At 38.0% G+C, this 72089-nt stretch overlaps 1 protein-coding gene across 1 annotated transcript; it reads left to right on the top strand.

Moving 5' to 3' along the window:
* Positions 1 to 17984: 17984 nt before the first annotated feature.
* Positions 17985 to 56870, top strand: LOC311286473 (uncharacterized protein; the record flags this gene model as incomplete). The annotated part of the gene is made up of 12 exons (XM_084402689.1): positions 17985 to 18856; positions 18957 to 19086; positions 19213 to 19278; positions 22063 to 22128; positions 22570 to 22666; positions 23136 to 23216; positions 32364 to 32396; positions 32564 to 32620; positions 33656 to 33792; positions 49117 to 49183; positions 49259 to 49351; positions 56794 to 56870. The coding sequence occupies exons 3-12, from the start codon at positions 19276 to 19278 to the stop codon at positions 56868 to 56870; spliced, it is 711 nt and encodes a 236-aa protein (XP_084258815.1). The 5' UTR covers positions 17985 to 18856; positions 18957 to 19086; positions 19213 to 19275.
* Positions 56871 to 72089: the final 15219 nt, after the last annotated feature.

The raw sequence follows: 72089 nt of genomic DNA, 5'->3' as shown, positions 1-72089 counted from the left end.
ATACAAAATATACAAACAGAAAAAGCCATCTTCTAACCTGCGCGGTCTTCTGCGTTTGTCCACGTTCTCATCCACATCACACCTGATATCTTCCCTGGCAAGGCATCTTGGGAAGAATCTTTTGGCTTGCCTTATCCTGGCAGTGTTCAGCTGTGATGTCTCGGTATGCAGCATCTTTTGCATACAGGAGGGACATTTGGTCCTGTGGACGATGGTCAAACACCTTTCATCTCCAGGCTGAGGAAACTCCTCAATGCGGTTGAGGAAAGGGAAGTAAGGGCCAAGGAAAATGGACATCATCCATTAGAGCATGGTGTTATCTGTTCTGACATACAGTGTTAAAGCATTGGTAAATTTGGCAGTAAAAATCCATTGTTTTGGTCTTGTTTGAGCTTGTGTGTAAAAGAAGTTCAAGCATTTTAAATTTGTGTTAATTGTATGTATTTTGTGTTAAAGCAACAAGAAATGTGTTAATAGTATAGCTTACACAGGCGGATGTAGTGCTAACTGTGTTGAGAGTTTTGGAAAATTGTTAAATGTATTGAAAAATCTGTCATAGCAATCGTAAAAAACTGTAATAACATGATAACTATATATATTTTAAAAAAATCAATCACTTTTTGGTAGAGCTTGCACTTATTTATTTTTCAAGAGTAGTTTAAGTCATTTTATATACAGACATTTTCATATACAAAGCCAGACTTTATGTTTGTAAATGAACCAGTTGACAATCACAGGAAAATCTCGACTGGAACAAAAGATCTTGATGTGAGGTAAAAGTCCCCGCTGATGTGGAGATAACGCTGTTCTCCAGAAGCTCCAGTGATGTGTGCTGACAGCTAGATGACGCTCCCCAACCCTCGGTTTAGCCTGAGGTGAAGTGCAGATAAGTCCTCCATTGTGCCACTCGCTGTGGGGTTTAGCTGGATCTGTCTACTCTATAAAAGTCTAATCAAAAAAAGAATTTCACATGAAAACAAACCGCTGTCCTCATTGAAAAACGCTGGAGATTTAAGAAACACTTGTGCATGAAACTATAATAGGGTTACTGAGACTGTAGGTGCTGCGGGAATGAGAACCGGTTGTGTTTTTAAAACACTGAAATCGACTGATTTTCTATGTGAATATATAGTAAATTGTAATCAATTTAATCACATTTATAATCACATTTATGATTATTGATATTATCGATGCTGAAACCATTTCATATTTTTGTGGAAACCGTGATACATTTTATTTTTCATGATTCTTTGATAAATAGAAACTTCAAAATGACAACATTTAATTGAAATAGAATCTTTTGTAACATCATAAATTCCTTGATCATCAAATCCTCATATTAGAGTGATTTGTGAAGGATCATGTGACACTGAAGACTGGAGTAATGATGCTGAAAATCCAGCTTTGATCACAGGAATAAATTACACTTTAGCGTTGTGTTTTGATTTCATTGTTCTCCTTCCTAAAGTAATCTTCCCCTTCCTGTAATAGGTGTGTGTTCATGTGTGTGCTTGACGTGCTTGAGCGTGTGCAGCCGTTGTGATTCTGCACGTCTTGTGTTGCGACTGGACATGTTTCTGATGGAGATGATGATCGCTTCTGAGCACGTCTCTCCTGTCAAGTGTCCCGAGGGATTTGATGAAGGGCCCGTTTGTGCTCGAGCGCTCGAGGGCCTTCAATCCTCGACGTGGACGGCGTGCGGAAGAGCACGTCAGGGGCCCGATAACACATCGTGTGTCGACAGAAGAGCTTGAGGAGCAGGTCGAGTGAGTCTGATGGGGAGATTCAGTCCCGTGACGCAATGCCACGAAAGCCGATTAATGGATGATAAAATATTCATTAAATATAGCTTTTTGTATATTAAAGGTGCAGTGTGTGATTTCTAGCGGCATCTAGTGGTGAGGTTGTGAATTGCACCCAACAGAAGTTACGGTGGCCGACAGGAAGTGATGTCATCGTCTGAGACGGCAGAGAGTAGCCAGTTAAACAATGAGGTTTCTTTACAAAGATAAATGAAGAAATTATGTTGAATTATTCAGTAAAACGATGTTATTGCGAATATTATTGTGACTTGTTCATCATTGTGTCAGTGTTTTATTCGCTGACTTTAGCTGAAGCTTCTTTACACGAAGAACAACATAGTGACGAAACGCGTTTGTCCGTTCGGGGCCACCGTAGAAACATGTGGATGTAAGCGGACCCGCGGTGTGTGTGTAGAGAGAAACGCCTCATTCTAAGCTAATAAACACATAACGCTTCATTATGTAAGGTCTTTATACACCACTGAAAACATAGTTATGTATATGATATTGCATTTCTGTCAGCAGATCCTCCTAAATATTACACACTGCACCTTTAAAGAAGCCAAACAGTACATCCTTAAAAAACAAAGAGAATTATTATATTGCACAATTTCACATTCACCGCAGTACATTCACTCATCAGAATCCCTTATTCATTGTTCTTTAGAAGAGATATCCAACAGTACATCCAGAGCATTTCATCATCTTATAATCTTACGACAAGCTCTTATGACAATAAACATGTTTCAGCTTTTTAATTTAGTTCTTTAAAGTTTTCTGTTCTGTTTTGTGTGTGTGTGTGTGTGTGTGTGTGTGTGTGTGTGTGTGTGTGTATGTGTGTGTGTGTGTGTGTGTGTGTGTGTGTGTGTGTGTGTGTGTGTGTGTATAACCCATATATATGTATATATGTTATGTTTTGCTTTCTTTATCATTTCGTTGTATGCAATTTCTACATTTTTACTTAGTACTTATATTTTTGATACCTTGGCATTAATAAAAAATAAGGTAACACTTTATTTTACAGTGTCCTTGTCACATATGTTACATGTACTTACCATAGTAATAACAGTTAATTATGCATAATTACATGTAACTAACCCTACCCTAACCCTATAGTAAGTACATGTAGTTAATTAATATTACTCAGTACTTAAATATATATATATACACTGTAACAATGACACCTTAAAATAAAGTGTAACCAAAAATCAAAATAAAAGATGATTGATGTGCGCTGGAGAGCGGGATCGAGGTTAACGCCGTTCATCAAGCCGTAAACGCTCTCCAGAACATGTCCGGGTGAAGAGGGCCTGTGTTTATGAGGGCTGTTCCCGGAGGATAGCGCGCTGAAGGAATGTGAGCTCCTCCTGGTCATGTAACAGGACATTATATTCCAGAACCAGACGGAAGATGCGAAGAATCAAACATCTGTTCACTGTATTCACCTTATTTTGCAAAGCGGAAGTCAGTTCATTTACCGCGATGCATTAGCGCCAACCCTTGCTTTTCAGCGCCACTGGTTCTGGATGTACAGTCAAACCCAACATTACTCAGACACCAGATATCATGTGTGATGTTGTTTCACTAGTGTGATCAGGACACTATAGTTCATTTCTGTAAGTGAGGAGAGCAGAATAAAGTAAACTGTGACATATTACACCCAACAACTCTTCATACAGAGACTACCAGTGACACTGGGAGCAGAAATGATTGGGACACTTTGAGCTGATCATGTTTTGCTGAAGTGTGTTTTCTTTAATTGCTAATGCTCTTTTTACACACAGACTGAACACAATGAAGCATTGCTTGGTGATTGGTTGAGCTAAACTGGTATTATCTAATTGTGTAGTTAAATTTAACAGCTGACAGATATTCTACATAATTCATGTGTGAGACAGTCTAACAGAAGGACGGACAAAACCAGTCAGATATCAGCTGAGTTCATAACTCTGAGTTCTTTAGTACCATTTTCTAAACTATAGTGAATAAACTGTGATAATGTGAGAAGTGTCTGAATAAATGTTGGTTTGACTGTATTTTTACTAATAATTTTTTTTCCCATAGGGATACAAACTTTGATTTGAAGCAAAAAAGTGTTTGAAAATCAGACAAAAACACAGGGTTTAGTGAGGGAAAGCACTACAATCCCATGAAGCGTTGCGAACAGCGTAATCTAATTAAAAACATATTATTATAAACGAAAATATAATTTGGGTGCACTCTATTTTGATAGTCCACTTTAGATATTCTACTAACTACAAATAACTTTACAACTACATGTCAACTAGCAGTCATTAGAGTAGCAGCAGATATTAAGCATAGTTGTAAAGTTATTTCTAGCCAGTAGAATATCTAAAGTGGACCATCAAAATGTTACATCATTAATACCATAGTACAGTTGTAGATTACCATGTGCATTATACATGGCACAAGTTGTGGAATAAGTGCAATAAGTAATCTAATACAGTTGAGAGTGTCTTCTAATCTAAAACCGTTAAATGTTTGTTTCTTTATTTATTAAGACACTCCAAGTTACTTCAGAAGTTGATAGTGTTATATTTTATAGGATTATGTGGTCGTTATTTATCAGCTGTAGTTTATTAATCCAACTACTAATGGAGCTCAGATATGATCTGTGATTTAGGTGAATTTAAATTAAGATATTCAAGGAAAATCTGAATCTAGATTGTTTTTTTTTCCCATTTGTCAGACACATTATTATACATTTCCAGCCTCAATAAGGCATTGTGTGACTCCTTTAACGTGATTCAATCATTATTCAGTCCATGGTTTATTCTTTTCTAGTGCTGTGAGTCAGTTATGCGTAGTTACACATTAAGCTGCGTTCAACCCACTAGTAAATAAACTCCAAGCTAACGACAGCCGTCTGGTTGAAGGTAGAGGATCAGTCATTATCGTGCACTTAACGGTCTGAGATGATGGATAAATGGACGAAAGCGGCCCTCCCTGTGCTTTTAAAGCCTCTTTACATCCATAAGAATTCCTTATCTTCCCTCTCTTCCCTCCTCTAACGTTTCACAAGCTGACACAGTGATAGTTTATTGTATTCTTATCATTTTCGTTTGTGTAATTTTTTTAGATTCTCGCCAAGAGTCCAAGCATGCATACGTACAGGCCTATGGAATGGTCTAAAATAAAACAAATTTATAAGGGGAAAACAAAACTGTAAATAATAAATCAGCCCCTTTGCGGATTCCAGTTACATTTAAACACGTTGCAAGGGTTCGGCCAGTAGTGGGCGCTTATCGACATTAGCATTGGCGTAGATCTGAGTGAACGAGACGGAGGGAAATTAGCGAGGGAAGGGCTTAAACGAATGTGCTTAAACGCAGCCCAGATTTCGTAAAAACGATCATTTATACTTACGCGTGTTTGTATTCCCGCTCACAGACCGTCAGATCGGATGAGGGTTATTAACAGAGCAGTCGTTGTAAGGGTTTTGTACTATGTCTACTCTTTAAACAGCATTATGGTAAAAATGGAACACTATGGCAACAGCTTTCCCAGACAGTCGGCCCAGATCCGGCCCACATCCGGCCCACATCTGGTACGCGTTGTCTGGGTCGGCACTATGTTGCTGTCTAGGTTCTTACTTTCCGTTTTGCTTCAGGCGGAACTGACAGAACGCTCCGTTTGACCTAAAACACTGTGTTTGTGTTCAAGTTTGGATTGTTGACTACAAACACGGAGGTTTTTCCGATTCTCTCTGTATTTCCGGCCTTATAATGGCCTTTAACCACTGCCTGCAACACGCTTGATCCTTCCCTGGAAACCCAAAGTAACTCACTCCCGCTAAACGTTTCTCTTTGAATTCTTACACTGGGAACAATACAAGTCAACACCATAATGACTAAAAGTTTGCTAAGAAGCATTTCCTACTAAAGCAAAGCTGTATTTGACTCTGGGAGGCGTATCCATAGCAGACTGGTGGGCGTGGCCTGTGACGGTGATATGCCCAGTGCATTATGGGTGTTGAAGTTTTCCTAGCTATTTGGCAAAAGGGAAGACAAGCCTTTTTTCTCTCTGTTTTCTCTAGTGAGATCACACAGATTTTAAACTTTTTCGTTTAGAAAGATTCTGTCCATATCCGTGTACAGTACTTCCCTTTTTCTTAATGAAAAAAATACAACAGAATTAGACGCTTTTATTTAAATTTTATTTATTTATTTACTTACTTACATGTGCTTCAGTGCGATTTGAACCCAGAGACACCTAGTCAGAAAAGTGATTGTTTTAGTCATTCTGTCCAAGAGCAAATGAACAACTATTAGTGAACAGTTAATATTTGACCAAATGTAAAGTTCTGCGAACTGCTTCTTACTCATTTCCTCCACAATTACTGCCTGTTGATTCAGAAATAAAGCCCAGTGATGAACCTGGTGTTGGGACTGTATGCAAGTATATTTTTTTTATTTGGTAACACTTTATTTTACAGTGTCCTTGCTACAAATGTTACATGTACTTAACATAGTAATAACAGTAAATTATGCCTAATTACATGCAACTAACCCTCAAACAAATCCTAATCCTACCCTAACTCTATAGTAAGTACATGTAGTTAATTAATATTACTCAGTATTTCCTGAAGCTCAAACAGTAAAGCTTTGGCGCTTGCAACGCTAGGGTCATGGGTTTGATTCCCAGGGGAAGCAAGAACTGATAAGAATGTAAATGTGTACCTTGAAAATGCAATGTAAGTTGCTTTGGATAAAAGTGTCTGCCAATAATTGCATTGTAACAATGACACCTTAAAATAAAGGTGTAACCTTTCATTTTTTCATTCATATAATTAAATAATGCAAACAGCCGTTGAGAGCATTTTATACTCTACGATCAGAAGTCTCTTTACGTTGGTCTAGTGCATCTAAATCCACACCCATGTCATCAAAAAGATCATTCCAGACAGAGCATGAAAATAACAATCACCGCAATTATTTTTCTCATAGACGTGCCCGTCAACATGTTCCCCGTACTGTCTTTCCCAGCCAAGACAAAGCCCTCATTGAGAGCGAGCTGTAGACGAGACCACACAGAGTTATGGGCCGCTGGCGTCAGATCGACAAACCATCCATTATTATCAGCTATGACAGGCTGTCATCTCTTGGCTTACAGCGAGGAAACGCTTGAGTGACTGAAATACCCTTCAGCACATCTAGCGAGAGGAACGTGTGCGTGAAGACAATGGAGCGCTTGAGTTTGAGTTCTCTAGCATCCCGTGTCTCTATCTCAGTCTGACAATAGGGGTTGAGGACAATGGTGTGTGTGTTGTGTGAGGTGTTGCTGGAGACGGATGAAGAGGATGATCCCGACTGAAGAGTGGAAGGAGAGATTGGTGTTTTTGTCAAGCTTGTGTGGTCTGTCGATTGATAGACAATAGAAAAAAATACTGTTGGAGATGGCCAGGATATCCTACAAAACCTGCTTGATATGGTGTTCCAGACATGAATGATTCCTCAAATCGTGTGTGTTGTTGAGGAGAACGTGTGCTGTTACTTCACTAAGTGATCAGATGCACCATTTACACCTGCTGGACCAGAAAACGGGTGAAAAAGATCTGACAGATGCACATCAACTGCACAAATTACCCTAGAAACAACCTACCAACTGCATAGCAGCACCTTAGGAACCACACAAATACTATAGATACCATCTAGTAACTGCATAGCAACCCCTTAGAAACCACACAAACACTATAGATACCATCTAGTAACTGCACCCCTTAGAAACCACACAAACACTATAGATACCATCTAGTAACTGCATAGCAACCCCTTAGAAACCACACAAACACTATAGATACCATATAGTAACTGCATAGCACATACACCATAGAAACCTCCTAAAAACTGCATAGCAACATCCTAGAAACCACAAAAAAACATAGAAACCACCTAGCAATGCAGAACTACTCACGACACTCTAGAATTAACCCAGAACACCCTAGCAACTGCATAGCAACACCCCAGAAACCACACAAACAGCATAGAGACCTCCTAGCAACTGCATAGCATCATCCAAGAAACTGTGCAAAACACCCTAGAAACCACCTAGCAACACCTTAGAAACCACCTAAACACCATAGACACTTCCTAGCAACTGCATAGCATTATCCTAGAAACTGCACAAAACACCCTAGAAACCACCTAGTAACACCCTAGAAACCACACAAACACCATAGAAACCTCCTAACAACTGCATAGCAACACCCTAGAAACCACACAAACACCATAGAAACCTCCTAACAACTGCATAGCATTATCCTAGAAACTGCACAAAACACCCTAGAAACCACCTAGTAACACCCTAGAAACCACAAAACACCATATAAACCTCCTAACAACTGCATAGCAACATCCTAGAAACCACAAAAACCATAGACATAGAAATGCAGAACAACTCAAGACACTCTAGAATTCAACCAGAACACCCTAGCAACTGCATAGCAACACCTCAGAAACCACACAAAACACCATAGAATAGAATGAAGAATGAGGCATTTATATAGCGCTTTCATATGTACTACTGTACATCCAAAGCGCTTTACAATCATATCAAGGGATCTCTCCTCAACCACCACCAGTGTGCAGCATCCACTTGGATGATAGACACCACTTAGCAATGCATAACTACTCAAGACGACACCCAAGAAACCACCCAGAACACCCTAGCAACCATCTAGCAATGCCCAAACAACCATTCAGAAAACCTTAGCAACAACCTAGCAACTGCATAGTTGCAACACCCTAGAAACTCCGCCTAGCAACCCCCTAAAAAGTGCCAAAAACACCTTAGAAACAACCCAGAACACCCTAGCAATCACCTGTCAATAGGCAAGCAACCCCTCAGAAAACCCTAGAAACCACTCAAATTACCCTAGCAACCCCCTAGCAATGCACAACCACTCAAAATATATCTAGAACATTTGCAACTTCCAAGCAACCACATAGCAATGCCCGAGAAACCACCCATAACACCCTGGCAACTCCATAGCAACACTCTAGAAACCATTCAAAATGTATTAGAAACTACCTTGCAACATGCAACCTCTCAAAACACACTACAAAACCATCCAGAACACCCTACAAACCTCCTAACAACTCCCTAAAACTGTATAAAACACCCTAGGAACCACCTAACAACCACCTAGCAACCACATAGCAATGCCTGAGAAACCACCCATAACACCCTGGCAACTCCCTAGCAACCATATTGTAATGCCCGAGAAACTTCCCAAAACACCCTAGAAACCTCCTAGCAACTCCTTAGAAATTGCATGGCAAAACCACCCAAAATACCCTAGCAACTCCTTAGCAACTCTCTAGAAACCATTTAAATTGTATTAGAAACTAACTTGCAACGTGCAACCACTCAAAACACACTATAAACCATCTAGAACGCCTTAACCTCCTAACAACTCCCTAAAACTGCACAAAATACCTTAGAAACCACCTAACAACCACCTAGCAACTCCCTAGCAACTGCATTTTAATCCCAGAGAAATCTTAAAATCATCTGTGCAACATCCTAGCAACTGCATAGCAACATGCTAAAAACCTATGGGGATACCTAAGCAAACACGCACGAAATTAACCACCATTAGCTTCATATGTAGTGGAAATCGCCTGATCTAGAGACCAGAATATAATATAACAGAGACTAGACAGGAATAAAACGCCCTGCCACCAATTTTTAGGAAAAAATCATTACACTTTAAGAGTTTAATTTGGCTTGGCAACAGCGCAAAGAACATTAAAATGACTTTAAAATGGAGCAGACGTCTCTGCCAAAGGATTTTACTGGCAAAGAGAAAGTATGTCTGGCGGCGGCTTTATATGAATATTCATGAGTCAAGATGCTGAGCTTCACATTCCCACATTTCAGATCAAACTGATGCTTTTGGATTAAACATTCATTTTAAAAATGGTTTATTAGCATTGTTAATGCAAACAAAGAGTCACTGTAATGAGATAAAGGGAAGTCCCTTCAAATTGAGGAATAAGAAATCTGATTACTAACGCCGGATACTGAATGTAGGGCTGATGACTGTCAGATTATGCAGGATTTTACATTTCGTAATGCTTTATTACTTCATCAGCTTCACATGAGCAATCATTCATCTGTAATATCATAGATTTAATACTGTGTGATGTAGTTGTTTAGTGGAAATGAAGGTGGTTCCCAGTGGACTTTGACAGGAAACAGTCACAGTTCTTATTTGAGTCACTGAACTGTCCCGTCCGGTTCCTCTTATTGCACTGATATGGATATAGTCGCATTGTAAAAAGAAGGAAGACGACGAGGAAACGCCTCATTTCCTGACGGACGGCAATGAGTGACATGATAATATTAACCTGGGAGGGCCGACGATCCCAAACTCTTCCCAGATCTGAGCATTAAGTTCCTGCTGATATATGTATCCGGGATTTATTTTGATCCCTTTCAATTCTTTGCATGTTTCCTGCTGCTCTTTAGGCCAGCCGTATGGAAATAAGCTGAGTATGTGCACTACCGTTCAGAAGATTGGGGTCAGCAACTTTGTGAAATTTTAAATTACAGTTTTTCTCAATTGTTTACACACATTTTCTGGTACTTGTTGAGACACAATGACCACAACATGTAACTCATTCACCAACCCCCTGAACCAATTCTGCTAAACTACAAGCACAATTCCTGCTTTACACTCAAATTGCAGTTCTAAAACACACTTTTTTCAAAACACTACACACAATTCTCTGCTTTTGGCACAATTTTCATGCAGAAAATCTCTTGTTTTCACAAGGAACACACTGCCATTCAGATATGCACACTGACTCATCACATGGGCAAACACCCGTCACACAGTTTTACAATTAGCAATCAGAGCTTTAGCATTAAAGGGCCACAGGTGAGCTCTTCAACAGGTGAGCTCTTCAACAGGTGAGCTCTTCAATGGGGCAATGGATGCCAACGTTGGATTTTTTTTTTTATTACTGTAACTGTATACAGTAAATTCTTCTGTTGTTTTGTATGTAGACCACTGTATGTACTTTGTGTTGGTTGGGATGTACACTGTGTACATTGTTTTTGTGGGAAAAATAAAATATATTTGTTACCGTGTATTTGTGTGTTCTGAGTATAAAAACAATATTCTCAGATATTTTACAACACACTTATGTATGTACTGTCTGTAGTAAGTGTAACACTGAACAAAAAAAGGCCTAAGTCATCATGATGAATGGAGAAGAAGTGTTTTACATTCATCAGTGTTTTACATTGAGCACATCAGTGTTCAACTGGTTCTTATAAATGTCTATTCATATGATGGTTTGTGTGTGTCATTTGAAAACAAAATACCATTTTGAGAAGAAATAACATTGTTTTGAATGTAAAGTTTCATTTTGCAGGAGAATTGAGGGGTTTTGCCCATTGTGTGTGTGTTTTTGGATTTGTGTGTAGAGTTCTGAGAATATGAGGCATGCTTTCAGAAAATGTGTGTAAACAATCGAGAAAAACTGTAATCTGTAAAAAAGTAGGAAAGTCATAGTGAGAGAAGCTGGTGAAGTGTGTGTGTGTGTGTGTGTGTGTTTTTGTTTATATTACATTGTGGGAACCAAATGTCCCCACAAGGATAGTAAAACCTGAGATCACCTCCATTGTGGGGACCAGCCAGCGGTCCTCATGAGGGGAATGGGTAAATAAACATACTAAATTATATTTTTTTGAAAATGTAAAAATGCAGAAAGTTTTCTGTGATGGGTAGGTTTAGGGGTAGGGTTAGTGTAAGGGGACAGAATATACAGTTTGAACAGAATAAAAACCATTACGTCTGTGGAGAGTGTGTGTGTGTGTGTGTGTGTGTGTGTGTGTGTGTGTGTGTGTGTGTGTGTGTGTGTGTGTGTGTGTGTGTGTGTGTGTGTGTGTGTGTGTGTGTGTGTGGGTCTTTGTGATTTATGAGGACATTTCATATGAATACACACAACATTATGAGGACATTTAGGATTATGAGGACATGACCGGTGTCCTCATAATTCTGGCAACGTAGAAGTGCTCCAATAGCTAGGGGGAGCTGTAATCCAAAATTTCTCCACATGTCTTTATAATTCACATAAACCTGAATTTGTGTATGACGTGTGTATCGGAAGTGCGCTACTGTAGGCCGGACTTGGTACTGCACCTGCTCATTAATTATTAATACGTGTGTATGAAATCGCGTCTTCTGATTGGCTGATCGCCAGAAGTCCTCATAATGTCGGAATTTGTCAAACTCAAACCATGTTTACACAGATCTACGACAGCGACGGTATTGGAAAATATATAATTCTAAGTATAAAATAATAGCTATAAAGTTATAAATAAAAAGCACTGCACACTGAACCCTCTTCTACCACCTGACCCCGAAGCCTTTTCTCTGTGGATGTCTGACGACGACGATATCACGAGTCATAAGGTAAGATTAATGATAAGCACAAATCTACTCTTTATGTTAAAATCTGTTTTTGTTTATAACGATTTAAACTATTATTGTTAATAAGACGATTGTGAAATTAAAGAGCATGAACTGTTAATCAAGTTAGCTCTGGTGAAACATAGCATGATTTATCTTTGTGTTCTGATGAAGCGAGATTAATTCATAATTTAGTGTTGATTAATGTTTAGTCATCTATTAACATTCAAATCGGCAGCTTTATTGCTACTTACAAGTTCAAGAAAGATAACGTACTAAGTAAACAGTACCATTTCGGGACAAAAATTACTATTAGCAACGTTAGCTCATCACGTTATTGTCGTTTAAGATCACATTATTTTGCGAAATGTCGTAATAGTGCTTCACTACGGTGATGCATTGCTGCCATATACATATTTTTTCCACTCAATTATGTCGTAATAACGAGATGTAACGTTATATGTTGTTTTAACATTTTTTTTTCTCGTAATAACGAGATGTTATGTCATTAAAAAGACATCTTTTTCTCATAATAACGAGATGTTATGTCGTTAAAACGACACATGTTCTAGGCCTTATAATGACACGTGTAGTCATGTACAAAATATGCCTTTAGTTTATCCACATAAAATGTATAGGCTATCATGTCTTTATCATACATATAGTTAAAAAAGCTGAAGCAGCAGCCCCCAATGGACATTCATGTTAAAATATCTAATTCTGTACACACCTTATATTAATAAACCATGTGTTGCCTACAGCAGTGTTTCCCAAACTTTTTTTCTGGGGACCCACATTTTAAAGTCGATAAATCCTTGTGACCCAATAAACATTAGGCCCATATAGTTCATATATAACGAAGAGAATTTACGCATTAACAAAATATGTATGACCATTTTTAAGGTCAGTTAAGCTTCCACTTAACTATTTAAAAGATATACAGATATTTGACAAAGCATATTTTTTTTTATTTACCTGTTGTTAACAATAAGTAAAATGCAGAGGTGAAATGAGAAAGGAAGAGTTGACAGGGCATCTCATTGTTTTCATATTCTCATCATTACAGTGTACACAATTTATACTTAATGAGACAAAGTCCCAAGGCGTCATATACTGACGCTTTTGACATTTCGTCCACATGCAACGCACATGGTACCCTTAAGCGTCAATATGAGACGCAGATAGATATGCGTCTCATATTGACGCTAAAGGGTGCCATGTGCGTTGCATGTGGACGAAATGTCAAAAGCGTCAGTATATGACGCCCTTGGATGAGAACGCGTTTAAGGGTCATACTTCAGAAACGCCCACTTTTGGTATGGCAAGATGTCTTAAAATTGATTTCTTTTTCTAACATTTAAACTTACACCACATTATTAGATTACCCTTTGACTTTATGAATACACATAAATTAAAGCTTAATGATTTTTTATATTTTTTGTACATTTATTTAAAGACCGCTTGTACCATTTTTTTGTCACTGGTGTTACCTTACTTCTTTGGCAATATGAAAGGTTTTTATGAAATATTATTTAAAAAATTTTCAGCACATGTAGACAGAGTTAGCGAAAAATAATAATAACACAACAAATAAGGAGATTATGTTTTATTTATTTTAATTGGGTTTGTTAAAAGTGTGCTTGAATGAGGTTAGTTCATTTGCACTACCATCTATTTGCTATAACAATGAAATTATTTGAAAATCAATTTAAAATCAAGTAATGATGCAATCATTTAAATCTTAACTTTTGAGTGTAGCAGAATAAAATGGATGTAACATTATTACTATGTCACATGTTACATTGCATTTAATGTGAGAGAAAAAAAGACACACCAGTGACACAATCAAGTTTATCTATAAATGGAAGTCACTGGTGTTACTGGTGTTACCCATAAGAAAGGTGACACCAGTGACAGTAACACCAGTGACAATTTTCATGAAAAATTAATTTTACAAAATGGCTGCTGCAAGGTAACAAACCACATGTTGTCAATCATAGTATACTAACTAAATTAAGTAGTTTAATCCATTTGTATTCTAGTTTTTTTTTACAATTACCTAACAGTAAAGTAGGTCATACCAGTGACTTCAACTAAAAGCTTCATATGAAATCACGAGATAAATGAGAAGATTTCTGCTAACTGACAAGAGCCAGTGGATCTACCATGGGCTTTTCTTCATAGATATTCAGGAAATTGGAAGAAGGAAGTCAAGTGATGTCATCAGTGTGATTTTTATTTCAAAATAAGAGATTTTTGTTTAACGGTAACACCAGTGACACAACTCCAGGGGACCACTACTTTCATTATAAATTTTATAATATTTATTCTGCATTTAATATATATCATTAACATAATATATTTGATAGTTATGTATACATTATTGTATTTTAAATGGTGTAAAAATCTGTTATTGACCTCAAAATAAAGCATTTTCCCTCTGTACATGACTGGGGACGAGCACTTCTGTGGTGCTTGAAATTCTATATAATTAATAAAAATCAAATATTGCCACATTGATGGCTCAAGAGGGTGTAATTGTTCAAATAACATATTGTTTTATTTTAAAATGTAAAGAAATTGTAACCCTAAAGTGTTTTTTAAGTGTAATATTTCTGTAAAGGCTAGGGACAGAAAAATGGACATTTTCATAGAATGACCCTTATAGCACACTGAAAAATAGTGCTCGACTTGGCGACCCATACAAAATCTCCCGCGACCCACTTGTGGTCGGGACCCCGCCTTTGGGAATGACTGGCCTACAGGTTAACAGATGAGCCCAGAATACGAACATTGCTTTTAATTACAATTTAGGCTACTTCAGTGATAAAGATCAAATGCTGTACACACCTTATTACACCATACTATCCTACAGAAGAGCAGATGAGCCTAGAACCAGCCTAGAACCAGAATGTGAACGCAACTTATTTAATTACACTTTAAGCGTTTTCCTCTCATAGAAACCTTTTAATTATAAAGAAAACTTAACGTGTCTTTCTATGGGAGGATGGCATTGCGGTGCACAGCAAATCCTTTAAATGTATTCAATGCAAAACAAAAATGAAAAACATAAGTAGCCAATACAATAAACAAATTATTGTGGCATTAATTAGCCCACAAATAATATTTATTTTAAAGCCTAAACAAATTTATTTAAAGAAAAACACCAGCGTTGGGCATTTATCTGTATAGGCTAAGTGTTTCAGCCGCCCTTTTCAAACTGGCGCAATACAATGCAACAGAATTTGATTTGTTAAACCTGAAGAGGACTTATGCGTCTGGCATGGCCGCTCACTCTAACGTTAACCTAGATAAATGTTCGCTATTATTAAGCGCATATCCAAGTGTTTGTGCGGAGTGTGGAGCGCGCCCTGCATGACACACATGGACGCGCCGGTGCCATCACTCGCATTTTCCTAGTGGAAACAACTTAAAATATTCCATCATTTCTGGTCATTCAGAAAAGAATAATACACCAGTCGCAACTACTTTTATTTATGTGTAAACTCACAACAAGAAGAAAACGTTGTGCTTTCGGAAAAGAAAACGAACAGGGCATGCTTTCATGATCTCTGTGAATTGGAGCGCGTCTCAAACATTAACTGAAAAACAGCGTAGGCTATACAAGCCTCACCGCTTGAGCGCGGAATAGGCTATAAATGAACCCAGGATTGAATATAAACGTGCAGTTAGTCCTAATTGCTTAAATGAATGACTACTAGTCTAGAAAAATCTTTATGGTAACTCTAATCAATAGCCTACATTTAATATTTGACATTATTTAATTAGTAATTTGGATCCAGCTCTTTACATTAAATCAGTTGAGTTAGCATAGGCCTAATTAGTTAATGAACTAATAAAATAATAAAATAAAGTTTAAATAAAGATGCTAACCATATATTTCTATATAGCATTGCTTATTCCACCACACAAAGGACTGTTTATAATGTGATAATCCGTTATACATGTGAAGATTGTAGCCTGTATCTTGAAGATTATTGTATTGTATTTTATCTTCTGTTATAAAGACGAAGATTGACATTTTGTTAATTAACAAAATAAAAAAATAAGAACAAAATGTTGTAAAAAATAAACAACTAAATAAACAATAAACAATAAACAAAAATAAACAATAAACAAAATGTTCTGTAAGATGTGTTTTGACTACTTTTTCTTTAATTATATCTCTAGGTAATGAAGATATAGCCTATTAACAAAAAAAAAAAATCTTATATATATTATATTATTTGAAAAAAACGTATAGGCCTATATAAAATATTTTTTTTTTTTTAAAAGGGCCTCATTGATTAATTTTGCCTGGGGCCCCAGTCAGTGTTCGCCTCTGATTGGGGCTGCTACTATCTGCTTCAGCTTTTTGAACGTAGAAGTGTGATAAAGGCGTGATAGGCTATCAGTTTTATGTGGATAAAGGTAGAGCTGCACAATTAATCGTTAAAAGATCGAGATCTCGATTCGACTTGCCAATTTACACATTCAACAATTTTAATCACGGAAGAAGAGCCGGAAACTGGGACTCACGCGCTATCTGTGCGCACAGCCACACACACAGAGAGAGAGGCGCATTTCAGACAGCGCTCGAACGGACACAAACACAAAATTGTCAAAATACCGGTCTAAATGACCGTCTCGACAAATGTTCTCTCGTTTATGTCATATGTGAACAGCTGAGAAAGAAACGGATATTTGTCAGTTTTTTTCGGTCCGTGCAGTCTTAAAGTGACAGAACACACTTAATATTATATAGGCTACTGTTTTCTGTGTCATTGATATAAATAAAACAATAAAATACAGCTTTAACAAAGATTAAACTATATTTAATTTATACAGTGACAAAGTGTTATTTTACATTTAAGTTTAATGATTAATTTCTGTACCTGAATATACTGTTTAGACTTTGTAAAATTTGTTATTTAGTATTCATCTCCGCTTGTAATTTGTGTGTTTGTTCTTATTTTATTACTGACTGTTCACTTGTTTTAAATAATGTGTGAACTTTATCAGTTAGGCTAGTAGTTTTTAATGTAGTAGCTATCAAAAAACTTCAACTGAGCTTTAAGTAGGCCTAATAAATGAAAAGCAAAGTTATTATAAACTTATCTCAATTAAACACTTATCTTAAACTACAGTATGAGATGGTTAAAAACAAAACAAAGTACCAGCGGCCAGACGAAACAAACGTATATAAAAGCAATGCTATTCAACACAACACCATACCCAATAATGTTGATAGTGTGTCTTGTTAAGAATCTATAATAGGTCTAGCCTGGTGTAATACCTTTGAATGTTGTCAATGTTTAATTGTCATTTTTTATTTATTTAAATATTACATTCTTTTTGTTTACTGCATTTATTTAAATTTGACTGAAGCAAGAGTATTATATCTATCTTGTTTGGTAACCTAATGTTCAGGATGTGTAGATCTTTAAAATAATAAAGCTTTTCAGAATCGTGAGAGAATCGTGATCTTGATTCCAAGCAAAAAAAAATCGTGATTCTCATTTTAGCCAGAATCGTGCAGCTCTAGATAAAGGCATATTTTGTACATGACTACACATGTCCTTATAAGGCCAAGAAAATATGCCGTTTTAACGACATATATCGTTATTGCGAGAAAAAGATGTCGTTTTAACAACATAACATCTCATTATTACGAGAAAATATGTCGTTAAAACAACATAAGATCTCGTTTTTATGACATAATTGAGTAGAAAAAATTATATGTATGTGGCAGCAATGCATCACCGTACTTCACGGCTTTAGCTGTTACTGTAACCCATTAATCTACCGGTAATCTGAATGCTAACGTTAGTGAAATAATTATTTGTGCATCCCTAAGAAATGCAACAGCTTCTGTAATGATAACTTTAATGTTGTCATTTTACTTAGTCTGAGCTTACTATAGATCGCTATGAGTTATAAAGATTGTCTCTTAAGGTTTCAGGTCTTTAATGTTTCAGTTTCATATGTAACTGTCTCAATTTTGGGTTTGTTCTTGTCATGTTTCTGTGTCTTGTCATGCTTCATGTCTGTCATGTGATTCCCTCTTTGTCATGTGATCCTGCCATGTGTCTTGTCATTGGTTAATTGTCTGGTCATTGTTCACAGGTGTCCCTTGTCTTTAGTCTGTGTATTTAAGCCCCCTCATGTTTGTCATGTTTCTTTGTCTAGTATTAATTCATGTAACCACTGTTGTGTGAGTTTGTTCATAGTGTTTTGTCTTGTTTCATGCCATGCTTTTGTTTCACGTTTTTGGATTATTTTGTCAAAGCTGCGCTTGGGTTCCCAAGGCTTGCCATCAGTGGATCCTCCTTACAGTCACCCTGTCTGTCTAATCATTAAGCTCAGTGTTATTCAGTATTACAAAAATCAAGGATATGTTTTCACAATGTTTCTTTCATTATGTACGATGATTTTATTTTTAAAACAAAAAATCACAAAAAATGACTTGCTTTTCTGGACCTTTGTAGAAAATGGCAGGAATAAGGCCCAGGAGAGGTAAAAAAAAACCCAGAAGAGGAGGCTGTATATTATGCATCAATGTGTAAAGACAAGGGTGGATTTGTAGCTAAATATATAAATTCATTTAAAGGTAAGTAACACAGACCTATGTTTAAGTCAGGGATTTCCAACCCTGCTCTAAATCTTTAGTTAAAACTTTTCTCTGACTAATCAGACTAATTCTTTGTTAGGTCGGGGAGTGTTCACCAATTCTCACTTTCATAAAGGAGATTTTCTGATTGAATATCGAGGATAGGATAGGTCATAAATAAAGAAGAATTTGAAAGAAGACTCAGATTTTGAATGGCCATGGAGACACCGGTATAGATAACACTAATTTCTTAAATGTTAATTTGCTCTAAACAATTATTCAAACATAAGCTTAAATCATGTTGAGAATTTGTGTTATTTAATAATTAAAGTATACTTTGCTGTTAATCTACGCAGGTAACTTCGGAGACTTAAGAACGTGCCTCACTCGTCAGTGGAGATGGGAGTAAAACATCACAGATGGTAAGTGTTTATGAAAAGTGGATGAAAGAATGGATGAAAGAAAAATCTACACGCCACAGTCCACAGGCTGCATGCTCATTTGTCCCCGGGGGACACCACACACGAGGAGAAATCGGGCCAAAACAATCCAACATGTTGGATATCCCCGATTTGAGATCGGAGCGGTCCCGAAGTCATTCCGAGCAGACGAGAGCAGTCTTAACACACCACACACGGCAGGAATATCTGATCAGATTATTTTACGATATCGGAGCATCCTTAAGATTGTCGGAAGGGGTGAATCGGGACTAAAATCGGCCTAATTATCCTGCCGTGTGAACCAGGCTTAATGTTGTGTTAAAGGAGTCATAACCTAGTATTACATTGGATACCTACTGCTGTATTATAGTCTTTCAGGCCCTTCTAAAAAAGAAAAGTGGAAAAAAAATAAACACAGAGCTCCTCAGACCCTTTTTTCTGAAGGCATTATTGTCTCGCGAGATCTGATGCGATATTTTGGCTGTCGTGGACGGTCATTTTAATAATGCAAATGTGGGGCGCGTTGATTGGTGGCAGGAAGGAGGTGGGTTGACACCGCAGGTAACGCTTTAGCATATCATTCCAAAATGACATCATGGCGCCAAGTTATGAATGAACCCAACCTGGCCGCGACCGGCTTCCCGGCCAGTGTATAAGTATGAGGCGCCGTTTAGGGCTTAAATCAAACTTCATTCACGCACACATATATGAAACACGCTTGCATACATACTAAGTAGTCACATATACATGTATATGAACTCTCCACGCACAAACTCATATGAGACGCGAGCACACACACACAAACTCGCGCACATACTCATATAAGACGCGAGCACACACACACAAACTAGACGGCGCCTCATATAAGCGTTAGACAATCAATATACAATAGCCGAATTCATGATGATCTCAGTCATTTGTTGTTTGCAAAGTAACGTTAGCAGCCATTCCCCATGTTTACCTCGAAGCTAATACTCCCGATAGCATATAGCCGCATTAGCAGTTAGCTACTGTTTGTTAACGTTACACACAGTAGAGCAATATAAACTCAGTCTTACCGTTTCAATTTCAGGCAAGTCTCTGATGGTTGGAATTGCACCTTTTTCCAAACAGAGCTTCGAGGCCAACTTCGCCTGATATTGCCCCAAATTTGTGTATGATTCCTGTGTGAAATGTTTAGCGCAGACTCCTAACGATAAGCCAGTTGAAAGGGTTGTTGGGACAGCGTCATTAAAAATGAATTTCATCCACTGGTCCCTGATAGTTTGGTCCGTTTTTGGTAGATAAAACACATTTACATGTTGTTTGTGGCAGTCAACCACAGAGCATCTCAGGTGTGAACTCATTTCTCCATCTTTCTCGACTGAACTGAATATGAGGGGGAGAGGGGCGGGCTTCCCGCGGCATAGGTTTGCGGTGTCCATATATGGTATATCCTGCACCGCCATGACGTCAAGAGGGAGCTGAAATCAAAATCTCGTATTTGAGTGGGCGTGCACGCGCGCTGGTTTATTTACCCTGAGGTAAACAAACGCTTCACTTTTAAATATCGGCTTCTCGGCCAGTGTATAATCGTTAGGCAATCATAACATACATTGATTCTCATGGAAAAGAGAAAATTGCAGGTTATGACTCATTTAATAGAGCTGGTAAGTCTCGCCCCCTTCCGCTAACCCCACTGGACCTCTAGGTTGAAAAATCGTCAATGCAAGTGAATGGGAGAAAATAATTATTTCTGGTCCCGTTTGAATTGTGCCATGAATGTAAACATATGTTGTCTGTGAATTTTTAATATAATTTTTTGTGTAAAGAATGCTACAATTTAGCAGGTAGAAGTTTGATACGGTTAGACTTTGTGTGAGAGCACTTTGTGGACTACAACTCTCGCTGCTTTCGGCGCGTTTGAAACGTCACCACCACTCTCACACGGACACTAGCTCACGGATCCCGCTAAACATGGCTGTGTCTTTGGTGCACTTCACCGCCCTCTTCCAGGGAGAGGACAAAATTGTTGAGGTTGGCGAAAACCACGGGTAAGTCAACTTTATGGGGTGACGTCACATAGGCGACATGTAGTCTTTTCTCGTTATGTCTTTTCCACAACTGCTAGCCGAAGAATCATACCATATACTGTCAAACTCGTAACATGAAAAATTATATAAAAAATTCACAGACAACATGTGTTCACATTCATGGCACAATTTTTTTACAAATGGGCGGGACTTACCAGCTCTATAGGGAACAATGGCGCTTTTCACTCAGTCGATTCACGATGCACTTGGGATTACAGTTAACAAAGTGAGTTTAGTCATACACACAGAAGTCATACATCAACAACAGTAAAGGAGAAGGGCTTCAAGTTATACATTTCATTCGACATTCACAAATACGAAAAAAAGGAAAAATGATTGCATCACACATCAATTACTCTCTTCTATAGTGAATAAACCCTTTATGCTCCCACATCATCAATACACTGATTACACGTGCAGTGTAAAACAGGCATTTCCCTTATTGGACCATTAATTGTGTTTTATGTCCTCATAATTACTGTTGATGTCATGTTGTGGGGGATGGGTGAAGATCCAGGGTTAGGTTACTACAGTCAGATTGGGATATGTATTGTGGTTTATGGTTCTATAAAAGTTCTATAGGTCTTAGTTTTATTTTATGTATACTCGTTCAAACACGCAGGTTTCTGTTAAAGTGGTTCATCAATCATGTTGAGAATTAAATTTGTTAATACTTTGTTGTTAATCTACACAGGTAACTTCGGAGATTGAAGAACGTGCCTCACTCGTCAGTGGAGATGGGAGTAAAACATCACAGATTGTAAGTGTTTATGAAAAGTGAATGCATTTTGGGTCTTGTAGTTTTATTCAATACTCGTTCAAACACACAGGTTTCTGTTAAAATGGTTTATCAATTATGTTGAGTATTTAATTTGTTAATACTTTGTTGTTCCAGGGTTAGGTTACTACAGTCAGATTGGGATATGTGTTGTGTTTTATGTCCTCATAATTACTGTTGATGTCATGTTGTGGGGGTTGGGTGAAGATCTAGGTTTCTCTTAGTACAGCCAGACTGGACCATTGATTAATTTACTGATAAAACCTACATTGGTTATGATATTTAATTGATTTAAACCCCAAACCTTTTAGTTAAACTTCTAACATCTGTTTGAAATTTACTTCACTTGAGATGGGTTAATCAGATTCATTTAAATTTAATATTTTAATGGAATTGTTTTTAAGATTTTTTTTTTCTCAACAGATTTGCAAACATGACATCATTCATTCAAGCTTGGATAAATGTGCCAGCTGTAATGGGCCCTATTCTGCATTCAAGTGGATTGGTGTAAAGTGTAAGAGTAAGTACTATGATTTTGCCTAGTAAAAGATACTGTAATGTGTACGGTAATGTGTTTCCGTACTCATTTATTAATTTCCAAACCCTTTTGGTAGATACCATCTAATTTAGAGCAAATCTCAGGAACCAAACTTATATTTATTATTCTATCTAGTTTACTCATGTTTCTGGCATAAATCTTGCTACAACAAGAATGTGATACCTTATCATTAATGAGCTGATGAGTTGAATCAGGCGTGTTTGATTAGAGAGACAAAGAAAACGTGCAGTGTTGGGGGTACTCCAGGACAGGTTGGAACCACTGGTTTATAGTATATTTATTGTAAAGGTTATCAAGTGTATAGGCTAAGGTACATACAGACACTATATTTTTACCAAAGTAATAGTTTTCAGAGTGGTCATTATGTGATAATTTTATTTGCTCCTAACATTTGCTATACTTAAGACTCAAATTGTTTGTTTTTTGTTAGAAAACCTAGACTTAACCGATTCTAATCCAAGTGATGACAGTGATGCTGAGGAGACAGATCGACTAACACGAAGTGAAATTGGTAAAAGTGCATAAACATACAAATGGCAAATCATTAAAGTCAAGTTTACCATATGATGCACCACTATGTACACCGATCAGGCATAACAATATGACCACTGACAGGTGAAGTGAATAACACTGATTATCTCTTCTCCATGGCACCTATTAGTGGGTGGGATATATTCGTCAGGAAGTGAACATTTTGTCCAGAAAGTATTGATTAGAATTGTGAAAAATTAGTAAGTGTAAAGAGCGAGTTTTGACAAGGGCCAAATTGTGATGGCTAGACGACTGGGTGAGAGCATCTCTAAAACTGCAGCTCTTGTGGATGTTCCCAGTGTGCAGTGGTTAGTATCTTTCAAAAGTGGTCCAAGGAAGGAACAGTGGTGAACCAGCAACAGGATCATAGACAGCCAAGGCACATTGATGCATGTGGGGAGCGAATGCTGACCTGTGTGGTCAAATCCAACAGATGAGCTACTGAAGCTCAAACTGCTGAAGTAGTTCATGCTGGTTCTGATAGAAAGGTGTCCGAATTCAGTGTATCACAATTTTTTGCCAATGGGGCTGCAAAAGTGGGACCAACATAAAATTAGAAGGGGGTCATAATGTTATACCTGATCGGTGTGTATACATATATTATTAGTATCCCAAGGTGGGAAAGCAATTAAACATTAATCTTACAAGAATGTTAAAATCTGCCTACAGTGGGGCAAAAAAGTATTTAGTCAGCCACCAATTGTGAAGTTCTCCCACTTAAAAAGATGAGAGAGGCCTGTAATCATAGGTACACTTCAACTATGAGAGGCAAAATGAGAAAAAAAAATCCAGAAAATCACATTGTAGGATTTTTAATGAATTTATTTGCAAATTATGGTGGAAAATAAGTATTTGGTCACCGACAAACAAGCAAGATTTCTGGCTCTCACAGACCTGTAACTTTTTCAAGAGGCTCCTCTGTCCTCCACTCGTCTGAGTGGTGTCCGTGTAATAATATAGAATTCATAGACAATTGGAAAAGTTTTTGGGGCAAACCTGACCTGTTGAAAAGAGATGGTATTCATCCCTCCTGGGATGGTGCTGCTCTTCTATCTAGTAATATGGCTCATAGTCTTAGAGCTCAAACATGACAATCTGGGGCTCAGGTCAGGAAGCAGACAGACTGGCTAAACCGACCGTCTGCTAGCGGCCTCGCGTCACCAAGGTCAGATAAATCCCATCACATAGAGCCTCTTTTACCTAGCTATCATCGTATAGAGACTGTGTCTGTTCCCCGATTTTGGAAATCCCAAAAATGTTTAAACCTATCTAAGGTTAAAAATTTAATTGATGTTCAACAAATAAAAAACAGCTATAATACAGATGAGCAAATGCTAAAGCTTGGGTTGCTGAATATTCGATCACTTACTTCAAAAGCACTCATTGTTAATGATATGATTTCAGATAATAACCTAGATGTGCTGTGTTTGACAGAAACCTGGCTAAAACCAAGCGATTACATTACTTTAAATGAGTCCACCCCGCAAGATTACTGTTATAAACATGAACCTCGTCTTAAACGCAAAGGGGGAGGTGTTGCTGTAATTTATAGTAATATTTTCAAAACCACTAAGAAATCAAGTTTCGAATATAATTCTTTTGAAGTGTTAGTGCTTAATGTAAAAATATATAGTATAACTGATAAATCACGTTTGAGATTTGTGCTGGCTACTGTATACAGGCCACCAGGGCACCATACAGACTTTATCAAAGAATTTGCAGACTTTCTATCAGAGTTAGTATTGGCTGCAGATAAAGTACTAATTGTTGGTGATTTTAATATACACATCGATAATGAAAAAGATGCATTGGGTTTGGCAATTAAGGACATTGTAAACTCAATTGGAGTTAGACAACACGTGTCAGGACCTACTCATCGTCGTAATCATACTCTAGATCTAATATTATCACATGGAATAGATGTTGATGCCGTTGAAATTCTGCAGCAGAGCGATGACATCTCAGATCATTATCTAGTCTCGTGTAAATTACATTTAGCCAAGGCTGCAAAGCCGACTCCGTGTTACAAATATGTTAGACCTATCACTTCTGCTACTAAAGATTGCTTTATTAATAATCTTCCTGATTGTTACTTGATATTGCAACAGAAACTTTTAACTCTCTCTTTTCCAGCACTTTAGACACAGTTGCTCCTTTGCGCTTAAAGAAGATTAAAGAAAATAGTCCAACGCCGTGGTACAACGAGCACACTCGGGCCCTTAAGAGAGCAGCCAGAAAAATGGAGCGCAACTGGAAGAAAACAAAACTAGAGGTATTTCGCATTTCATGGAAGGAGAGCTCGACTGCACACAGAGAGGCTTTAAAAGCTGCTAGATCTGCTTATTTTTCAACCCTATTAGAAGAAAATAAACATAATCCTAGGTATTTATTTGAAACGGTGGCTAAACTAATGAAAAATAAATCTTCAACCACAGAAGTTTCCAAGCAACACAGCAGTAATGACTTTATGAACTTCTTCACTTATAAGATTGATAATATCAGGGATAAAATTATAACTATGCAACCGTCCACTACAGTATCGCATCAGGCAGTGCATTGTAGTCTCCCTGAGGAAAAATTTGATTCATTCGTTGCTATAGGAGAGGAAGAATTTACTAAACTCGTTAAATCATCTAAATCGACAACATGTATGTTAGACCCTATACCGACTAAGCTACTGAAAGAGATGCTTCCAGAGGTCCTAGATCCTCTTCTTAATATCATTAATTCGTCTTTGTCTCTAGGATATGTACCGAAAACTTATAAGCTGGCTATGATTAAACCGCTTGTTAAAAAACCGCAACTTGATCCTACAGAATTAGTCAATTACAGGCCGATCTCAAATCTACCCTTTCTGTCAAAGATATTAGAAAAGGCAGTATCCTCACAACTGTGTTCCTTTCTTGAAAGAAATGATATCTGCGAGGATTTCCAGTCAGGATTTAGACCGTACCATAGTACTGAGACTGCTCTCGTTAGAGTCACAAATGATTTGCTCTTATCATCCGATCGTGGTTGTATCTCTCTATTAGTGTTACTCGATCTTAGTGCTGCATTTGACACCATTGACCACAACATTCTTTTAAATAGACTCGAAAATTATATTGTAGGGTTGTGCCGATAGACGATAGAATCGTGTATCGACGATAGTCAGAGATATCGCTGCTGGCAGATGCCTTTGACGATATCAATGCGATAATTGGCTCGTTTTCCCATTAATGTTTTAAATAATTATTATTATTATTATTAAGCTAGTATTGTTATTAAATTAATTAGGAACTACAATTATATTTGCCTTGCCTAAATTCATAACGGCATCACCACATAACCACACTTGCGACAACACCGACACGCGTGTATGAGGACTCCTCAAAGAAAATGTTTTTAAAACAGACTAAAAAACTACATCCCACAACAAAATTTAAATGCAAGGTTATCCATTCACAAATTGTCAAGAGTGCTTGTCTTAACAGACGCATCATTCTTATACAGAGCCAAGATGAAGACGGCATCTTTGTTCATCAGTATTTTGTTTCCATAGCACATTAACAAACCATTTAATGACACCAATAACACTAAAAACAATACAATTACAAAATATTAATGATAATATCAATAAAATTAAATAGGCCTAATAAAAGTCTTTAGTTCACGAACGTAGCACAACTCTGCCATCTGTGAAAATCACAAGCAACTTCAAACACTTGTTTAATAAGAAATATTCTTCTAATTTTTTCACTGTCAATAATGTAAGTCCACAAGAGAAATATTAAGCCAGTAAATTAAGATATTTGCTATACCGCTATATCCACTGTCATCTCTGAGAGAACGCGCCATTAATGCAGCGAAAGCTCAGTCCGTTTCTGCTTTCATTTTCAGGGAATGAGCGCGTTTACATGCATGTTATTAACTCGATTAGGTAGGTAGGTAGGTAGTTTTATTTCATACCCGTAGGTAAATTTGTTATGCAGTAAAAAAGAATTCAGTTGTCCACACATAATAGACATAACTACATATAACTAATACACATACAAATTTACAAGTAATCATCATGACAAACTGCACCGCAACACATAAATCTTTGCTATCCATATTAATTTACAAATCCTAAAACTTCTCTCGTACTAATATTATTTAAAACTTCAATTGCGGCTGGGACAAAAGTATTCCTGTACCGTCTTGTTTTCCATCTTGAGGCTGCAAACCGGCGACCAGACGGAAGTAACTTAAAATCAATACATAAGGGATGCGACAGATCACTCAAGACAGTACTTGCTTTCCGATGCAGCTGTTTTTTATAAATACATCCTAAATTCCTTTGATTTTCTACTCGCCCACCTTACAATTTGGTTTAAAGAGTTTTTGTTCTTTACTGACAGGCTTCCATACCACACCCCAATGGAGAATGACAGAACTGATTCAATAAAAGCAGAATAAAATAATGTCAACATGCGTCTATCAATGTGAAATTTTGCAAGTTTCCTAAGGCAACTCAAACTTTGGTGACCCTTTTTACATACCATTTCGCTATTCAGCTCGAATGACAATTTAGAATCTATAACTATACCAAGATATTTAAAATTCTCTACCTGATCCACAGCCTCCCCTTTAATAATCGTAGTGACATGATTAACAGGGCGTGTTCTAAAATCAATAATCATATCCTTCGTTTTAGTAATATTTAATTCTAGATAGGAATCATCGCACCAGGTTACAAAATCCTCTACAACTGGACCATGGCCAGACTCATCCCCCTGTAGCAGGCTCACTATCACTGTATCGTCAGCAAACTTGATAAATATCCTATTTTCGTGTGAGCTTTGACAAATGTTGGTGTATAGAATGTATAATAAGGGCGAAAGAACACAGCCTTGTGGAGATCCTGTGGATAAACTTAGTACATCAGAAAAGCTACCATTTACTTTTACCCTCTGCGTTCTATTGGTTAAAAAATCTAGTAACCATCCCACTAAATTGTGGTTCAACTTAAAATATTCTAACAGTCTCCTAGCTAATATGTGGGGTTGAATAGTGTTAAAAGCAGACGCGAAGTCAATGAACAACAATCTTGCGTGAGTATTTTTCCCCTCTAGATGCTTAGTCAGTAAATTTAATAACATAAGTGAAGCATCTTCAACACTTCTATTTGCTCTGTATGCAAATTGCAAAGGATCGAGGACTTATCCAGTCTTACTTAAAAGCTCAGATTTTACTAATTTCTCGAATGATTTCATCACTAAAGAGGTGAGGGCAACTGGTCTCAGGTCATTTAACACTTTAGGCTTGTTGCATTTGGGAACAGGAATAATAATAGACTTTTTCCACAGGTTAGGTACTTTTTGTACCCGTAGTGACTAATTAAAAATATCAGAAAATATTAAAGTTAGTTGCTTCGCTTAGTGCTTTAAAATTCTCCCACCTATATGGTCTGGACCCGGACTCTTGTTCTCCTTAGTGGAGAGAAAAAATTTCTCCACTGCTGCCTGTTCTAAGACCATATGGGAATCATCATTACACAGGCATCTTAGTTCTTCTACCTCATTTTTAAAATCAAAACTCTCAAACCTAGAATAAAACATATTAAAGGAGTCATAACCTGCAATTTTCACTTTTCCACGAGAATCAATGTATGTTATGATCGACTGACGATTATACACTGGCCGGGAAGCCGATATTTAAAAGTGAAGCGTTTGTTTACCTCAGGGTAAATAAACCAGCGCGCGTGCACGCCCACTCAAATACGAGATTTTGATTTCAGCTCCGTCTTGATGTCATGAGGTAGTAGGATATACCATATATGGACACCGCAGCAGGAAGCCTTCCCCTCTCCCCCTCATATTCAGTTCAGTCGAGAAAGATGCACACCGGACTTGCTCTGTGGTTGATTGCCATAAAAAACATGTAAATGTGTTTTATCTCCCAAAATCGGACGAAACTATCAGGGACCAGTGGATGAAATTAATTTTTAATGACGCTGTCCCAACAACCCTTTCAACTGGCGTATCGTTATGTGTGTGCGCTAAACCTTGAATGTCTAAATAACGTGAAACAAGGCAAAAACACCACATGATAGTAAACGTCTCATCTCAATAACCACTGTAAGCTGATCAAATAAGTAGACTACATCTCCGTTAATGTAATCGACATTAAATAAAAGGTAAACCTATGTGGGAGAAAATAGCAACAAACGTTTTAGCTCGTTACCGATGTTAATGTATGTCTCAGTCAAAATGATTGTCTTTACCATTCAGAGACATCTTGATGTAGACGTCCATCCAACAACTCTACATCTTCCCTTTCCAGCTCTGGTTCAGAGTCCGGCTCAAACATGTAGGGTTGAATCCCGTCGGGTTCATTCACCACTTGCGCCATGATGTCAGTTTGTAATGAATAATGATGCTGAAGTTACCTGCGTGTCAACCCCCCTCCTTCCTTCAACCAATCAACGCGCCCCTCATTTGCATTATTAAAATGAGCGTCCACGACAGCCAAAACATCGCATTGATCTCGCGAGACAATAATGCCTTCAGAAATAAGGGTAAAAGTAGGTCTGTGTTGATTTTTTTTTTCCACTTTTCTTTTTTAGAAGGGCCTGAAAGACTATAATACAGCAGTAGGTATCCAATGTAATACTAGGTTATGACTCCTTTAAGAACATTTGAAAAGTAATCATTTGATCTAAAACCGTCAATACACACAGTACTCTTATTTACATTATGCTGTATACCCGCAATTTTCTTCATACCCGACCAAGCTGAACCTAAGTTGTTATCTGCCAAGTTTTTTTCTAACTTAACTTTATATGCTTGTTTAGCTTTAAAGATCTCTGTTCTAACCTCCTTCCTCGCTGTTACCCTCTCTAATCTATCCCCCTGCCTATAGGCTAATTGCTTGTTCCGCAAACTTGATTTGACTGATTTTGTCATCCATGGTTTAGTATTAGAGAAAACCTTAAATTTACGTGTAGGCACAATCATATCCTCACAAAAGGTTATGTATGAATAAACGACATCAGTTGAATAAACGATTATGCTGAATAAACTGACAATGCATGTGGCCATGTAAACGCATTAACCCGTTTTCCTTTATCAGAGTCAAGTCATAGGTTTAAGCTGCGTTATTTGGGCTTATTGAAGTGCGTTGCGCATATGTGAAGAGCATCCAGACAGAGAGAGCACTGGTAGGAGGACATATATCGCAGACTCTGACTCTTTCTTGACTCAAGAAATTATTAAAACGTGTTCTCATCTCGTGCAGAAGTACAGTCAAAATGCTGCATCTGTAACGGCATGAGAGGATAATGTGTGTCCATTTCCCGCTGACATGTTGGATTTAGATACAAGGAAGATTAGGATCTTTTTTTACCTCACTATACCGGGAAATAATCTGATTTAGCCTATTAATAAACACTCCACCTTTGCTAGCAAATTAGAAAAAGATTCTCATATATAAAACGAAGTAAAAAAACAAGCAAATTGATGAGTAAATAAGCAAGTTAATAATCAAATAAGTAGGCCCCACCCCCCTCACGATAATATCGTGTATCGCCAATCTCACAGGCTGACGATAGGAAGATATTAAAATGGAGCATATCGCCCAACACTATTATATTGGCATTAGTGGAATTGCATTAGTATGGTTTAAGTCATACTTATCTGACCGTTATCAGTTTGTAGCAGTAAATGAAGAGATGTCTCATCGATCACAAGTTCAGTATGGCGTACCACAAGGCTCAGTACTTGGACCGCTGCTGTTCACTCTGTACATGCTACCCTTGGGAGATATCATTAGGAAACATGGCATTAGCTTTCACTGTTATGCCGACGATACTCAGCTCTATATTTCTTCACGCCCTGACGAAACTTACCAATTCACAAAATTAACGGAATGCATAGCAGATATAAAAAATGATCTGATGAAGGACCTGCACTGGACCCGATGACAACGCAGTGCTGAAGTGCCAACTAGTCTATCCCTATGGAGGATCCCTTTACCACTATACAGATAAAGCGTCGTCGGGAAACTCAATTTGCGTATCTACCCCGAAGTGATAAAATAAAATTCTGTATTAAAATTATAAGGAAACACCAGTACTTTGTTTAGGCTTGGTTTGTGGGGAATTCCAAACCTGCGCACATATATTCAAATGCACATAACTATAGAACCCATTCTTAATGCGCATCTGAACGCCATCAGCGTTTCTCACAGGTTCGCGTTTAAAGTTTGTGTAGAGAGAATGGTGTCGTCTTAGCGGCCCCTAATTTAATAACAAATGATCCTTGTGACGGAAGCGAATCAATCAAAACTAACTTTAGCTGGAAGATAACTTTATTAAAGAACCGCTATAAAGCTAAAACAATCTCTGTTACCTTAAATTATACGCTTATCTGTAAAGCTGCTTTGAAACAATCTACATTGTTAAAAGCGCTATATAAATGAGGATGACTGACTTGACTTGTGAAAACCTTGTGAAGACTTACAGAAAACGTTTGAACTCTGTCATTGTCAACAAAGGGTATATAACAAAGTATTGAGATAAACTTTTGTAATTGACCAAATACTTATTTTCCACCATAATTTGCAAATAAATTAATTAAAAATCCTACAATTTTTTTTCTCATTTTGTCTCTCATAGTTGAAGTGTACCTATGATGAAAATTACAGGCCTCTCTCATCTTTTTAAGTGGGAGAACTTGCACAATTGGTGGCTGACTAAATACTTTTTGCCCCACTGTACATACCTGCTTCGCTAATAAAAACAAGCAGGCCAAAACAGCCACTCAACACTTTAGGCAAGACTAGCAATCATTCAAACAAGGCTAGACCAAAGATAATTATTAGACTGGTTGAAAGAATAGGGAGATGAGATCTAGTCATCATGGTGTTTACTCTAGTTTATGCTTGTGTATATAAATAAACATGTGACACCAAAACCTTAATAGTAAACTATATTATTCATACCACCGCACTAAAGCGAGTTAGGCGACCTGTCGAGGATCTTCCAGGCACCTCAGATGGTATGGGCATCTATCGCATTTAACTAGCATGTTTAGCAAGGTTTGATTCAGTTCATGTAGACCAAGCAGTGCCTACTGTATGTTACTGTATTTTATCATTCCTTTCATAGATGATGACTCTGCCTTAGAAAGCCCATCTACAGGTAAGACAAGACGGAAGTTTTTAACTACTAATCCATTTTAAGGATATATTAAATGTTAGTCGAAGCTAAAAATCAGTGGCATATATAATCTAGATTTTGGTCTGGATCACTTTTTGCATTTGCTTGATTGATTTAAATAGTACACGTGTTTCTGTTTTGTTTTTAAGCAGTTTACCAAAAAAGTAAAAAGAAGTGCAGCAGTTGGGAAGAGCATGAACAAACTGGTAAAAAAACAAACAAAAATGCACAATGAACACTTTATTAGACAATCGTGAAGATCAAGCCGCCTTAGCATCTGTTTCTATGAGCCGCTATACGTAGGTCATCCGCCATATTGGAACGGTCAAAGCGGTTGGGTATGCCAAGTCCACGATATCCCACTAAACACTACTTTTAAACTATTGCAGTGTATTATTCTTCTGCGGTTTAAAGGTTAAAGAATTTTTTTCGCCAGCTGTCTTAAACGTAATAAAAAAATTTAATTATGAATGTAAGGGGTGGTGTGGCGCAATGGATAAGACACATGCCTTTGGTGTGAGAGACCCGGGTTCGAATCCACTGTGAGACACCAATGTGTCCCTGAGCAAGACACTTAACCCCTAGTTGCTCCAGAGGCGTGCGACCTCTGACATATAGCAATTGTAAGTCGCTTTGGATAAAAGCGTCAGCTAAATGAATAAATGTAAATGTAAATGTAAGGTTATTGTGTTGAGGATAGGGAAGTTATACTATGTAATGTTACAGAGATCTGGCAACCACGCCAAGCAGGGCTGCGCACAGAGCGAGCTGAATGAGTCTGCAGGGGCAGCTATATACGTGTATAATCGTCTACATCTGCCGTAGAGTTAAAGCACATGATTTTCATATGATTAAGGTTGTCTTTGATGTTAAATAATTTTACACATAAGATAATGAAAATAGTGGTAAAAGCCCTTTTAAATATTTTTGGTTGACGTTAAGATTTTTACTTACCTGTGAAAGGTTATACCATTTTTGGGGGGTATTTATATCGCGATGGTTTTTACTGCACAGTGTTGTGGCATATTTACCAAACAGTAAGTGACGTCAGCAGCAGCTGACATGTGGAGCGTTCCAAGATGGCGGACACATCTACGTGCCTGGAGCGCTTGAAGGCGGCATCTAGTTATATATATCTATGGGCTAGACTAAAGATAATTATTAGACTGGTTGGAAGAATAGGAAGATGAGATCTAGTCATCATTGTGTTTATCCTAGGAATCTGTTTTTCTCTTTTGTAGTCTTTCCTGAAAAACCTGCTGAAAATAAGGATGCCAGAAGGAAACAAAAACAGCAATGGTCTCCAACTGAAATCGCAGCAGTAATGAGACACTTTAAAAACCATATTACACAGGGAAAACACAAGAGAAAGAGACAGGCACAAAACATTTAGTGTTTTGATGGCGTTGTTAATTTGTTTTGGTTTTATATGTATGGGCAAGGTTATACATTGTTTAGTGATATGATATAATATGCTTTGTTCATTATTAAGTTTATCAAAGGTAAATGGTAAAGTGCTTTACCTAAGTGCTTTATTTTTGTATTTGAAAAAGCACACATTAAACTTTGCTTCTTGTTTCCATACTTGTTGTACTGTTTTATGTTCTCACATATATAATTATTTGTTATATATAATATATTATTATTATATATAACAAATGGCCTATTGACTCGCAGTACCTGGATAAGCCTTGTGTTACCAGTTTCAGCATGAGAATGTTGCCTTTACTTTGTTAAATCGTTTGTCCCCATAAATCACTTTTGTCCTAATAATACACAACATTTTCACGTTTGTGTTTGTGTTAAACCGTCTGTCCTCATAGATCACTTTTGTCCTTATAATACACAACATTTTCACGTTTGTGTTTGTGTTAAACCGTCTGTCCTCATAGATCACTTTTGTCCTAATAATACACAACATTTTCACATTTGTGTTTGTGTTAAACCGTCTGTCCTCATAGATCACTTTTGTCCTAATAATACACAACATTTTCACATTTGTGTTTGTGTTAAACCGTCTGTCCTCATAGATCACTTTTGTCCTAATAATACACAACATTTTCACGTTTGTGTTTGTGTTAAACCGTCTGTCCTCATAGATCACTTTTGTCCTAATAATACACAACATTTTCACGTTTGTGTTTGTGTTAAACCGTCTGTCCTCATAGATCACTTTTGTCCTTATAATACACAACATTTTCACGTTTGTGTTTGTGTTAAACCGTCTGTCCTCATAGATCACTTTTGTCCTTATAATACACAACATTTTCACGTTTGTGTTTGTGTTAAACCGTCTGTCCTCATAGATCACTTTTGTCCTAATAATACACAACATTTTCACATTTGTGTTTGTGTTAAACCGTCTGTCCTCATAGATCACTTTTGTCCTAATAATACACAACATTTTCACATTTGTGTTTGTGTTAAACCGTCTGTCCCCATAGATCACTTTTGTCCTAATAATACACAACATTTTCACATTTGTGTTTGTGTTAAACCGTCTGTCCTCATAGATCACTTTTGTCCTAATAATACACAACATTTTCACATTTGTGTTTGTGTTAAACCGTCTGTCCTCATAGATCACTTTTGTCCTAATAATACACAACATTTTCACATTTGTGTTTGTGTTAAACCGTCTGTCCTCATAGATCACTTTTGTCCTAATAATACACAACATTTTCACGTTTGTGTTTGTGTTAAACCGTCTGTCCTCATAGATCACTTTTGTCCTAATAATACACAACATTTTCACGTTTGTGTTTGTGTTAAACCGTCTGTCCCCATAAATCACTTTTGTCCTAATAATACACAACATTTTCACATTTGTGTTTGTGTTTTTAAGTTTTCCATTAAAGGTGTTCCTGGGGGTGCATATAAAAATATATGGCTTGGTTGTCCAAGGATATTGGAAGACAAAAAGCTCACACATTCACACTTAGTGTAAAAGATGAACAGAAAAACAATTACTCTTGATTCTGATTGAGCTAATTATTGCAGCATTAAATTGTTTTTGCATTGAATTATGTGTATGCTTAGTTAAAGAGATGAGTTTGTAAACTTAAACTGATCAAGTGTGTCTAAATTCTGAACAGGGCTGTGGTGGCTTTCAAAGTTTAGGAGCGAAGATCCCATACACAAAATAAATATATTTGAAATATATTTTCAGTATATATTTTGGAATATATGCAAATATTTGAAATTGGCCCAATAAATATATTTCACACTTAAAATCATATATTTTTGTTATATTTCAGAATATATTTGAATGTATTTGGAATATATGCCACATATATTTTTACACTTTTGGGGACCCATACAGAAAAAAATACATTGAAATATATTCTGAAATATAACAAAAATATATGATGTTAAGTGTGAAATATATTTATTGGGCCAATTTCAAATATTTACATATATTCCAAAATATATACTGAAAATATATTTCAAATATATTTATTTTGTGTATGGGATATTCAGGGCATTATTAACAGACCAGAACTTTGTGACCAGAAGGTTTGACTGACAGTAGTCTCATAAGGGTTCACAAATATATTGAAGTGCTAAGCCATTTGTCCTCAGGTCAAGTCAAGTCAAGTATATTTATATGGTGCTTTTCACAATACAGATTGTATCAAAGCAGCTTCACAGTATTAAATTAAAATAATACAACAAGGTTTGTTTCTAGTGGAATTTATTGATTGATAAAATAAAATTAAATATCCCCAAAATATCCCCAACTGAGCAAGCCAAAGGCAACAGTGGCAAGGAACCGAAAAACTCCAAGTGACCTAATGGAGAAAAAAAACCTTGGGAGAACCCAGGCTCAGTCGGGGGCCAGTTCTCCTCTGGCATTTATGAACTAGAGGCCGGATTGTAGTTTGAACTGTAAGATTAAAAATATTATATGAATGCCTGGCCGAAAAGATGCGTCTTTAATCTAGTTTTAAACTGGGAGAGCGAGTCTGAGCAACGAACAGTATCAGGAAGGCTATTCCAGAGTTTTGGAGCTAAATGTGAAAATGCTCTCCCTCCTTTGGTGGTTCTGGATATCCTAGGTATGACCAAACGCCTTGAATTTAGTGATCTTAAAGAGCGCGATGGATTATAGGGCGATAGAAGATCCGTTAAATAGACTGGAGCTAAGCCGTTTAGGGCTTTATAATTCAGTAGCAATACCTTGTAATTAATACGGGACTTTATAGGTAACCAATGCAGTGATGATAAAATCGGTGTTATATGATCATATTTTCTTGATCTAGTAAGAACTCTAGCGGCGGCATTTTGGACTAACTGTAGCTTGTTTATTGAGGATGCAGGACAACCAGCTAATAAAGCATTACAGTAATCTAGTCTCGAGGTCATGAACGCATGAACTAACTTTTCTGCATCAGAAACTGATAGCATATTACGTAGCTTAGCAATGTTTCTAAGGTGGAAGAAGGCTGTTTTTGTAACATATGAAATATGATTTTCAAAAGACAGGTTGGAATCGAGTATAACACCCAGGTCTTTTACTGTAGAGGATAAAGTAACAGGACATCCTACTATATTAAAGTTGTATTGCGAGAGGTTTTGTGGGCGGTTTTTTGAACCGATAAGTAGTACCTCTGTCTTGTCTGGATTTAATAAAAGAAAATTACGCATCATCCAATCTTTTATATCTTTAACACACTCTGTCAATTTGGATAATTTAGCGTTTTCATCCGGCCATGATGAAATACAGATTTGAGTGTCATCAGCATAACAATGGAAACTAATTCCATGTTTCCTTATAATATTTCCAAGTGGCATCATATATACTGAGAATAATAGAGGGCCTAACACAGATCCCTGCGGCACTCCATAGTTTACTGGAGTTATGATCGATTTTTCTCCATTTAAATAGACAAAATGGTAGCGGTCAGATAAGTATGATCTAAACCAGCTTAATGCTTGTCTTTAAACACCAGTATAATTTTGTAGTCGATCTAAGAGTATTGTGTGATCTATAGTGTCGAACGCAGCACTAAGATCAAGTAAAACTAGTATTGAGATACAGCCTTGGTCAGAAGCTAAAAGTAAATCATTTGTGATTTTAACAAGCGCAGTTTCAGTGCTATGATATGGCCTGAACCCAGACTGAAACTTTTCATAGGTGTCATTTTCTTGCAAGAAAGAGCCCAGTTGAGCAGACACCACTTTTTCTAGTATTTTAGACATAAATGGAAGATTTGAAATGAGTGGTTTTATAACTGCCAGTTTAAATGTTTTTGGAACATGACCTAAAGATAAAGACAAGTTAATAATATTGAGGAGAGGCTCTTCCACTACAGGTAACACTTCTTTCAGTAGTTTAGTTGGTATAGGATCTAATAAACATGTTGTTGTTTTAGATGAAGTGATACGTTTATTTAACTCTTTTTGTTCTATAGTTGTAAAGCACTGTAATTGTTCTTGCGGGGTGATAATTGAGGCTGAATTATAAGGCGCAACTGAAGATTGAACGTTTACAATTGTGGTTCTGATGCTTTCTATTTTCTCAGTGAAGAACTTCATAAAATCATTACTACTAAACTGTAACGGAATATTTTGTTCAGGTGACGTCTGTTTATTTGTTAGTCTAGCCACGGTGTTAAATAAAAACCTTGGATTATTTTGGTTATTTTCTATTAGTTTGCGGAGGTGCTCAGCCCTGGCTGCTTTTAGGGCCTTTTTATAACGTGACATACTGTCTTTCCATGCGATTCTAAAGACCTCTAAATTAGTTTGTTTCCATTTACGCTCTAAAATACGGGTTTCTCTCTTTAGAACACGCGTAGTATTGTTGTACCACGGTGCTTTAATTTTCTCTCTGACCTTTTTTAATCTAATGGGTGCAACAATATCCAGTGTTCCAGAGAGAATGGTGCTCATAGTGCTAGTTAGTTCTTGTCAGTGATGTCATTTTAATACTCAATGCCTTTATTTTGTGTATGTTTAGATATGTCCTATTAATACATGTGTGTCCCTTTAATACACAATAATGGCATGTGTGTGTGTGTGTTATAGCTACTGTCCTTATAATATTTTGTGTCATGGGCGGGGCTTGCATGTAATTATAATATGTCCCTCATAATTGTGTATTTTGTCAGGTTGTTACATTTTCACTTGTGTTGAGTGTAAACAAATTCTGAAGTGAAATCTGTGTTGTGTGGCTCAAACTAATTTTTTTGATGTGCACCACAACTCTGTAGAGCAAGTGGAAAGGGGTGTCCCCCTAATACAGCAAAAAACTTGTTTGGGCTCAAGTGTCCTTGTAATACACATAAACCCGTGTGTGTGTGTGTGTGTGTGTGTGTGTGTGTGTGTGTGTGTGTGTGTGTGTGTGTGTGTGTGTGTGTGTGTGTGTGTGTGTGTGTTTAGTCATGGAGTGTGTGATCCTGTGCATCGAGGTGAATCAGCCGGTCTCACTGTTTTTCTTCCTAGTTACTGTTGCCGCGTTTCCCTCTATAATCACACAGTCCCTGACGACCGGCTCCAGACACACAGCATGGTTTCCACGGACACGACCTCTAACTCAGCAGGGGTCAGAGGGTAAATGTCACACAAACACACATGGACCAATACACTCTCTAAATGAGACCGCAAACAACCACAGACAGACACCCTTGATTGTCAGTGACAGAACACCAGCAATAAAAGCTTAGAGTGCAAACACACTTGGAATCAATAACTGGACTTTCAATAATCACCCAAATACATGTGTGTGTGTGTGTGTGTGTGTATGTATATAGTATATATAAATCACTATTTTTCTTACTGTAAGAGCATAGAGTTAAAAAACGAATGACTTTGGCATCTTTTGGCATATTTGAGCAGAGTTTGAGACATTGTTGAGATCTCCTCTGCAGGAATGATGCAGTAATAACCCACTGAGCCGTGAAACACTGCAGTTCTTCTGCCAGATGCGTCACTCGGCACCTTACACACTCCTTCTAGGACACGTTAACCTCATAATCATGATGGTCTGTTACAGCAGAAACATGCTCTCCGCAGGTCAGTTCTCCTCAGTCGGCCTTCTGACAATCATTATCCTCAGAAACACTATGAACAACTCAGAACGTCAGTGGAGAAAGGCATTAGCTCATCATAACATCATAATGTATACATCATACACCCTCTATATAGCTAAATCTACACGATTTTTCATATCAACAGAAAGATATACCGGGATGACCTAGCTTATCTTGAGACTCCCCTGCTGTTTTTCCTTAAAATATCTTGAATGTAACTCGACACCTTTGCCTCATTTAGTATGCGCGGTTCTATGAATATGCAAATGATCCCCGCCTCCGCTCACTCAGAACAGCGATTTCAAAGCGTGTGTTTGAGACTGTCTTTGGTTCACTGCAGTTTTAAGGAGGAAATACTCAGCAATGGTGTCGACTTACGAATTTACACATGGTTTGTCTTAAAGCGTATTAAAAACACCACATAGACACATAAACAACATTAAAAGCTGGATTTTCACCACGGGGGGGGGCTTTAAATGTCACTTGTTAAAAAAAATTACGTTCCCATAATGTTTGCAGAATGATAAAATGCAACATTCCCTTAATGTTTTCTCTAACATTCACACAACCAAGAAAAAAAATAGAACTGGTCGTTCAGAAATAACCTTTTCAATACCTTAATAAGAACAACGTTCTGAGAACATACATATATTTGTTAGCTGGGATGAGTTGAGTTTATTTGACATAAAAGTAGCGATACAGTTGCAATTAAAGTAGCAAAACTTCTTTGTCAAAGATAACACAATAAAGTTGCATTAACTTATTCCCATTGTGGTCCTTGAATTTTTAACTAGACATTTTCATGACAATAAAAAATAAACAAATACACATATATCCATATCTATTAAGCCATCATATCTAAATACAATCACTTCACTCTTATACTAAAACCAACATTATCCGTTAAAACCTTAAAGCAGTGGTATAATGCCCTTTTCACAAGATGTAAAATAAGTCTCTGATGTCCCCAGAGTGTGTGTGTGAAGTTTTAGCTCAAAATACCCCACAGATATTTTTATATCGCATGTTAAAATTGTCTCTTTTTGAGGGAGAGCAAAAACACACCGTTTTTGTGTCTGTCCTTTTAAATGCAAATGAGCTACTGCTCCCGGCACAGGGGGGCGGAGCTTCAACAGCTTGTGTCATGAAAATTTAAAAAACTTTTTTGTTTATGTTTAAATGTATGAAGCTGATGTGGAGTTAACTATCTTTTAATCATTAATTAGCATATTCTGTCTTGATGATCTATAAATCATGTTCCTGGGGGCGGGGTTTATGTAAATTTTAGGATTAGTGATGTCACTAACCCGGGAGGAATGTGGTGTAGTCTCTACCAGCCGTTTGTTGTAGTCCTTAAAAAGCGATTTCTTTAAAAGCAAATATCTCCCTTTGCTCTGAACTTTGAGCGTCGTAACTTTGCAGATGTTGTTTATGCTCAAACAGCAACATTACACACTAACTAAAGTTAGAAAAATCAAATCATAATCAACCCCCCCTCTAATGTCCAATGGCAACTCTATGGCCAGTTTGTGTTACTGACCTCGATAGCGCCCCCTGTGGCAACACTGAGAACTCTTGATGACTAGAAGCTTCTGTGTTCATGTACTCGAGTGTTTCAGTAAGTGGCTCTGATGGTGTAACGCTAATGTACCATTAATCTGTTGGCGGTGGAAGTCGCCGCTCACAGAGAGAGAAACGCTAATCTACTTTACTGTATCAGCCTGCACGATCCGGGCCGGGACACAGCCTGACACACACACAACACACACACATGTACACAGATTTACAATATTAATGTAGACGGGGAAAAAAAATACACATTACTCGCAAAACAAAGTCATAGAAGGACCACAGAACTCACATCACTGTTGCATTCAACACACACATTTTTTGGTAACACTTTACAATAAGGTTCAGTAGTTAACATGAACAATACTTCTTCAGCAATTATTAATCTTAGTTCATATTAATTTCAACATTTACTAATATGTTATTAAAATCAAAGGTTGTATTTGTTAACATTAGTTAATGCACTGTGAACTAACATGATCAAACAATGAACAACTAATGTTAACTAATGAACCTTATTGTAAAGTGTTACCATTTTTTTGACTTGAGAATTTGGTGCTTCATAAAAAAAAATAAAAAAAAAATAATCATAATTCTTAAAGAATCAAATCCATTTAGCCTTTAATTGTGTCCTCAGTGGAGATTTTGCCAGATTTACTTGTTCAAAGTTTAGCCAAGTAAACACATACATAAATATTCTCTTAGTTTTAACAACTTTGTTGTTTTGGTCACAGTAATGCATCGATGTCAGCCACACATTGTGAATTACTGTCCTCTTAAAACACACATAAATGCCTAAAGATGTGCAAGGATGCCCTGTTCACCAATGACACTGACCTCAACTAAGTGTATTTACATGAATTTACTCTGAGAAGCTTGTCTACAAACTTCTCCAGTCCACCTTAAATGAAGACCCGCCCCTCAGCTCCACAAGTCCCATGAAAATGCCCTTTTGAACGGTCTCACACTGCCATCTATAGACCACTGTGAAGTACAGCAGACCTGCGGGCTCTTAAGGTGGACCAGAGGAGTTACGACTCCTTCACAAGATGTCAGATTTGTATTTCAGAATCATAAGTCAGAAGCTGCCTAGAGCTCATGTTTGTCATTTCAGGTTTCTTTTTCAGAGAAATAACATCCGATCTTAGCAAAGCATTTATTTAGCTGTAAGCATGGATGGGTTTACCACACATTAAAGTCATTTCCCCCATGCGTCCACTAGGGGGCTTGGGGGCTTTTCTTACAGGTTGAGACACGCCAACATCTGTTCAGAGTCCAGATGCAGAGATGCACAGCTGTACTGTTCTTGGAAGAAAAGGTACATTTTGGACAGTACGTATTCAGAAGTTTAGATCGTACCCTTCTGAAGTGAGATTTACAATGTCTCTTTCTCTGGAAGTCTCCTTTTGACCAGTCTTAAACACTTGATATATTAAGAATAAATTGGGTTGACAACTATTCTCTACTATTCTCAAGTCTTAAAGAGAGAAGTTCATGTCAAATGAAAACGAACAGAACAGAAACAACAGAAGGAACTTAATGTCTTAAACACTTGATATATTAACCTCTGGTGCTCTTTGTGTGTCGGTCAAAAATTACAGAATTTTTTTATTATTATTTCAGTTGAATGAATGTACTATATTTTAGTTTGATAATTTTTTATTTTATTTAATATTTTGTGTTTTTAGGGGATTTTAAATTATATTTACGCTGTATTTATAATATATTTACTCACATTTTGAGCATAGCCCTGTTTTTCCAACTTAAATTTCCAAATTAAACTGTGGTAAATATTGAACGCTTTAAGAGCGACAGACTGAAGTTTGATCTCTTTTCAAAGATGACACTTGGCAGATTATTGCTGAAGTGAAAAAACTTTAAAAATGTGAACTTTTAAAAAGTTACAGAATTTTACATTTATTGTTATGAAAAATTCAGTTTTTATATGAAATATATATATTTTTTAAACACGTTTTACTGCAGGAAAATCAAAGCCATAAATCTAAACAAGTTGTGTTCCAAATTTGAGGTTGATATCTCAAAAAATGAGCTTTCAGTAAGATTTTATTTGGCCGCAGTACCAAACGCTTCCACAAGAGGAAATTCGTCTCCCATTAATTTCTAATGCGCTCATTTTTGACAGCGAGGAGCATAAGTGTGACGATTTTTTTTTTTTTTTTAGGACCATTTAACCTGTTCGAATCATATCCATGATTGTGTGTGTGTGTGTGTGTGTGTGTGTGTGTGTGTGTGTGTGTGTGTGTGTGTGTGTGTGTGTGTGTATGTGTATGTGTGTGTGTGTGTACACACAGCAAGTGCCAAAACCTTTACTAAGTTTCGTACCATTCCGATGAAGAAAAAAATTATATATAAAAAAAAAAAAAAAACGTAACATTTTTCGGTCAAAAGTGACCGAAGAGCACCAAAAGGTTAAGAATCCATTGGGTTGACGACTATTCTCTACTATTCTCAAGTCTTGAAGAGAAGTTCATGTCAAATGAAAACGCAGACAGCAACAGAACAGAAACAACAGAAGGAACCGCAGTGGAAGGATGCACTTCTCGTATCTTTGAGCCCTGTGATGATGAAAGAGAAAGAGATGCAATCATTCCAATTCATCCCGGATCGAGAGAGAGACAAAAGAATCAGAGGGAAAGCCTACAGAGACCAGTGGCACAATGAAGAGATAGAAGCTTTGAGATTACAGAAAGAAACGGAGATAACCTAAATATGAGCTATTCCAGAGCCACATCGGGGTCGAGACTGACCCACCACACACACGCACACACACACACACACGCACACACACGCTGTGGGTAGAAAAGAGCTTGGGTAATGAAACACAAACACATTACGACCCTGATTTTGTGGCCACATGTTTACAAACACAAATACAGCGGCTCCAAAAAGTATTTGGACCCTCAAGTCAGACTTATAAATGTCCGGAAGCCATTCATTAAGTCACCAAATCAAAGCAAGTGCATTTATTGTGTAGAAAGATGCACAAATACACTTCACAAACAACATTATGGTGCCTGCAATTGCACTTCTGTGTGCGTTTGCAAGCTCAGGCGTTCCAAGCGTGAGATCCGGAAGCAAAACGCCATTAAATGCAGCGACTCTAACAAATAATAAGCGTATGAAAAGCAGATATGCACAGGAGAGCCACCACGATTTTACTATAGCATCGCTTAAAAATTGGGTTGTGGTTGCCATAGTATGAACTCATTCGCCCAACTGGATATTCATAAAATTATCGTCTTTTGTTTCCTGCAGAATAAAAAGGTATACATGTTTGGAACAACTTGAGGGTGAATACAATAACGACACAATGTTCATTCCCAGAAATTAAAATTCCGTCATTAATTACTCTTCCTCATGTCGTTTCAATCCCGTAAGACTTTCGTTCATCTTTTTGATGAAATCTGAGCGATTTCCGTCGCTCCATTGACAGCTACGCAACTACCACTTTGACGCTTCAAAAAGTTCATAAAGAGTTTGTAAAACTAATCCATATGAATTGAATGGTGTGGTCCAAATTTTCTGAAGAGACTCGATCATTTTATATGATGAACAGATTTAATTTAGGCTTTTATTCACATAAAAACATTGATTAGCGAACATAAACCGAAGCTAAACCGAACCTGCTTGACGCACGAGAATGAACCTCATTGGTTTTTGCGAAAGCTCAAACGTGCCGAAATGTTCATTATATAAAGTGATCAAGTCTCTTCAGAAAACGTGGACTAAACCGCTCAATTCAAATGGATTAGTTTTATGATCTTTACGAAATGTATGATTTTTACGCACTTTTTGAAGCTTTAAAGTTGTAGTTGCTTAGCTGTCAATGGAGGACCAGAAATCGCTCAGATTTCATCAAAAAGATTTTCATTTGTGTTCCAAAAATGAACTAAAGTCTTACGGGTTTGGAACGACACGAGGGTGAGTAATCAATGACAGAATTTTCATTTTTGGGGTAAACTATCCCTTTAAAATGAAGCAATATCATCCATTCCTCCTAAAAATCAGGAGGCATTCATCATTTTTAACGGGACAGTCACAGTGCTTGTCAGTTTCACCACACGACATATGCTAACAACTTAACGTCTCTCTCCGGCTATCTGGATTGTATAAAACTGGTTAATGGATTTCTCTGCTTCTCCCATTTCCATCAGAGCATGTCTCAATAACATACAGTACAAAGCTATTCTCTCTTGAGGGAAAAAGACAGACCGCACGCATCGAGCTTTTTTGATAGCAAGGCTGGAAACTTGAGTGTGCTCCAAGTTCTCACCATAGCCAAGATGGCAAGAGCTGGAGAATCAGCCAAAGCGCTGATCGAGTGATAGGATCGGGGATCGCTTGATTGCGCTTTCGTAAGCCAGACAAAATTGGTGCGTTTTTATGGCTCATTATTGTGCAGGACTCTGAAAGTGACGACTCGCTGGTGGTCACACATGAGGGCAGATTTACTAAACAAGGCAAATTAGCGTGAGAGCGCAATTCCAAAGCAGCGCCGATTGGAGTGGTAATACGTAATACGTGGCGCATCTCAGAGATGGTACAAGACGAGCATTTGTGGTTAAAAAGTATATATACAGTATATATATATATTTTTTTAATGACCGATCGTTTCGCTTGATTAGACCCTTATTTCTCCACTGGGATCGTGCAGAGCCCTTTGAAACTGCATTGATTTGGACTTCAACAAGTTGGTTGCCGTTGAAGTCCATTGTGTGGAGAAAAATCCTGAAATGGTTTCCTCAAAAAACTTAATTTCTTTTCCACTGAAGAAAGAAAGACATCTTGGATGGCACTGGGGTGAGTAAATTATCAGGAAATGTTCATTTTGATGTGAACTAATCCTTTAAGATGTGCTTTTTTTGGGGCGGTAAATAATGGCGCAAACACCAGTACACTGACGAGCGCAAACCTTAGTAAATCACCTTGTGTGATTCATTTAAATACATTCATTTAATTTTGTGCCTGAAAGGGAAACTCCTACAAATGCATATGCAATAAAGATCAGCCGCACAAATAACTCAGTCCACGCCTTTTCAGCGCTAATTTTTCACTGCGTGTCTTTATTAAATCCTGACAGTAGGTTTTTAACGCCAAAAGACGGTTTGCGCTGGCACAAGCTGTTAGTAAATCTGGCTCTTGGTGTTCTTGTTTTTCAACACTTGCACCTTTACTGAAAAAAATGATTCGTTGAAATTAATTAAAAAAATGTATCGTAAGTGGTTGCATTCAATTGATTTTATCTACATTTAAACAAATGCATTAAGTTGAGTTCAACTTAATGCATTTGTTTAAATGTAGATAAAATCAATTGAATGCAACCACTTATGATAAAATGTTTTTATTAATTTCAACGAATAATTTTTTTCAGAACCTATTTCAAGGATTTGCGTTCTCAAACACCAAACACTGTTTCCGTGTAAATGAGCGGCCGTTAAGGGTTTTCTGTGAGAACGGTGTGTGTTAGCGGCCCCTAAGTTAATAACTAATGATCTTTACAACAGAAGTGAATCAATCAAAACTAACTATATCTGGACAATAACTTTATTCTAGATCTGCTGTAAAGCCTAAACAATCTCTGTTACTGTAATCTCCTGTTATCACTGTAAAGATGCTGTGAAACGATCTATATTGTTAAAGCACTGTATAAATGAAGGAGACTTGACTTGACTTGTGAATTGCTCTGACATTAATGTGTGCCGATCTTCAGGGAATATAATCCTGCCAGATTCTTGCAGGCTAACATGAGGGATGAGGACCACGATTCTCTCGTCAGAACCAAATGCAAAAAAATCCTTCAACAAATCACAAGCACACCTGACGGCGTTTGCCAGAACCCTAGGGTGCCGTTCGCTAAGAAGAATCAAGTGTGTTTTGGCTCAGGCCTTGCCCCAATATTGCTGTATTTCTTGGCATACCCTTCTGTTTTGTACACTGTATGGCTTCTCTCTTGTTGAGTCTGAAAGAGTGGAGGGCAGCTCCAGCTGTAACGCTCTCCTTTGACCGAGAGAAGTGGCCCTGCTGTGAGAGACGAAAACCTTCCTCGTGTAGACAACACGGATCAAGAAGCAGTTCGCATTCGAGGCTTCCCGGGATTCTGGCAGCAAGCCTCAAGAGCCGAGCAAAGCAACTTTTCGTCCCACTTTCAGTCTCTCTGACCATCAAGCTGTGAATTAAATGGATTTGTCTGGTGAACTGATAAACAAGTTGTACAATGCTGGTGCCAGCGCTTCTCAGTCCACGTTGGTTTCTTCTGTAAAACGAATTTGTCAGAGACTAAAGGTCCTTGGAAACTGAGTCTGAAATTTTTGCACGTTAAAAAAATATACAACCTCACGTTGTGTCAAACACGTTTACACACTGCCTCCCGAAACTGTTGTCCATCATAAAGAAATTCGGATCGGGTTCAATTTTCTGCCTTTTTCTCATCCGTAGCAAGCATTTTGAGAGGTGTTTTGACCATTCAGAGCCACCGTACAAGCGAAGGCCAAAATCAAGGGATCAATTGGTTCACGGAAATTGGTGGTCTTCCTTTTAAATATGTGGCTCCAGTATCGCTAGCAAAGCATCAAACTGAGCCACTGACATCCTGAAGAATCGCTCGGGATAATCCCGCAGTAAACTCTCCTTCCTCTTTACGCAATCTCAGGATTGGATGGATCCAATATTTCCTCTTTATTTTCCTCTTTTTAAGAAGAGAGAGGACAACTAAATAATCCTCACCGCTTGAAGACTCCATTTTGTATTGTTTTGCACATTTTTTTTTAGGATGATGAATACAAGAATAGATGGGTCTCGGTCCACTTCCAAACGAACTCTTAGTGCAGTTCGAATGAAATATGAATGCAACACGGACCAAAGATATGTAAATGAACCAAAAAACGGGACGTGATGCCACAAGATGCGACCTTAAAAAGCACAGAATGCTCAAGCATACCTGTTGTTTTCTCATCATAGTCTCGGTTGCCCTTCACGGTTCAGTACAGGCATTGCAGAGCAGCAGCAGATCTTCATTTGTGTGTGTGACGGGGGGATTCCTGCCACTGTTTTGACTCCTTTACACATTTTTAAGCTCTTCACGAGTTCTCAGATGGTCAAAATACCATCATATGTAAGATACGCACATACACTAGCGCATTTATCCCAGAACACAGCTTTGGTTTGAATGTTGGGTAAGTTTTGACGCCAAATATACGTAATAAAAGCCAACCAATCAGGTTGTGAACATATCCCTATGCCGTCAGGTTCGGTGTTAAAATGCCAACGTGAACGCTAAGCAGACCAGGACTACATTTTTATTTTGGTCCGGACCAAGTCAAGTAAACCTTTATTTATACAGTGCTTTTTACAATACAGATTGTTTCAAAGCAACTCTACAGTGATAACCGGAAAATAATGCAATAAAGTTTATTTCATAGTCCAGCTTAAGTAAGATCAGTGATGGTTCATTTGTGTTGTAAAAAAGTTATACAGTATATACATTTATATATATAGCCACTCTGGAGAAAACCGTGATGTGATCGTCCAGCTCAGTTCAGTTCTCATATAATGGTGTCAATGCACGCATATCAATAATATTGTTGAATATTAAATGTCCCCAACTAAGCAAACCAAAGGCGACAAGTGTGAACACACCCTATGAAATGGCCTGATGCATGCAACCTCTTTACTTAATGGACCACCCAAGTACATAGATCCAGAATGGGGAATCTCTGCCCTGAAGCTTGACGGTCTGAATGGAGGAAGGAAATGTTCACTTCTAATTACAGCTCTCCAGGGTCATAACACACATGATGCATACACTGCCTTTCCCTTTAAATCACATAAGCTACTAATCCTTATAAGGTTTTTCCCATGCTTGTATAAAAAGGAAGCTAGGGAATAATGCAATCGCTGATGCAAAGATTACAGACTTGGAGTCCCAGGTAAAGATCAAAGCTTAAAGGTATACAATATCTCTATAGCCATAGGGGTCAGATTGTCTTTTCCTTGCGCATGGTGCAATCGAGCGGTTGGTTGGATGAGGGATGGGGGTTGGGGTTTGCACTGTTGTCAGCACCTCCTGCTGTGTCCATTAGGGTGATAAGACCTCCATTGAAGTCCTGCCAGAGGAAGATAATGGCATCTCTGTGAAGGAGCCGCTCAGTGTGCCCGTAGTGTAGCCCATCTAATGGCATCTGCCAATCCCCCCTTCACCCGCTGGTCTTTATCTGCGAACAGGCGCCCCCTTCGGCCCGGTGGCTTTCATCACCTGCCAGAACTGGTTGGAAGGCCGCGGGACTTTGGGTCCTGATCCTAAACTAGTCCGAGGCTGTGAGGTCAACTTTGCTTCATTGAGAAACATCGGGAAGATCTGAGCTCTTGAGGGGGGGGGACCCGAATGTCTCCAATGAAGAACGTAGTCTTGTAAACAAGGAGGACACACGAGTAAACAAACGAATGGCCACATATACAATAACATCCTCCTCTTTCTATCCTATTTCTTGGTTTTTCTCTTTAGCATTGGCCTCCCTCATATTTGACCCGCTCTTATATCCCCCCTTCTCGCACACGCTCACATAAACACGCTAAAAGCCATGCATGTTTCCCTGAGTCAGCTGAGAGCAGGCCTTTGATCCATTGTCGTGTTCACCATGGTTTCCAGGCCCTTCCCAGTGGGTAGTGTGTCTGGATCTGGTCTCTATTGTGTGATATATACCCGGGCATTTTCTTTTCGAGGCTCCATGCTGACTCTGAACATGGTCTGTTCACAATGTTCAATATTGAAATGATGCATTTTGTAGCCATCACTCTATTTACAGTGTCAATCATAAAGCCACAAGAAAACAGCAAGGCGCCACGAGTCCATTGAGATTAACAAAAGATTTGGCTTGCACTTTTCTCTTTTGTCTTGTGCTCTCTATTTCTTTTCTGAATGCCAGGACAGAAATTAGCATTCTTCTCAACTGTTTTCTTTTCTTAGAGAAAGCTGTTTTGTTTTTTTTAACTCAGAAGCTAAAGCACGTTTTGACAGAGATTATGTGGAAAGTCAACCTGAGGGTCTGGAGCTTTGTCTTTACAGTGACTGCTGATTGATTTAACAACCAGTTCGTTTGCCATACAATAAAATACATTTTCCTAGAGTATAGTCTAGTGACTAACAGACGCATGTTTTTTTTAGCAGCCAATGCCGAGATCCAGAGAGCGAGCAGCGAATATATTGTCAATATATAAAGCTTAATACGATTTAATGATGTAAACATTGGCTGTGCTCTACATGTAGGCTTTATAAGCACCTTTAATCCAAAGCTATTCGTATCCAATAAACAAAAGATCATCTGAACACTGAGGATAGTGAACAGCTCAGAGTAGATCTCACAGTAATGTCTTATCCTTTGTTTATGGTCATTATCAGAGATAGAAGGACGGGTGGAGCAGAGCGAGGAGGACTAATCTTGACCTAGTTTCAACTCTGCCAGCTTGACTGCTTGTGGTTTGTGTTCTGTATTTGGTAAGTATTTTCCTTTTCATTTCTGCATGGTCCATTTGGGCCTATGGAGTAGCCAAGCCAGATTCACAACCGCTAACTGAGTGCTTTGGTCGTGTTATAGGCTGGTGAAAGATGAATATGGAAGATTATGTCCTATACTGCTTTTTTACTGCAAGACCACATAGCATACTATGTCTTCTTTGCCTGTACCAGGTGGAACATTTTCAACATAAATTACGGATGAAGACGTCTACTGCTGAGTTCCCCATAGCGGCTGCACCTGTGCAAATGGAAGTGTGCAATAGTATGCATGCTCAAGAGATTCAGCTAAACAATCCCAGAGCCACTGTAAACTCGAAGTATGCACAGTGGAGTGAACGTCAGAGGAGACAAATAATATCTCGGTCTCACAGGCAGAACTGACCTCATTTTTGACCTCACACAGAAAAAAAAGTGACTCAAATTCTTAACCCTTGGTATGAACAGCAGTTGTAGTGATCCTTGCTTTTGGAAATCCTACTGAATTAAACCTGGCCTCGTCCCAATACTTTTTGAGACACGTGTGTTTCTATTGCTTAGAAGGCATGGGAAATAGAGAAAATCCCTCTGATGTTTCACAGATCTTGGTTAGAAATATACGTGGCCACAGAAAACAGTGAAGGGATGATATCTTTCAAACTATAGGCCAATGATCTCTTTTGATAAGTCGGACTAGGAAAACTTTTCCCCTATCCTCTCTCTGAAAAGCTTTTTGTGGTTCAGTGATATCAAGGACAAAGGGGGGAGTTTTGCCATCTCACTGCTTGCCAAAAGCTCTGGCTGTTCAGTAAAACACACTAAAAATAGAAATAAAAGTTCCGATGGTACTCGTTGTCTTGACTGCCACTAATTAGGACATTAATGATAACAAAATGAATGTATATTTTTCCCCTGATGAATTTAATGTTGTCAATCTTCCTGTGCTCTTGAAACAGCATATTCCCATTTATCTCAATGATAACAAAATGAATGTACAGTAGTCAACATTTGAAGTGGATCAAAAGCTTTCATCAAAGTTATACATGAATTGTCTTGTCTTAGGACGACTTTGATGAACTTTTGTGATCTACTTCAAATGATGACTACTGTATATTTTTCCCCCGATGAATGTAAGGTTGTCCATCTTCATGTGCTCAAATGTGACCCTGGATCCCGTCACCAGTCACGAGTCGCACGGGTTTATCTGTGGCAATAGCCAACAATACATTGTATGGGTCAAAATTATAGATTTTTCTTTTATGGCAAAAATCATTAGGATATTAAGTAAAGATCATGTTCCATGAAGATATTTTGTCAATTTCCTACCGTAAATATATAAAACATGTATTTTTGTGAGTGAATGCAGCACAATCGTGAACATAAATGAACAACTTTAAAGGAGATTTTCTCAATGTTTCGATTTTTTTGCACCCTCAGATTCCAGATTCAAATAGTTGTGTCTCGGCCAAATATTGTCATATCCTAACTAACCACACATCAATGGGACGCTTATTTATTCAGCTTTCATATGATGTATAAATCTCAATTTAAAAAAAATGGACTCGTGACTGGTTTTGTGGTCCAGAGTCACAAATAGTCTTGAAACTGTAATTTCCATTTATCTCCACTCCTCATTCTTGCCGTCTCTTACTTTTGCCTCCCAAACTTCCACAATTCTCCCTCTCAAATACTGACCTTCATCACATGGATCACATGCGCTTGTCAGGGCATTATGAATAGTGTGGTACAGAGCAGGTTAGTGGGGTATTGTTCTGTGCATATGGCAGCTATCTGGTTTAATTGTACTGGGTTTCCACCTCTTGTAGCTCTTTTTTTTTTTTTTTTTTTTTTGTGGTGACCATCTGGAAATGGTGTGTTCTCAATTAACTCTCATTCTCGTTGTTCATGGGTTCAGCACTCCAACAAGATCTACAGCACACCAGAACCACCTCCTCAGCGGATTTAACGTTTGTCTTAGACACTGGGCCTGTCATCAGCTCAGATTAAGTTGGAGAAATGCTCAAATATACTCCTTTTCACCAAAATGATGCTGGTGCCAGAGCACCTCTCTCTCAGAACCAGTCCACATTCTCACACAGACATGGAAGGCAAATGTTACAACATAAATTACTCACAAACATTGCCAATTTTCCAACCCAAACCCTTTTCTTTGGTTAAAACGTTGCGAACGGAGCCAAATCGGGAACTGCCTCCAGCACTGGCGTTCTGCCAGTGGAAAATAGCTAACGTGATTTCAGTTTGATATTTGCAAGCTAACAATGGCGTATATATGATAGTTTAAAGGAAAAAAAACATGGTGTCTTCAAGTAATGCTGGAAAAAGCATTTACGTGTTGAACGCACATTATCACCTCCACTAATTATGAGTGGGACATTCAGAACTTTATTTAAGTTGTCGAGTGTGAGGTGCGTCAGTGAGAAAACATGCCAGATGCAATGAATACAGTTAAATTTTTCTCCAAAAAAAAAAAAGTTTTACAATAATGCTACATTGCATTTACCAAATATGATAATATTGTACAATTACAATAACTATTCAATTTACAGCATCTTCATATACTGAATAGAAACATTAAAATGCAAAAACACACTACTGCCCATTCTTTTATTTACCATTTTGTAGAAGTAGAGTTTAAAAATCTTGCTGATTATTTTGTAGAAAAGGTGCATTGCCATCTTGCTCTGACTTGAACACACCTGACATAATTACGACTTCCCAACTTGTAAATGCGAACATCCCAGTAAGACTTGAACGCACCCATTTTACAAACAAATAAAACAAAAAACAATCCATTTTGATGTACTTCCATACATCAATAATTTATACTTTTCAATAATTAATGAATAAATACAAATACACTTTTTATCAACATTCCTTGATTCTGGTCACCATCGTTTTTCTCCGATTTCATTGCAATGCATCATGGGATTTGCCTGATCTGACTAGGATGTCACGCTCCCTTACAATTTTCATCAGTCCACCAATTTTCCCTTCACTGTGCTTATAGCAGCTCACTAGGATTTGGCACAAAAAACGAGTTGGTATTTGTTGACTCCACAGAATATCAAGTTTGTTTAATCAAAACGGTTAAATAACTCTTCGAGTGGTAAGAACATCCAGTCAATATACCTTTCAAAGTTGTGTCTAATTTCAGGTAACACCTCTGGCTGTCAGCTCTGCGAAGATGATGAATGTTCTGATCTGATGAGAGCTAACCGAGTCCTCAAAGGGCCGAACTCAAGCGATCAACACCGCAACAGTTTCCCGGAGTGCCAGGATCTCACACATCTGAAATGAGAACACGAAGGATGGTGCCAAAGGCCTGCAGCCCAGCACAAATGGAGGTGATAAATGAATGCAATCCATCTGTCCCTCTGAAAAACTAACAAATGGTCGTAAAAATTAATTGATCTCGTGTGCATGGAAAAAGTGACTGGCTCCATCCTTCATTATTTTTCTGGGGCACCCAGATTTGCAGCCAAACGTCTGATGTGCATCTTGCAGCAGTGTTTATTTGGCTGCACTTCTAATGTGAAGTATAATGCGGTGGTGCCCTTTAATTAAGAGCCAGAAATTGCTCGTTCCAGCACCTGGGGTGAGCGGCCATCCATGCAGAGGTCTTCTGCGCCGTGCATTTAACCTGTAGAAGACAATGGTGGAATAATGTCATTTGTGTATACATAAGCCCTATTCGGACTGGATTAGCTTTACAAGGGTAGATGGAGTAATGTAATTTTACCACAGAACATCTGTAATATTAATAGCCAATAAGATACGCACGGGATAAGATATCTCAGTAAAACTAGCAGAAGTGGGAGAGTAACTCGATTTGCGCCTCGCCGTCACTCCTGTTCTCATGTGTGTGTTACGCTGCTTCCTGATATCACATGCGCAAACATATATAGGGCCCTATCTTGCACCAGCGCAATTGACTTTGTACACGACGCATATATCATTCCTATTTCTCACCCGCGCACAGCGGACTTTTCCCTCCACAGACGCACGTCGGTAAATTAGGGAATGAACTTGCGCTCCCGGGGGCGGTTCAGGGAAAAGAGGAGGCATGTTCCGGCGCAAACGTTCCCTGGTGCTATTTTGCAGTTTCAGAAAACAATTCCTCCACAGACCAGGAGAAACCTCGTCTAAAGTCAGTGGCGCGTTATTCAGATGCTATTTTAAGGGCGCATGCTTGGCCATAATGTAGCGTGTGCACACACACTTTGCTTCTCTCATCTACACAGACGCAGCAGTTCTCATTTTTAGAAAACCATACATTATTACAAGGAAAAATATTCCACACGAGGGAAATCATTGTGGTGTCCATGAAGATGTGAAAAAATAGGCATAAATCTAGCTTACACATTTACCCAAATTATTATACGCCTGTTTAACCGAAGCTAATCTGTGTGTGTTTCTCCATTCCCAATGTCACTTCTCTGTGTTTTACGGCCCTGACGAGAACGTCGGTCTCCTCGGCTGTGAACCGCTCCTGGCAAATCCGCCGTTATAATAGCAATCCGCCATGGAACAAGCGCGTCTGCTCTTAAAGGGAATGTGAGATGACGCTCTGATTGGTTTATTTCACGTTACGCCCAAACCACACCTATGAGTAATGAAGCTACTTCAGACCAACACATTTTAGATTTGCGTCGGGAGCAAGAGTCATTTATCCCGCCGGTATAATAGCAACAGCGCCCGAGACCCGCCCACAAAGTTACTTGCGTTTCGTGCTTGATACTTGCGTTTCAGATCGTTAAAATAGGGCCCATAATCTATATTTATATATATATAAGAGTTATGTCCGGTCGAACGATGTATTAATTAACTTCAGATTGGATTGTGGTGGTAATAGGCACTTACCTAATGCTAAAAGATGTTTCGTGCCTCTAACAAGTGCTGTCGATCTTCTTTCTGATCTGAATGGTGTGTGGAAAACACTTGAGTTTTGCCACAGACTCGTCCCAGCGACTAGAACGCAACTGAACGCTTTCTCGAGCGTCTCCATACTTGAAAAAACGTGGAAAACTACTTTTAAACATGAAATGACAAAATATTTATGTACATATTTACAGCGGGTCTATTCGCACAGGATTAGTAGTACCTGAGGTTATTTTTCCGGAACTTTTTACTGAAGGTAAAAGTCGCCGTAATCTTTACCAACATTGTCCGTGATGATCACTGAGATGCACATTCGGACGGGACTAACATCACAGAGAAGCTCTGGTGATAATTACTTTACCCCACCTCTCCATGTTAAACTAGTCCCGTCCGAATAGGGCTATAGTGTCTGGGGAATGGCTTCGGGCAATCCCAGCAAGCAATAGTCATCATTTCACCGTCTAGGTTAACTATAGACCCGATATAGTCCGGCTATGAGGAACACACTTCTTGCCAAAATAACCTTGAATTTGGTTTCTTGCCAAAATAACTTGCAAGATGTATGATATTCCATCATGTAAGCAAAGTCAACAGTGATTACAAGGTGTTTGGTTTCATTTCTTCACTCATTATTATTTAATTGATGACTAGTCTATTCTTGGGCGATGGTTTAGACTTCTATCAAATTTTCAATGAATCAAATTCAAATTTTGCCTTGTTTTAGCCTAGACGTCTGGGCTGTGTTTGGACGCTATTAGACGTCTTTAAAGGTCCTTTTCACACTGGACGCGATTTTGACACAATGAGTGTAATGAGCGCTTCCACACCGAACGCGAAAAATTACTTTTATTTTTTTCGCTTCGATGTCGATTTTTTTCACTTTTGCGGCGACAGAAAAGGCTTCAGCCAATCACATTCTACAAGGACAAGACAATGTGTGGCGTAGCATTGCCAACCAACTCAGTTATCTCGACTGTGAGTGTGTTGTGTGAAAGTTTTAGTCGTTGTGTAGTCCTGTGCTGTGTAGGCTAGCAGGCTAAACTACATTTGGGATAGAAAGCTAACACTATTATCGTCAAAGATAGAGACAGAGACCGTGTTTACTTTGAACATGTAACAAAATGTAGTGAGACAATTTAGGGCTGCTTTTAGTATACTATACATTCTTTGTGTGATATCTACAGTTTCTAGTTGAATGATTTTAACTTGTTACTTCGTGTGTTACATGTAATGTGTATTGACATTACAAAACGCACTGTGTTTAGTTGAAGACGCAAAAAAACTGTGGAAAACCCTCAGGGACACCTGTGTGAGGAAAAGGAGAGAGGAAAAGGAAACTAAGAGTGGACATTAGCATACTCCCCTTCAGGCTCGTCTTCACTGGATGATGATGATGATGATGATGATGATGATGATGATGAAGTGTCCATGTTTCTCAGCTGTTGACGCGAAAGTTTTGGAATGTTGAAGCTCTGAACGTCACAGAAGTCGCAAATTCGCGTCGCGGCTGATGTGAATAGTTTTGACGCGAACTATTCGCTTATTCGTTTCGCTTTTTCGATACGCGTCCGGTGTGGAAGGGCCTTTAATCTCAAAATTGCTTGCTGGGATCTTTCCACATTGAGAACTGTTGAGAACTGGACAGGACTTTTGTCCAATATCTCAAGCACAACATCTCTATGTTTATTTCACATTTGAGCTTTGTTGATTTGAGTCCAATGACTTCACGAGTGTAAGTCTGCATGCTGATCAAGAGCGTCGAGAACCGAAGTGTTTTTGAAGATTATTGCGTGTGAATGGGAAGGTGTGCACGTCCCATCAGGCCATTTTTATTGCAAACTTATAGTCTGTACTCTGCAGTCTTAAGGCTGCTGACAGTACAGAAGATTGTCTATTAAACACCGGAGGTCCTTTAATGAAATCTGCTCCATCAGATATGGGTCATTTTTGTTGCAGACAGAATTTGGAAATCATTAGTTGTTCTTGGAATAACTATCTTAATAAATAATCTTAGCCCTTACTTACCTCTAAAATCAGAGAGATAAAATAAGTCGGAAAGATCGGTTGATTGTTTGAGTTTTAATGGTTTGGCTTCGTTCCACGTCCATCAAGCATGTCGAATCAGGAACATTTCCTACGTGGGTAAAAATCACAGAACATTTTAGCAGTTCCTCCGAAATAATAGTTTTGATGACAGAGAACTTGCTGACACAGTCGGTGACTGAAGGGTGTGAGTGTGTTTTATAAGTCATGCTTGTGTGTTTTTTCTTTCATCTGTACCTTTGTTTACTTTACCAGTGGTGTGTGTGTGTGTGTGTGTGGGGCAGGACTATCTGTTCGAACAAACTATGGATGATGAGAGAAGCTTTTGGAAGAATTGCCTCCAACAGCTGGATAGTGAAGTAAAAGCATCATGAAGTATTGTTTACATTTTGATTTATTTATTCTTTCTTTAATACATTAAATATTACATTACATTCTTATTTTTAATCACACTTGTCCTTCAATAGTTCCCAACTATTCAAGTTCGCTTGTCTTCATGCATCCCGTGTTGCACCCTGTGAAGTTTCTGTACTTCCATTTGTGTTATTTGACTGTTTTTGTTGAGTCGGTGTGTCCAAAACGTTAACTTCTAGTGCACATAGAGTGTGCATTTTTGCATTAAATTCAATTGTAATACAGATCAAAAAATGCAATGAGACAGCATCTTTTCAGAGGATCCTAAAACCGCGATACACAGCATGAAGGAATACGAGACAGACATTAACCGCTGAGGAAAATTCAGCCAAGTCAACATCTTTGTGTCTTTCTGCCCACATTCCTCCCACATTCCTGCCTGTTAAAACAACAGCGGTGGGGAATAATTACCTCCACGTGTTCAGGCCTACATGTCACGTCTCAAGAGCGCGAGGAGAAAACTCCTTCACAGATGGAGACTGTTGAGCTCTCTTGTGTTGTCATTTGTCTGTTGTGATGTTTTATTCAGTGAAAGCAATGGCAGCTTGGAATGGGAATGGGAATGGGAATGTGTGTCTGTCTTGAGGAATTCCTCCATATATTCAGAGCTGGCTTCCAGAGCTGCTCGTCGTCTGTCATTCTGACGCTCCTGAAACCAGTTCACCTTCTCACTGCACAGTTTCATGGTAAAAGGTGCTGTGTGTAACTCTCTCACTCTACTAAGCGGCTGTTTACACGTCACCGTTTTCAACTAAAACGGTGAACTGAACGGTTTGGCCGTTTGTTTACACGACAATGGCGTTTTGGGTGCCTGAAAATGCAAAGGTTTGAAAAGGGGTTTCGAAGTGCACGTTTTTGAAAACGGTCTCAGTGTAAACAGTCTGAAGATGATGACATTACGTGTTCAGTCTATAGTGTTTCATCGCCATCTACTGGCCTGGCAGCAGAATGCAGCATTTTTAGTCTTTTTCGCGGATCCGTGTGAATGGGGATCGTTTTGACAATGGTGTCGTTCTGTACGTGAAAAAACATATTAAGCATATTGTTGTCGTGTAAACGTACCCTTAAGCATAAAAATACCATAATATGTTTGCAGATATTTAGGAAACATGATAAGTTCACGTACTAATTTCTCTGAAAAACACTTCTACAGCCAGTTATTTTACTTTGAAATGTGCGTTTGCGTGTTCGAATGTGTGTTTTTGCCTTAGTCTGTGTGACTCCGCCCACTACTAGTTCAGCCAATAGTATTTCGACACACTGGGATGCCAGTTGATGGAAAACACAGCGTATTGCAGCCAGCAAGCAAACTGGGTCAGAGATTGCAGATTCTACCCAACCTAAAAAGCCTCGATATTCATCTAAAAATCTCTATGAACGAAAGCATATTAAAACGCGGATAAATCAACTCATCAACTTACAGTGTGTAAGTCTCCTCGGCTTTCGTTGTCAGTTGCGCTCGTTCCTGTTGCGTGTTCTCAAACTGGCAACCCTCGTGAGCGTCGAGTCTGAGGAGGCGGGGAAACTGATATTTTGAATTTGGACTGCAGTACCGATTTCGACCACTAGCTGTCATTCTTACAGACTGCACCTTTAATTCATGTGTATTATGAAATATCTCAGGCCCTTTTTTTACAGATGGTATTAAGATGAGTTTTGGTTGATCGGATCACAAGTGGACGACACTAAATACAGGTGTAAGCTTGTCCGCTTTCAACCACTTCCAGAGGTACACATTCGACCGGATTGCTCTCGTAGTGTAAACGCTCATGTGATCGAATGTGTTCAAACCGCCACTGAAGACCGTCTACTCTCCACCTACTGACCGAATGTGTTCACATTATGGGAAGCGCTCTAGCCAGATGGGATTAAAGCTTTGTAGACTGAAGACCCAGGTTTGGTTTGAAGAGGAAAAGCACAATGTTCTCCCACCATTCCTGATTTCTAACACACACTCACAGCGTTCGGCATGATCTTGCGGCTCAAGTGTGCTTTTCCGTCGTCTCCGGTCGTGTTCATATGTAAATTGCGTGATCTTATTTCGTCCATTAGATGGAAAGATCTAAAAAAGCCCATTCATTTACCCACCCTTAGACCCTCCCCTTGAAGAAATCAGGACAGAAGTGACTGAACGTGGACAAAAGAGACGGATTAAAACACCAAGGGCCAGATTTAATAACAGCTTGCTCCAGCGCAAACCCTTCTGTGGCGTTAAAACACTACTGTCAGGATTTACTAAAGACTAAATTATCGCTGAGAAGGCGTGGACTGAGTTATTTTTGCGGCTGATCTCATTGCATATGCATTTGTAGGAGTTTCCCTTTCAGACGCAAAATTCAAGGAGAGTATTTAAATGAATCACACAAGGTGATTTACTAAGGTTTGCGCTCGTCAATGCACTGGTGTTTACCCCCCAACAAAAGCACGTCTTAAACCAGACTCTACCTGCTAGATTGCGTTGGTCATAATGGAAATGATCTGACTGAGTCTGAGTTCTTTAATTTGCGTGTCGTCAGTAGATCTCGCGCAAAACTTTCCACTCCAATCGGGGCTGTTTTGGGAATTGCGTTCTCATGCTAATTTGCCCTGTTTAGTAAATCTGGCCTCAGGTGTGAACGGGAATGTGTCTCCCTCGACTACTTGAGATCCGATCAACCAAAAAATCTTAATACCTGGAGTAAACAGGGCCTGAGATTATCTTTAGAGGAGGAGTGACGATCTTCCTCGCCTGGTTTTACTTTCATTTTAGTGATTTTGTTGTGTGTAATAGTTTTAAAATGTTCGTTCATAACTTTGAGAGAACGTTCAGGAATGCTCCCGGTTTGCCTGAATCTGCTGAAGTCCATCAGGAGAATGAGGAGGTGTTTCTTCATGCAGGTGTTCAGATCCTGTTTCTTCTGGATCCTCCATTCCCTCCGACTGTCCCGGCACGTCCCGCCACGTTCCCATTCCTCTTTTTCCCCTTGTCCTCCTCTATCCCGTCCAGTCGGCACTGATCAATCAGACGTCCTTCTGCTCGCTCTCTCTCTCTCTCTCTCTCTCTCTCTCTCTCTCTCTCTCTCTCTCTCTCTCTCTCTCTCTCTCTCCTGTTAGTTTGTTTTCCTGCGCTGTCATTTTTGATCAATCTCTATAATATGCTCTATAATAGGCCACAAGTTTTCTGTCTCTCTCGCTCTCTCCGCTTCTCTCCGTCTGTTTCTCATTGACTGAATTCATTGAGTCTTTTAGCATTACGCAGTAATTACTGTGATTAAATGGAGAAATGCCACTAACTTACTGCACTTTTAAATAGTGTGACACTGATTTCAAAACAATGGCGCAACATTTTCCAAAGAGTAGCTTTTGTTTTCTTTATTATTTCGCATCGTAAAGCATCATAAATGGCTTCGATTAAATGCATGATTTATCTTTGGTTTCAGTATCATAATTTGTTTCTGGAAAGCACTGAATTAATTAGCATGGCTTGAAAAGAAAAGCATGAGAATTTGCTTTTATTTAAGGCATAACATTATCTTTGAACACGCAAGAATACATAATTCACAACTTCTTCCAGGCTTTATGAAACTTATACTATACCTAGCTGTAATTGCTTCAACATTTTCATTATTTGTGTTTCTTTTCATACTCAGTGGATGATGTTTTGCATTATGGATAATGGGGCAATCCTGTCACTGTACGGATATTTCCGCTGTGAAACTAACATGTGACCACATGACAAACGACATGCATTTTACTTTTCCCCTTCTGAGACGTTCCTGGTGAGAGTGAGTTTGTTTATTCAAATGTTTCGTGCTTGCAAATGCAAATCCTCGTTAATGCGGTATACTGTAATTTAATGTAATGCTACTTTAAACTCATCAAACCCAACCAGTCTGGATGCGAGTCGCAGAATGTATTCAGATCCTACAGGAACATTTGGTTGCTCAGAAGTTGCTCTTTAGACCTGGAGAAAGGTCAAGGTTTTGACCGTCCGTAAAGCATTGAAAATATGTACTTGTACAGAAGTGTTCGAACACGACAGGCACATTCAAGTTCAAACATGAAAGACCAAAGTGTTCAATTACAGCCTACTAATACTACATATTATATGAATGATTTTGCATTCAGAGCAGCATTTAAATGGCATAAACACAATGAAAAAATGGTACGAAATCGCACATAATTATTTAACATTTTGGCGATTTGGTGTTGAATTTGTATTATATAATTTGTGCGTTTTCATACAATCTCCCACATTTAGGGATGGACCTTCATGCTTTTTTCCCCCTCAAATTGTTTATGTTTTTGCACAAATTCATACAGAATCTCCAACTCAAATGTGTCTCTGTTTTGTTTCTGCCTCTGTGTTGTTTGTTTCGCTTGGATTATGTATTTGTTTTATGTATTATAAAAAAAGCGACCTAGAAGTCCTGAAAGGCGCAATATGAAAATAAGCCAATATTATATTACTATTACCTCAGAAAGAGATGCAATTTATATTGAGTATTAAAGCTCTTCATAAAGAATTCTAAAGCCTTAATTTAAATCTGTAACACTGTCATTTGAGCTACTGAAAAATGTAGTTATCAATGTATAGAAATATTAGTAGGTTCTTTGATGCCTAAAGTGTCTAATAATTCTTCCTCTTTGTTCCTGTATTATTTGTAGTGCTCATGTTGGATCCAACGTTTTCAGCGTCTATAGTTCTATACATTTTTATTTATGCATTTAGCAGATGCTTTTATCCAAAGCGACTTACAAAAGAGGAACAAAAGCAATTCGTCATGTTTATGAGTTTACTGCCTCTATAATTCAAGGCAAGAGTCTTTAAAGTGACAGTGAAATCAAAATGAACAATTCTTGGGTTTTTTTGTGTGTTTTTTTATGGAATATTGCAGTGTTTATTCTAAATTATTTATCAGCGCACATCATTATTATTGTGTTACATTAATGTTCCTGTTCATCTTGAATCAGAATCAGTTCCTCTTGCAGCATCTCTTCTCTGATGACGAGGGCGGGGCTATAACCTGTCACTCACATGAGATCAGCCAATAGCAAACCACAACCATCCAATCAATTCCCACAGACACAATCAAGCCCCGCCCACATTTGTTCTTGTTCCAGAAGCGTTTCACTCGGATATATATGGCACTATAGAGAGGAAAAGACCAGCACAACTTGTGTGTGTGTGTGTGTGTGTGGATGTTTCTCAGTATCTGGGGGCCGTTTGTATCCCTGGTGTGTGAGGTGTGTGTGTGGTCCGTGTCAGGTCCTCTCTGATGTGAACTCTGGGCTCTTGAAGTTGTTTGCTCACTCGGCGGGACCTCAGCCGATCACACGGATGTTCCTCCTCCTCTGTTTCCTACATCACCTCCCTCATCCTTCTGACGATCCCAGAGAGAGATGGCTTGGCTTTACCAGGTTATCCGACTCTGATAGCAGGCCTGCCTGTTCTTGATAAGAATTGGCTGTGTTCGGATCAGCACACTAACATGGTTCAGCTTCTGCAGCATACAGTGTGCAGATTACTATATACAGATTATATACTATAACCAAAATGCAATGCATTTCACATGACATCTTTACAATTGGATGCATTTTGCAGACATAGAAAGCAACTGGCTTTGCATTAAATGATTACATTTTTGATGCATTCCCTAAATCAGAATGCCAAAAGTCAAGACTTCAAATACAAATACAAAATAACTGTTTACTTCCAGAGACATGATGCATAGCAACACCCTGGCAACCACATAAACACTTTAGCAACTATAGAGCAATGTCATAAAACTCTCAGAACACCTTAGCAACTGCATAGCAACACCCTGGCAACCACATTAACACTTTAGCAAATATAGAGCAATGTCATAAAACTCTCAGAACACCTCAGCAACTGCATATCAACACCCTGGCAACCACATAAACACTTTAGCAACTATAGAGCAATGTCATAAAACTCTCAGAACACCTTAGCAACTGCATAGCAACACCCTGACAACCACATAAACACTTTAGCAACTATAGAGCGATGTCTGGTGTGGTAAAACTCTCAAAACACCTGAGCAACTGCACAGGAGAAAATGCAGAACTAGGTGTTTTAATGCAAAAAATCTGCTACTATAATTCAAAACCCACAAACCTAAGTAACAAACCTCAAGCTACTAACGTAAATATGTTGCACTTGTGACTACTAAAAAATTAACACACTTGCATCGTTAAGACTGACTCGTTAACTACTGGACAGCTTCAGAAAACCATATTGAATTCGTTAGAATAACGTGTATTGGTGAATCACAGAATAAGACCAAGAATGTGTGTTAAGAAAGTCAATATTAATTTCATGTTGACTTTGAAACATGCAGCTGTATTCTGGCACAGGACGGATTTAATAATACTGTGCTAGCTGATCTACACAGGCTTTTAAAACAAGATGTGATCTGGTCCAGCTGGTCTCCTGGTGTTACTGAAAACACTCGCCACTTTCACTTTAGTGAGTTTAGCGTCTCTCGCGAGTGTGATGGATGAAGTATGAAGGCCTTCCTGTCTTTGCTAACGTTGCACAAGCTTCACATTCCTGTAAACCGGCGCTCGGCTCAGGTAGGACGCGGTTTTTTGTGTATTGTCTTGAAGAATTTGGAACGGATGGAGAAACATGGTTCAGCATTCCCACATTCCCGTCTCATCTGGATCAGCTCTTTACTTGTTCTGCACAAGGTCAAACGCTTGAATAAAATCAATCCCATAATACAGACCCTCAACAAAGGTATATTCATGAATTCTCGGCATTTAACAAATGGACCTTTCATTCTATATCAATAAAGAGTTTTCTATTACTTTGTACCTTGAAACAAAAATTATATCTTTGTTTTACATTTTCTTACACCACTATGTATAATTTTCTGCATTCAGCCTACTTTTTTCAGGCAAAATCTCTATTATTATTTTTCAAAACCCATAATCCTAAGTATTATACTTCAATACTTAATTCATCACGTGACTTCAAATGTAAGTGGTTTGCTGTGGAGCTTTTTGAGGACAGGGTTGCTATACTTTTCCTAACATATATCCTATAGCATATGATGACCTACAAATTCTATGCTATGTTGCTATGCGGTTGCTAAGGTGGTCTGAGATTTTTTTTAGCACATTGCAAAGTGGTTGCTAAAGTGTTTTAGGTGGTTGCCAGGGGGTTGCTATGCAATTGCTAAGGTGTTATGAGATTATTATTATTTTTGCACATTGCCATATGGTTGTCATTGTGTTTTAGGTGGTTGCCAGGGCGTTGCTATGCAATGTGGTTAGGTGTTCTGAGTTTTTTTAAGCACATTGCAATGTGGTTGGTTGCTAAAGTGTTTTAGGCGGTTGCCAGGGGGGGTTGCTTTTCAGTTGCTAAGGTGTTTTGATATTTTTAGCACATTTCAATGTGGTTGCTAAAGTAATTTAGGTGGTTGCCAGGGGGTTCCTATGCAGTTGCTAAGGTGTTCTGAGATTATTATTATTTTTGCACATTGCCATATGGTTGTCATTGTGTTTAAGGTGGTTTCCAGGACGTTGCTATGCAATTGCTTAGGTGTTCTGAGTTTTTTTAAGCACATTGCAATGTGGTTCATTGCTAAAGTGTTTTAGGCGGTTGCCAGGGGGTTGCTATGCAGTTGCTAAGGTGTTATGAGATTATTATTATTTTTGCACATTGCCATATGGTTGTCATTGTGTTTTAGGTGGTTGCCAGGGCGTTGCTATGCAATGTGGTTAGGTGTTCTGAGTTTTTTTAAGCACATTGCAATGTGGTTGGTTGCTAAAGTGTTTTAGGCGGTTGCCAGGGGGGGTTGCTTTTCAGTTGCTAAGGTGTTTTGATATTTTTAGCACATTTCAATGTGGTTGCTAAAGTAATTTAGGTGGTTGCCAGGGGGTTCCTATGCAGTTGCTAAGGTGTTCTGAGATTATTATTATTTTTGCACATTGCCATATGGTTGTCATTGTGTTTAAGGTGGTTGCCAGGACGTTGCTATGCAATTGCTTAGGTGTTCTGAGTTTTTTTAAGCACATTGCAATGTGGTTCATTGCTAAAGTGTTTTAGGTGGTTGCCAGGGGGTTGCTATGCAGTTGCTAAGGTGTTCTGATATTTTTAGCACATTGCAATGTGGTTACTAAAGTAATTTAGGTGGTTGCCAGGGGGGTTCCTATGCAGTTGCTAAGGTGTTCCGAGATTTTTTTTTTTGCACATTGCCATATGGTTGCGAGTGTTTTAAGTGGTTGCCATGGAGTTGCTATGAAGTTGCTAAGGTGTACAGAGTGGGTTTTTGACATGTTGTTAATGTGTATGTGGTTGTTGTTATGTATTGTGTACCACCATGAACACCCTAGCAACTGCATAGCAACAAGCTAAAAACACCCTGGCGTCGTGGCAGTGTGTGTTGCACGGGCTTCAGTCACCTTGTCTGTCTTGAGAATATGTAAAAATGTATTGTACAAAACCAGGTTCTGTTAGACATCATCTAAAACATTCATACAGCTCTCCATCAGAAATGACTGCCGTAAATGAATAGTTAAAAGCTGCTGATTCCAGCTTTATGCTTCTAGGAAACTCACACCAAGGCTCAGAAAGTCAGGCTTTCACCTGGCAGGTGACAACGATTGAGGCCTGTATTTTGTTAAGTCCTGCCAAAACTGTGGACTGGTGGTCTGGTCTTAATTACATCTCTTTTAAAAAAAAGCCCTACATTTTAAGGCATAATGGAACCATATTTGGATTGCACATAAATGACTGTTGAATGAGTGTCAGTGGGGGTGTATTTTTACAGCCTCCACGTGAAGCTAGTTATCACATTTATGTCAGCTCTAAAAGAAAATACACAGAGGAGCGTATTGTGCACGTGCATGTGCTGAACTGCATGTGCTGAGTTTTTTCCTAAGATTTTTGATGATGAAAAATTATTTTCTATAATAGTATACCATATATACAGAAGCATTTTCTGCAGTCAACCATCAAATACACAGTAGTGGTGAAATATAGGATGGCAAGAGGCCGTTTCTCTTAATGTGAACGTGTGGTTTTGTCCCATGAATAACTGTGAACATTGATATGCAGTTGCTCAGGTGTTCTGAGAGTTTTATGACATTGCTCTATAGTTGCTAAAGTGTTTATGTGGTTGCCAGGGTGTTGCTATGCAGTTGCTCAGGTGTTCTGAGAGTTTTATGACATTGCTCTATAGTTGCTAAAGTGTTTATGTGGTTGCCAGGGTGTTGCTATGTCATTGCTCAGGTGTTCTGAGAGTTTTGGGACATTGCTCTATAGTTGCTAAAGTGTTAATGTGGTTGCCAGGGTGTTGCTATGCAGTTGCTCAGGTGTTCTGAGAGTTTTATGACATTGCTCTATAGTTGCTAAAGTGTTTATGTGGTTGCCAGGGTGTTGCTATGTCATTGCTCAGGTGTTCTGAGAGTTTTGGGACATTGCTCTATAGTTGCTAAAGTGTTTATGTGGTTGCCAGGGTGTTGCTATGCCATTGCTCAGGTGTTCTGAGAGTTTTATGACATTGCTCTATAGTTGCTAAAGTGTTTATGTGGTTGCCAGGGTATTGCTATGCCATTGCTCAGGTGTTCTGAGAGTTTTGGGACATTGCTCTATAGTTGCTAAAGTGTTTATGTGGTTGCCAGGGTGTTGCTATGCAGTTGCTGAGGTGTTCTGAAAGTTTTAGGACATTGCTCTATAGTTGCTAAAGTGTTTATGTGGTTGCCAGGGTGTTGCTATGCAGTTGCTGAGGTGTTCTGGGAGTTTTAGGACATTGCTCTATAGTTGCTAAAGTGTTTATGTGGTTGCCAGGGTGTTGCTATGCAGTTGCTGCGGTGTTCTGAGAGTTTTATGGCATTGCAATATAGTTGCTAAAATGTTTATGTAGTTGCCAGGGTGTTGCTATGCAGTTGCTAAGGTGTTCTAAGTGTTTTAGAACATTGCTCTATAGTTGACGTGTTTATGTGGTTGCCATGGTGTTGCTATGCAGTCGCTGAGGTGTTCTGAGAGTTTTAGGACATTGCTCTATAGTTGCTAAAGTATTTTAGGTGGTTCTCAGGGTGTTGCTAAGCAGTTGCTGAGGTATTCTGGGAGTTTCAGGACATTTCTCTAGAGATGCTAAAGTGTTTATGTGGTTGCCAGGGTGTTGCTATGCAGTTGCTATGGGGTTCTTTGAGTTTTTAGCACATTGCTATGCGGTAGCTAAAATGTTTTAGGTGGTTTCCAGGGTGTTGCTGTGTAGTTGCTAAGGTGTACATAGTGGGTTTAAACATGTTGCTCTGCAGATAGTGTTTCATTTTTGTTATGATTTGAGATCTGTATTATTTATTTATTTTTACTGATTTGAAGTCTGTATGTTAATTCATTCATTCGTTTTAAAACCTAGTCAGCTGCCAGAAGAGAAAGCATTTGCGTGAACAAGCCTAGTTTGCTCCTCACCACCAGTTGGTAATGATGGAGCTACCAAACGAGACATTGATGTTGCTGGTAAGGATACTTGACAAAACACACCTGTGGACGTTGAGGCCATGTACAGCATGTCGACCTCAGAAAAAGGCCTCCTTTGCTACAGAGAAGCAGCTGAGATTCCTGGAAAGAGCATTGCTGTAAGTGTACACTGAATAAAGAACCATAAGGTCATTAGCAATGTTATTTCCACAATGTAGTTAATGAACAGTAGACTTGTGTGTTTGTCATTTTAATTTAATGATTAAGCCTTTGAAGAAAATAAATGATGTCACCAAGGTATGTACAGTTCAGGCTAAACATGTGCACCTGCATTTTGTGTACTTGTGTAAAAGTATGTTTCAGTGTAAAATGAAGACCATTATTTCAATGGAAAGGAGTAAAATGCGAGAAGCGACGCTGTAGGAAAGCCCCAGACTTGAATCATAGTTTCCATTTTTCCATTCCCATTGAGTTGTGAAACTCTTTTCTCAAAATGCAAGTAACTAGAATGGTAAATATCTATCAAAATACTGAGAATGAATCCATTTGTCATGTCTAGACGCCATAAAGCATCAGTGATCCGGGACGTATTTCATAATCGATCCCACTTCCCAATCCAGCATACCATCATGCCCACCGTTCCAGAAACCGTTCCGTTCCAGACCCAGACAAAGGTTATCTCCATTTCAAGATGATTCATATACAGTCAAACCAATATTTATTCAGACACCTTCGACATTTCTCACATTATCACAGTTTATTCGCTATAGTTTAGAAAATGGTAATAAAATATGATCAGTTGATATTTGACTGGTTTTGTCCGTCCTTCTGTTAGACTGTCTCACACATGAATTATGTTGAATATCTGTCAGCTGTTAAATTTAACTAGCCTACACAATTAGATAATACCAGTTTAGCTCAACCAATCACCAAGCAATGCTTCATTGTGTTCAGTCTGTGTGTAAAAAGAGCATTAGCAATTAAAGACAAAACACTTCAGCAAAACATGATCAGCTCAAAGTGTCCCAATCATTTCTGCTCCCAATGTCACTGGTAGTCTCTGTATGAAGAGTTATTGGGTGTAATATGTCACAGTTTACTGTATTTTGCTCTCCTCACTTACTTTAATGAACTATAGTGTCCTGCATACACTAGTAAAACAATATAAAAAATTATATCTGGTGTCTGAATAATTTTTGGTTTGACTGCATATTCCTCACGGCTCCAACTGCAACCCACTCTACAAAAGGTTGTCATCACCCGAGCGCTGACCTTTCAACCTCTTGAGTAACTAGGAAATAACCCTTCTCTTTCGTCACTCCCATCAGAGGGTTCCTGGCTCTGTTACGCCTCATAAACTTCCCCGTGATTCAGCGCTCGTGATGCCAGAGCGAGTTACCCGTCCTGGAGCCCTCGAAACTCTGCTCTGAACAATCGAGATGTGGAGGTTTGCCATACGTTAGTTGTGATGTATAAGCTGCGTTTGTAGAGTCACTGAGAAAACAAAATGATCTCCAAGATGATTTCCCCTTAAAGGGATAGTTCACCCAAAAATGATTATAAGGCTAATTCCTAGTGTACATCAATTCTCTTTTCCATTTGAAATTGACAAAAAGTCAAATTCGAGATAAAAAGTCACAATGATTAATTTTTATCTCATAATTTCAACTTGTCAATTTCTACTATCTCATAATTAGGATTTAAATATGTAATAATTTTGTTATTTATCTCATAATTATGACTTAGTATCTCATATTAAGGCTAATTCTTAGTGTACATCAATTCTCTTTTCCATTGGAAATTGACAAAAAGTCAAAATCGAGATGAAAAGTAACAATTATGAATTTTTATCTCATCATTTCAACTTGTCAATTTCTACTATCTCATAATTAGGATTTAAATATGTAATCATTTTGATATTTATCTCATAATTATGACTTGGTATCTCATAATTTTGACTTGTCATTATTATACATTTTATCAAATTATCAATTTCTACTAACTTATTATGATTTAAATAAGTAATAATTTTGACATTTATCTCATAATTATGACTTAGTATCTCATAATTTATCACATTTGTCTCATAATTATGATTTTAAATGCCATCATTTTTACTTTTAGCTCATAATTATGACTTTGTATCTCATAATTGAATTTAACACAATTGAATCACAATTATAATTTAAATGTCTTATCTCATAATTATGAGTTCCTACAGTAACTTGTCATAATTATGATTTTTTTATCTCATTTTCAACTTCCATCTCAAAAGTATTTTATCATTTTGACTCATCTTATAATTATGACATGGTATCTCATAATTTTGACTTTTTGTGTCACAATTAACGTCACTTTTTAGTATGTGTGATAGTAACAGTGATGCTTGTTTTTATCAAGCATCGCTAAATACTGTTAATGTGTGTAGATCATTCTTAGTGTAATTATCCACACATCGTATCATGATTTGAGCTCATTTGATGAACATTTTAACTTGACACAATAGTCAGATTTTACGCTTTAACGTTCATTGCAAAAGAAGGGATTTCCCCACAGAAATCAACACATTTCCACTCTTGCGCTGGAACGTCACGGTTGCTTCACGTCTCTTCTGGACGGGATATAGAGGCGTCTGAGTGAAAGTGCCCATAATGTTCCTGTTTGTGTAGACACAGAACAGCTTGATCCTTCAATTGTTTTGTCAAAATTATTGAACGTAAAACAGGCAGATTATGTTTGTTATTATTTTTTATTCTACAAAACATATGGTTGCATTTAGATAAATTAGAAAAAAGACTAATCTGTCATCTGCTATACCTCAGTAGATCCAGCTGTGGATTCGGCCCGCATTAAACTGCAACAGACGTTTATCTCACTGACCAGTTGATTTATCACACATTGAACTGTGAGGGTGGCTGTGTTTAACATTAAATGAGTTGAGAGAATTTAATGTTTTAAATTAAACTGCATTCCTGTTGGGGGGACAAAAAACACGGCAAACATACTCTTTAAGCTAGTTCGTTTTAGTCACATAAAGTCATAATTATGACATAAAAGTTTGAAATGATGACAAAAAAATTTGTCATAAAAAGTCGAGACTAAGAAAAAGTCATAATTGCATAAAAGAAATGTGACTTTTTGTCATAGTTTTGACTTATGTTGTAATTTTTACTTTTTATATCATAATTATGACTTATTATCTCATCATTTCGACTTATGTATAGTGTCAATTTTGACTTATGTCATAATTATGACTTAGTATCTAATCATTTTGTCTTTTGTCTTATAATTATAACTTATTTTCGACAGTTTGTCATAGTTATGACTTTTTATGACTTTTAATTTAATGAATTAGTATGTCATAACTTTGAATTGTCATAATCATGACTTCATGTCTAATAATTTTGTCTTTGTATCTCATAATTATGATTTACTATCTCATGATTTTGAATTGTCATAATTGTATGACTTAGTGTGTCAGTTGTGACTTATGTCATTTTTATGACTTAGTATTTAATAATTTTGTCTTTTATCTTATAATTATAACTTATCTCATCATTTTGACATTCTGTCATAGTTATGACATTTTATGACATTTTATGAATTGTGACTTATCTCATAATTTCAATTTATGTAATAATTTAATGAATTAGTATGCCATAACTTTGAATTGTCATAATTATGACTTCATGTCTAATTATTTTGTCTTTTTATCTCATAATTATGATTTACTATCTCATCATTTTGAATTATGTCATAATTGTATGTCATAA

The sequence above is a fragment of the Rutilus rutilus genome (assembly GCF_951802725.1).
Source record: "Rutilus rutilus genome assembly, chromosome: 2".
Taxonomy (NCBI): domain Eukaryota; kingdom Metazoa; phylum Chordata; class Actinopteri; order Cypriniformes; family Leuciscidae; genus Rutilus; species Rutilus rutilus.
The sequence above is the reverse complement of the archived record's forward strand: the minus strand, read 5'-3'. Positions and strand labels throughout refer to the sequence as shown.